Raw genomic sequence first — 67,971 nt, 5'->3', positions numbered from 1 at the left:
AGAGCCTTTCAGTAAATATCCAGTCAGGCTGAGCTGCAGAGCGTCTCTCTCCCCCTCACTGTGTGTGTGTGTGTGTGTCTTCAGTGTGTCTCTGTCCTATGTTTGTGTCTCTCTGACTGCCACACACTCGCTGCTGCTTCTTCTTTTACATTACATTACATTAAACCTCAATCTCCATTCAGGTGCATCACACATGTTCAGACATGTTGAACATATCTTAATGTGAGTTCAAGAAGAGTTCACACACATTTGTACAAACGCAAACAAACAATAAATCAAGAATAAATTAATAATTAAATAAACTAAGAAAAGAGTAGCGAGAACAAACCTTTATTTATAGTGATACACATTGACGGCAGCTGAACTTTGTTTGGAACATGAAGCTGCTGTTTATCCGTGTGTGTCACATTGTGTAGATGTTTGTGTGAACAGATTATTTCTGCTGGATTAACCTTGTGTTTGTGTTTGAAGTCAACATTGTGATGTGGCTGCAGACGCAGAATAAAAAGGCACAGGTCTTTGTTTCAGTGTGTTTACCCCTGAGGACAAGACTGATGGAGAAGGAAGAAGAGGAGGAGGAGGAGGAAGAGAAACAAAAGAAGGATGAGACCAACAACAACAACAAACAGCAACAACATAATGAACCTTCACTATTCACACAATCACACACAATTAAAGCTGCTGTGTTTAATCCACACAGACGAGACCTCAAACATCCGAGACACACACGATGATCAACACAGACACAGAACATCTGCACAAACATCCACAAACACATATTTGTTGAGTTTTCTCTTTACTTCAAAAACACATGTTCTCTCTGACACATGTGCCACTTCTATCTCAGTGATGTCACTGAGCGATGATGTCACAGTGATGTCACTGAGTGCTGGACAAACTGAGCTCAGATCATCATCCAGTTCACCTCAGTTGTTAAAGAATACATTTTTTTCTGAGCTGAGACTCCGATTTCTCCTGATTCTGATCAACACCATGTTTCCACCTGTCAATCAAACACTGCCTTGTCTCCGCACATGTTTAAATCTGAAAACATGTCTGAAGTCTGTATTTGAAGTTGTCTCCTCAGGAAGTGGAGCGATCGTCAGAGACGAGTCAGACGCTTCTGTTCAATATGTGCATTTTAGATTCCATTTAAAATTTGATTATACACGTTGGTTTTTAACGTTTCTGAGATGAAACAGAATATTTCCTCTTTACTTTGTTTCTGCCCCAGATTCTCTTTAACTGCACGAGTCCTCAGATGGAACAAAGACCAGCACAGATCTGGAATGAACCTTCTAGTTGGAGCACAACTGCTCGACCCCCTCAAGTCTCAGGTTCTACTTGAACTCAAGTAGAACCTGAGTAGAACATGAACTCTTAGTAGAACATGAACTCTTAGTCAGTCAATGTGTAAAGACGGTTGCTGTTATCCTCGAGCTTGTTCTCTGTTCCACCTCTCACCTTGTTGGTGTGAAGGGAGAAGTGGTGAAAGCGTCTGACTCAGGGTTTGTGGCGGACGTTAAAGTTCTGACTCAGCAGTTTGTTGGCAGGTGAAACTGTCGGAGATGTGGAAACACGACCTGACACTTCCCCTTGATTCAGTTTCAGAGACTCACAAAGAGGAACTGCTCGGATGTTACCTTCAGACTGAAGCTTAAGTTAACTGGCATAACCCTGACCTGTACTGACCTGTACTGACCTAAACTAACCTGCACTGACCTTCACTGACCTGTACTGAACTGTAATGACCTGTACTGACCTGTACTGACCAGTACAGACCTGTTCTGACCTGCACTGACCTGCACTGATCTGTATTGACCTGTACTACACTATTATTTACTAAACTATCGTCAGAACCATCAGAACCATCAGAACCATCAGGACCATTGTCAAGGCATGTTGGAAACATGGTGGAGCATGTTGGTGTACCTGCATGTGGGACAGATTATTTGCTGCTATCACATCATCAGATTACGAACATCAGCTCTGATGGACACGGCCGATCTGTTTCTATCTGCATGATGCCATTAACCTGGGGGGGGGGTCGTAAGAATCAGTACCGTGCCAAAAGTGAGAGAATTAATCCGCGTTAATCTGAGTTAATCTGATAAAAGGGTCAGATTAGTGGAATGAAAATATTTAGACCTGACAACTGTACATGGTCTGACTGACAGGATTAAGACATCATTGTTCGAGGGGGTGTCTACAGTAGATACAGTGTTAAAGGAAACACCGTATGCATCAATCAGAAACATTCAGTGTGAACAACAATACACAATAATTGCCATAAAGTATGAACAATAAATACACGACAGTCAAAGAACACTTCATTTGAATCTGCATAAGTAAAATGTGGCGGTATGGCTCTGTTCTGGGACCCTCCCTGCCAATGGGAAGCCAGTTATACTAATGGACCTTAGTTTGCTGACTGAATTTACAGGTTTCATGGTAGTAAGTTGGTATGAAAGGCAAAGAAATACATTTATTCAATTAAAGCTTCAAGCAGAGATGGTCACACCCTCAGTCCACACGCGTCGGGTTGTGCTGCGACTGCAGTGTAGTTGCCGGAGGCTGGTTGATATGGCTTGATATACAGTTATTCATTTACACGTTGCGTGAAAGAGGTAAATGTTGCCTCCTGTTGAGGTGTACTTTCAAGAATGTGGTACTATGATTATGTTGAGTTTTGGCAAATAAATATGGTCACACCAGCTCATAAAACATGATACATCCTGTGCAGGTTGGGAAAATGTATAGTCATATTAGTGGAACTTCCTGTTTCATGGCGATATGGCAACGAGCTGTTGGAGTGAATTTACGATTAGCACGCATTCAGGTTGAGGTTGTTTGTTTGCACTGAGTAAAGGCCTCTGTACGCTTCTCCGAGTCCGTTGCGGACTGACGGACGGACGGATCGGACGGACACTTTTTGATTTATAGTTCTACGAGCCTTTTTGTTCTGAAAACAATTCACCGCCAGAACAGTAGATGGCGCAACGGAAGTCGAGCTTAGAGAAGCCTACCTCATGAGGTATATAGAAGAAGACCACAAAAGGATGTTGATGACGCGACAGTTTTTGCTGAATAAAGTGACACCCAGCGGGTCGTAATGCTTATGTTATCGTGTCTTAACGCAGCGGTTCCCCGGTCTTGTTTCCAAACTGCGTTGCTAATTCAACAGCTGGAACAGCTTGAAGCTACACGGAGGCAGCTAGCTTCCCCCCAGCTTCCACACACAGTCAGCACGGACACCCGATACTAACTACTGCCAAGTGTTTGCTTCTAACCTGACTGTGTTGAGAAACAGTGTCATGAGAGCCGTGGGATTAAAGTCAGCGGGTTTTTGGGCTGTTCCCACCGCAGTTAGCATGGTGGCTAGCCTGCTAGCCCGGCTATCAAAGTTCGTAAAAAACGTATGTGACCGTACACACATGCCGTAAGTGCTCTTACCAGCCACCGTCAGCCGGACAACGCCGCTGGCTTAACACACTTGTCACATTAATCATAGAGTCGTAGTTGTGATTTTGGTTTATTGTGATGTAGGGAATGGAACAGGAAGTTTCCATTCCGAAATGCTGGCGTTAGCAGACCAATCACAGCCAAGGGCTATCCGTGGGCTCTCCGCCATGCCGACGTGTAGTTAGAAAAATGAGAGCTGCACGAAAAGCTCTCGGAGGAGCCGCGGAGAGGCCCGGAGAGGGCGTTCCACGGCGGAGAAGGCGGTCCTATCTGTCCGTGTCCGTCAAAACGGAGAAGCATACATTGGCCTTCAGTTGAGTTAATTCATTCTATAGAAGTGGTTTCCTAGAGCTGCTTCATTAAAATTTGTAGGGGGAGTCTGAAGTCCATCCGAACAATCTTCACACGTCCAATGACACATTGTAGTGAAACACACCAGAGGCTGCACTTCAGCAAAAACATTTGAAACGTAAATTTCTCATACATCTGAATCGTGCAGAGTTTCAGCCAAAAATATGTAGTTCACTACTATACTCACAATAATTCCTTGAATTTCTATATGGTCCTCGCAGTGGTTGCTGCTCGGGCCCCAATAAGCCAGCTGATCACGGGCAACTTGTAGCTTTGAGTGTGAGGATGGCTTGGTCCTCAGACAAGTAACGTTCACAGGCTGCAGATTAGGACGCCTCTGGTTAAGGGGCGGGACTTTTCTGACACACAGAGGAACCAGACGAAAGCACCATAGAGCCGATTAGTCTCTGATTGGATGAAAGCAGTTCATAATGACTCAGATTCACATCAGCTGAGAATAAAAGAGGCTTCATCTGATGGACGGAGGTCAAGAGGTCATCGATAACTCTCCGTGTCCAGACGCTCCACAGTCTGAGATAAAAGGAAGTCAACGATGTTCCTGACACAAAGGTTCGACCTTGAACACTCAGATCTTGTCATCAGGGTTAGACGTTCATCCGAGCGTTTACTGCCTGACACAACATCCTTGTTTAAAATCAGAGAAAAGAAGAGAGAAGAGAAACGTGGAAACCTCTGTTTTCTGTTTGTATCATCTGTGATTTCATGTCTGTAAAGTATTCACTCTTCAGTTTATTCATTCAGTCTTTAACTCTTTCATTCATCCATTATTAATTTAGTGCCAACCTGCATCATGCCCTTTGAAGGTTCTATGATCAAGTTTTGGTGCCAAATCAAAACAAGATCAGATCGAAGTCCTCTCTTTGCTCAGCCAGGCAGAGGCTCTGTCCCCACCCAGCATGTCTCAACGAGTCCTCACCACTCTACAAGCTACCCTGTCTAGTGCCCCTGAGCAAGGCACCTAACTACCCCAACATCTGCTCCCCGAGCGCCGTACATGGTCGCTCACTGCTCTGTGTCCTGCACACAGATGGGTTAAATGCAGAGGTTAAATTTACCTACCATTGCATGAGTGTGTAGTGCATGTCTGTGCATGTGTTTGGTATAAATAAACATATCTTAATCTTAATCTTAAATACCTGGACTCCCAGCACTAGAAGCCTCTTGGATGAGAAGTCAAACTCAACCAAGTCCAGTCCACCTGTTATTAGCACTTGGATACACCAGGAACTGATGACTGAGAATCTCCAAATACAGATAAAGATAATTATTATTATCTTTATTCATTCACATTGTTAATATGTTCACTCACTCATTCACTCTTTAACTCTGTCATTCATCCATTCACCCTCCTTCATTCACTCATCTGCTGACTTCTTTCTCAAAAACGTTGAGGTTTCTTGGTTTCTCAGAGATGTAAACCTTTATCCTGCGGCTCAAGTTTCCAGGACGTTTAGCAGAAGTCTGATCAACCGTCCTGACACCGTCTTTATTCTATAACAAACATTAAACCAACAGAGAGGAAACATTGGCGTAAATCTAAAAAGGCGAGTTTGTCATGTGGAAACAAAGAGGTGGACGTGTAAAGAGTTTGTTTGTGTTGTCTCAGCTTGAGTCTTCATCTCCGCTTTCAGCCACGGAGCCAGTCGTCCTCTGAGGATAAAGACCTGGCGTGATGTCCACTCGCTGCCAACTCCGCTTAAAGACACCAGGTCCGTTTTCTTCCTCCTGACTCTCAACACAAAGCTGTGATTGAGGCGCGACCCTGTCGGAGCAGGTCCACACGAGGAGGACAGTGTCCTCAGCTGAAAGCTGACTAAAGGTCCCCCTCGGTGTCTGGACGCAGGAGCAGGAAGTGTTTGAAGAACCCTCGGGTGCGTTTGGTTTCAAGTTGGCTGCAGAGCCGGTTGGCCGGCAGGGAGAAGACGCTTCCAGAGCTGAACCACCGTAACTTGGCAACAAACCTTCAGCTGGATGAAAGCTCAGGAAGTCTCCAGGATGGACGCCACCAGACGGGACTGACCCCGTCCAGGAAGATAAATAGCATTTATTATCAAACAAAGAGAAGTAAATGATTAAATATTAATGGCGATCTGAAGCTGCTCCTTCACTGTTCAATAAATAACTCTCACTGATGACATCATCTCTGTTTAAAGACCTCGGGCCAATCACAACCATTCACCTGAAATGGGAGGGGTTTGTCACGGTGACTGACAGAGGAGTGTCCGATGAGAGCTGGCATCTGCTTACGTGTTCTGTTGCTAACCCTACGAGAAGTTTTTAACTGATTGTGAAATGTTATTATTTTAATATTGCTGCCTCTTTGTGACCTCAACTATTCTCAGTGTCTGTGGTCTGGACGGATTACCCACAAAATCAGAACAATGATTTAAGAAGTCAGGCTGAAAAAGTCTTTGTTAAGGTGGAGGTAGAAGAAACAAGCTGGGCTATGTGTTAGGCTAAAGGCTAGGCTAATGGCGAACCTGTACGGACCAGCACTCCTACGAAATCAATGTATTTTGCAAACAATATGGATGAGCTCAGAATAACGATACATTTCCTTCACTATGCATCCGTCAACTTTAAGCCCCTAAACATTGAGTGACTTGGTATGGTCTCAGGTGGGATGTTCCATTTGCCAGCAAGCGAAAGGTAAGTAAGGATTTCTCGTACCTGTATAAATGTATCAATGCTAATGTATCAGTTCTAATATAAGATTCTCTTTACTGACAGATGGGTTCATATTGTATCTTTATTTTCATATGGATATGTTGTGTAGTTGGATCTTTGAACCCACCCCCCCCTTGCCGTGGTTTGGTACGACAGGAATCTCTGTTTGTATTTGGAGCAGAGTCTGAGGAGAGGAAGTAAACTGATGAAGTTTCATGATATAACTTTACAGTGAAAACTAAAGAGAGAAGAGGTGTCTCAGTTTTCTTGGTTCTTTCTTAACTCATTACATGAGTGTTATTTTCACTTCTTCCAAAACAAATGCACACAATGACATGAGGATTTTACGACACACAGCACTGGAGACATCCCTTTTGTGTCTCAACCAAAATGAATGTTCCTTGTATGTGCTGTTTTCTCTCTGAACTATCTCTCGCTTTAAAGTGTTGTTTTATTTGTAAAATATTTAAAAATATAAACTTCTTGGTAAATTCAAACCATTTTTCTTGCTGAACTTGCCGTTTTAGATCTTCATCCTCTCAAAAAGGTCAGATTTATGGATGGAATAGACTTTTCTCAGTTTCTCATTGTAGCTGATTCATCTTATAGAGGGTTGTTGTCGTAGATGGTTCTTATTGTAAAAGGTTCTCGTTGTAGAGGTCTCCTGTTTTAGAAGGTTTTTATTATAAATGGTTCTTTTTATAACAGGTTCTTGTCATGGAGAACATGGTTTTGTCTGAACCAGAATCTGAAGATATATTTTTATTTAACTTCTTGATAGTATCTGTTGCTTCTTTTTAATGAATTGAATGATGTGACGGAAATGTTATAGTATAATTGGATTCCAATCATTTTATAATCGTTTTTTCTCATGTTTGTTTCTTCTGTTGATTGAAGGACAGTGGGAGTTAGTGTGGTGTCATGGCGCCCTCTGGTGGGGATATAACAGCAGATCATGTAAGCTTGATTCATTATGATGGAGGCTGACCCGTTGAGCTTTTTTGGCACGCCAATTGAAAACTGCTCCAGAATAAGTAAATTTACTTTCAAATTTTCTGCACATTTTGGTGAGAATTTGAGCATGTTAAAGCCATTTGATTTGCCTGAAAAATAAATTAATAATAATAATCCTTACAATTCTCCTTCTGTTCGGTGCTCGGGCCTAATAGTAATAATAATGTTATCTTTCGTCAAAATGGTGGCGCATGCGCACCTCTAAAATGGGGGAGGGGCTCTCTGGCTCTGCAGGTCGATGTGTCTCGTCCTGCGTCAAGACGCCGCTTGTGATTGGTGGAGGGCTTCAGGTTCCACGCAGCCTATTGGCTGCTGCGTGTGTCGTTCACAGGATCCTGACAGATTGAAGACGATCATAATAATCTGGCGGCCATCTTTGCTGAGGTCGTAGAGGGAGAGAGGGAGTGAAGACGGAGAAGAACCGCATCACTAACCGCCCGTGTGTCTGTTGATTCAGGCCGGAATGATCCGTGCGGGTCCCGCTCGTCCTTCTTCCAGACACCCGCTCCACTGGAGCTGTGGAGCTAGCCGCGGCTAGCCGGACCAGCTAGCTGTTGGATGACAGAGCAGTGGTCTTCAGAGGCGGACTGAGAGCTCAACTCTGCCCGCCCCCGGGGGTCACAGCAGCTGAGTGGTTTATGTTGATTCGACATTAAACACGTTATGAACCGTTCAGGTTCAACTCTTTTTAGATTCAGAGAATGGGTCGAGTTTCGCCCCGGTTAGCTGGAGCTTAATCCCGCTGCGGAAACTCCGTGAACTGACTCTACCTTCCACCGTGAAGCGGCCTGATCAGTGCGTTGGATCCCGAAGAGAGGAGCTGAGAGTCGGATGATAGCGGGTGGATTGTCTGGTCGCAGGTCCTCCTAGTCTACCTCAGACTCACGGCTCGTCTCTGCAGCGCTGGCCCGATCACACCTGGGTTCACCTGTTGTCCCGGTGTGACCGGTTCACACCGGGACTGTGTGAGGAGTCCTGCCCGGAACATGCTGCCGGTCCTCGCTGTCAATCACCAGTCGAAGCCGCTGTAACGTGTCCGTCACGATGGGACCTGAGAGCAAACTGTTCCTCAGCGTTTTCCTCATCTCCTGCTCCTCAGGTGAGTAGCTGCCATCTCACCTGCACGTGTGAACCCGAACGCACGTTCCACCGGCTGCTGATCACACATCAGCAGACGTCACCCTAACCCACTATCAATAATCCATCTTCCTTTGTATTCAGTGTTTCATCGTTTGTTGTGTATGCTAACTTTTATACAACGTCTCACAGCTGTGACATGTGTCCCTACATAGATAATCAGAAGACTCAGTTTCCTGAGGAGTACTCTGGTTTAATATGAGTATTATAATTTTTATGACCAATCTTAATATTCTTATTTTTACTCAGTTACTGTATTTGAGTTGATTTCTCTTCCATCACACAAACCCTACACCTCAGATCTACACAAGGTTCAAACTCTACTTGTTTGCTGCTTTTACAATGTTGTCCTCCGTTAGCTTAATAAATATAAAATATAAACAAGATTTAACAGTGGTCTTAAGAGCCGGGTTGTGACACAATAAACACTAATCAGAAGTTATTAGAACTTAAGCGGTACTGACGTTTACTTTGTGTTTGTTTAATTTGCTGGAGAGTTTACGAGACTCGTATTTAAACACATTGAAAATATCACAACACACACAAATAAAATCCTAGGTGAAACGCCTGAAAACAAACCTAATACAATCAAAAGCTTACGTATATAATAATAACTATCCTGTTTACAGAGCTGGTAACATATATTATACACCAAATGTTTCATATTTATTCAAGATGCATTTCCGGCAACATAGCGAGAGTCCATTTTATTTATTGTTTAGGTTGTGTGTGGTTAGTTTATTTATTTAGAATTTTTTGGGATATTATCCAGGGCTCCATTCTAATTCCACTTGTAGCATTCGTGCTCCTTACTGAACATTTTCGGTGCACCACTATCTGAACTGTTTTACTGCTAAATGTTTTGCTCTGACTGAACCTCCTCTGTTCAGCCGTCTTGTCATCAAACTCCTCCAAGCTAGTTCCCTCCAGACGGATTCTAATCAGGTCCTTCACTGTGTCCACATGCAGGGACCCTCTGACATCACATTTAATCATTTTCTACTGTCATATATTATTCTAACCAACTTCTGCACCTTTACTTTAGTCACTTTAATTAAATGCTGATTAGGGCTGGGTATCGATCTGGGCCACTGATTACCCAAATCAATTTGATTCCGATTCACAAGGTCTTGATTCATTTGATTTCAGATTTGTTTCAATTCAATGTGGATTCAGTTAGGGATATTCTACAATATCAATTTTGCTTGGATATGAAATAAATTCTCAGAACTAAAGCTGTAAACTGAACAAGGAAATCTATAAGTTACTGCGATATTAAAAATCTTAAGGTAGGCCTTTCATAACAAATTTTGTTGGATGATATATTGTCCCAGAAATTATTGTAGTATTATAGTGTCCTCATTTTGAAACAATCTTGTACCACCGAAATACTGATATTTAGATGCCGATGACCAGGGGTCTCACATTTATAACCGTTGCGTACGCACACAACGGGGCCTGAAACGTGCGTACGCCACTTCTCACCGAACGTTGGGATTTATAAAAACAAACTTGACGGGAAAAGGTTTGCATTCCTACGCAAAGTCTGACTCATGCGTACGAACGTTTTGGACACGGGAAAGTGGCGACGCAGACGTGAGGTAGTAACTGAAGCAGATAATTGATCCAATAAATTATTTACATTAAAAATAACAGCTTAGTTTTGCTCGCACGACATATCTGTTCCACACAAGCCTTTTTAATAAAAAAATATATAAAACAACTTACGTTCAGATTAGATTTAACAGCGGAGTTACGGAGCCGAGTCATTAATAATAATAGGTATGATTAAGATGCATTAATAGGTTTTATTAATAATATCTTATAACACTGTGCGTGTGTCATCAAATGGTTTTATAAATCGGAATTATCTTTTGTGAACGTCAAAACCCGGCTTTCGTGCGTACGTACACTTTTAGTATGAATCCTACACACTCTTTTATGAATGAGACCCCAGGGCAGTGGATCTCCACCTCCTCTCTAGTATCGACAACGACTCCTTTCTCATGGCATTCTAAAAGTTATCAGCTCGTAGAGGGAAACCCTGGGAACTCATATCAGATCAGGGAACCAACTTTAGGGATGGATAACGGGAACTGAAAGAGGCCTTAGCTGCATTGCAGCCTGACCTCCTAGCTCAAGTCGCCAAAGAACAGATTCGGTTCTGTTTGATCCACCTAATGCTCCCCTATTGGGTCGGTGCTGGTAAAGAGAGATCCATTCCTGGAAACAAACACTCAAGGTGCCCAATCAAGGACTTAAGAAGTACTCAGGACTGTTCTGACTGATTGAGGGGATTCTCATACCAAAGCCTGCTAAAAGGTCCTCAGAAGGACTATTCTCAAAATGGTCCTCACAAAGATACAGGTACAAGCACAGACATCTTGGTTGTTAACAGTGACGCCTCTCTATCAGACCTGCTTTATTTCAGATAACCTTTAGTGATTGTTCTGACAGCCCTGATACGTTCACATGAAGAAGCAGGTGAGTCCAGACTCTGATGGACTGTGTCTCCTCCTCAGGTGCCATTTTGGGTCGCTCAGAGCCTCAGAAGTGTGTCCACTACAACTACAGCCCTAATTCTTCCTCCTCATCTTCCTCGGCATTGGAGGGTCGGGGGAATATCAGCAGAGTGATAACCTGCTCTGGGGAAAAAGATAAGAGGTTGCACTGCTTCGCCACCTGGAAGAACGTCTCTGGAGCTGTGAAGGTGGTGAAGCAGGGCTGCTGGCTGGATGACGTCAACTGTTATAACAGGTAATGTCAGTAGGACAGTTGCACTCAGCCTGCAGACAACAGTCAGTCTAAATTAGCACAATCCTCATTATATGCCACTGAATTATGCTCCATAGGAACGCTGTTTCTGTGATTAGTATTAACCAGGCAACTGCCTGGCAGAACAATGTGATTGATCACTTTGCATCAAGGAAAGTCAAGGTTAAGCATTTATGCAATTTTGTGTTTTTTGATGTCATTATTTTGTAATCTATAGGTGATCATTATCTTGTTTTAAAACGATTTTATTGTTTCTATATACAATTTTAATTTTCTTCACTTAATTTGGAGTATTTATTATTATGACTTTACATAGTTTTTTGAGTAAATAATGTTTCTATAATATAAACATTATTCCAAATTCCCTAATATTAGCAGTGCGCTTCATTTCCGCTGCTCAACTCAACTTTGATATTCATTGTTCTAAGTTATAAACACAGGGATTTCCTAAGTATCTCTTTCATCTGCAAAGAAAAATCCAGCTCTGCGATAGGCTGTTCTCGTCTCACTGACGCTCTGAACACAAACCAACATTATTAATAATATTACATATTTTCCTGATATTAGAACTCTTAGTGATTCTTCACCCATGAGATGTGTATGTGAGGCAGTCTAGCAGGGTTAGGGTTAGGTGTTGTTTCTGTAATGCAGCATTAGGATGAAAACAGTCTTACATTTCATTGTTTTCTTCTTCTGCTGACAGGAGCGAGTGTGTGGAAAAGAAAGATGGTCCTGAAGTCTTCTTCTGCTGTTGTGACGGCCTTTTGTGTAACGACAAGTTCTTCTACAGCCCCAACATCAGCTGGCCACCCAGTAAGACACACCTGATAAATGTCTGTGTTTGTTCAGTTTAGTGATTCTTCATGAAGATCACAACGAAATAACAGTAACATTTATGGAACATGTTTTTAAAAGACTCAAAACTTTATTTTCATGCAGTCCACATCTATTTCATTTTGACAACATTTGTTAGATTGAGGCTGCAGTTTGTGATGTACTTTTAAAAATCCGATTTGTTGCGGTGTGTTTCCGTAGCGACGAACAAACCAGTGGAGTCTCCACCTCCATTGCTGTCCACGCTCATGTACTCATTGGTTCCCATCATGGCTGTCACCGCCATTGTCCTCTTTTCCTTTTGGATGTACCGGCACCACAAACTGGCCTACCCACCTGTACTAGTGCCCACACAGGTGAGACACACACAGACACACAGGTGATGTCCAGTCCCTGGGGTCGGATTTATAACCGTTGTGTACGCACAAAACGGGGCCTGACACGTGCCCACGCCACTGCTCATGCCAAAGTTGGGTTTTTTCAAAAAACGAACTTGACGGGAAAATATTCGTATTTCTACGCAAACCCTGACCCATGTGTACGAACGTTTTGGAGACAGGAAAGTGGCGACGCAGACATGAGGTGTTGAACTGAAGCAGATAATTGATCCAATTCATCATTTACATTAAAACCAACAGCTTAGTTTTGCTCGCGCGACATATCTGCTCCACCCGAGCCTTTTAATAAAAAAATATATGAAACAACTTAAAGCAAATTACGTTCAGATTCGATTTAACAGCGGAGTTATGGAGCAGAGTCATTAATGGGTTTTAATAATATCTTCTAACACTTTGCGTGTATCATGATATCGCTGCAGTGAACGTGACCGTGCCACAGAGCACACAGGAGATCACTTATAAGAAATGAAGACACTTTCCAAATAATCTCCCAGAGGAGCTGAGGATCCACTGATGTGAGGGAATCAGTCCGATGCTCTAAATAAATGAATACTGCTGTGACAGAGGGGTTCTGTGATGTGTGCACGTGAATGGAAGGACGAGGAGGAAGAGAGGGTTCAGTGATTTCTGATCTCACATATTGTGTTATCCACACATTGTGTTATCCACAGAGTGTCAGTGTGTTTTCTTTATTAGTGACATCACTGCTGTTCGATGAAGTCGCTCTTCACCTCCACCTCACTAACAAACACCTCGATGTCAGTGTCAGAAAGTTTCACTTCCTCTTCTCATCGCTTGATGCCTCGCCTCCGTCAGGACTCACGCTGGAAACCCATTGGTCAGCAGCATCATTTAGTGTTCGTTCCGTTGACCATTGACCATTCATGGTTGAAGGTGGGCGTGTGGAGGGCGGATTTGGAGGCAGATCCACGTACGGATGTTTCCAGGTGGACTGTGAACAGTGCGTTCAGGTGTGCGTTCGCACACTTTTAGTAAGAATCCTACGCAATCCTTTATAAATCCGACCCCTGGTCTCTTTGAATACTGTCACCTCTCTCTGTCTCTCTCTCTCTGTCTGACTGTGTAAACTGTTTGTCTCTCAACCTCCCAGCACGCCTTTCACATAATGATAGAGGTAAGAGGATCAAACTTCACTTCCTTCCAGCTCCATTCTGCCTTTTATTTTATCATGACATTATTTTTGCATCATGAGCTTCCACCTGCAACCTGACATGACTTTGATTTAGAAAAAAACACTCGCCTGTGATCATCTTCCACTGGTGTTGTTTTTTTTCAATGCTTGTGTTAGGGTTGGTTGATGTCAACCTAACTGGCATATGTATGTATGCAGTGAAACATTGCGATGGACAATGCCATGGGGTGGAGCATTGTGATAAAGGGTTAGTAAGAATTTGGAGGCCATTAGTTTGAGATAGGACTAGAAGAGATGAGGAGAGTTCACTGACTTCCTTCTGTAGGGAAGTTTAAATCGTCAGTTTTGCCAAACAAATAGACTAACCCACTGAGAGGCAGGTGCAAACCATCAGGATTTAAAAACCCTGGTGCAAGGAGCTGTTATAGGCTTATACATAGAATAAAGCAGTACTTCACTTTGGTTCTCTCGTGGCCTGGCTGCAGTTGTGCTGCGGAACTGCTGTTGGCTCATCATCATGCTGCCTGTCAGCCCAACCCTACTCAGTGTTGATGTCGTCGTCGTTGTTGTTGTTTTTGTTGTACAGATGGACAGATGTCCCTGTGTCCTCCTGATACGTCAATCACTTTGTTGATCTTCTTTCAGGACCCCGGACCCTTTCCCCCCTCCCCCATCCTTGGTCAAAAGCCCCTGCAGTTACTTGAGATCAAATCCAGGGGGCGTTTCGGCTGCGTGTGGAAGGCTCAGCTGCTCAGTGAATATGTGGCTGTCAAAATCTTCCAAATACAGGTCAGTACTGTGTTGCTGTCTCTTGACCCTGTGGTTTATTTTATCAGCTTGTATGCAGAAGACACTGAACTGTATGTGTCACTGTCACCAGATGACCACACGGTCTAGATTTGACATTCAGCTCGTCTCTGACATTGTCACATGATGACGTCCACTTCATCTAAACCCTAACTCTGTAACATCTTCATGACATCATCATCAGAGTCTCGTCTTCAGGTCTCACCTCAGCTGAGATGATAGCGAGCATGCTAACGCTAGTGTGCTCGTGATCTTCTTTTCTAAGGTTGTTGAAAAAGTGACCATCATACATTGGAATGATTTTAATCTAAGATATTACAATCGTTATTGTAATTTTTAAATCCTTTATTAATTGAGAAAATACATCATTTGTGGATCTCTCTGATTGAGGGGTGACAGAGTGTCTGCCCTTCAATCAGCCTGAAAGGTCACATGATCTCCACCTCCAGGATCAAACTCTGTTACTGATATTTGTCTGTCTGGTTCTAAACTCGATCATAGATGCTCATGCTCCTTCTCCACTCTGTTCCTCTGAGGAACGTCTGATGACCATTGATGAAGAGGGGGAAGCAGCTGTTACCTCATGCTAACAACCTGTTTACAGATGATTGACTGCGTGGTTTCAGGGAGTTGTTTTGATCTTTGACCTCTCTGCGTCCAGGACAAACCGTCATGGCAGAACGAGTTGGAGATCTTCAACACCAGCGGGATGAGACATGAAAACCTGCTGCGCTTCATCGGTGCTGAGAGAAGAGGAAGTCACATGGTCACGGAGCTTTGGCTCATCACCGCCTTCCACGATAAGGTAACGCTGAGCCCTTCGGGCCAGGAGGGGCAGCACACACACACTGACCCCTTCAATAGTATGTAATCACCTACATTGTAAGAACTGTTCTTTCTTCATTTCTAATGAGCACTTCATAGTTAAATACCTAATATTTACATCAGGAACACGACGTCTCTACGGAGGCCGTTTTTTTTACACTTTTCCCCAAAATGGACAAACTTAATAATCTTTTCTAGGACAACTGAACCTACCACAGGTTCTCTTTTATGTTTGGAAGGTGAAGGTTATTCAGCTGCAACATGCAACTTCACCACTAGATGTCACTTAATTCTACACAATAAACCTTTAATTGTCATTCATTCACATACACTGTACATGGCTGAACGAAATGGCATTTCTCAGAGGCCAATGTGTTAAGTTGTGTGTGTGGGGGGGCACTATGTGGTGGATGCAACAGGGTGTTAATGAGTTGACAGCTCAGGGAAAGACGCTGTTGCAGAACTTTGTGGTTTTTGGTTCTGATACTGCTAAACCTTCTGCCTGATGGCAGTGGGACAAACAGTGGGTGGGAGGGGTCCTTCATGATGGAAGAGGATTTGAATCGTGTTTTGAAAATGTCCTGGATGGTGGGGAGATAGTTGACCTCGCTATGCGTCTTCACTACGCTGTTTGCCTTTGACAAACATTGACACACAGAGCGCCACAGGAGGTGATTCCTGCCCTTGGCCATCAAACTACAGAACTCCTCACTCTGAGTATCAGCTACTCTGAGTCAACGCCAGCAATATCGAACATATCCATGCTTATAATAAAAACTCAATGTACAGAACATGCATATTGGTCATATTTTATTTTATATATTTTGTAAATCTTATAAGCTTATACTTCGAATTTCTAATCTTGCATGGAGCTATTGAAAAATAAACAATTTCCCCCTGAGATCAATAAAGTATTTCTGATTCTGATCCGATCCAGATCAAGATCCAGAGCCTGCTACAAACAAGAAAATTAAAAACTATGCCTTTTGAAAGGAATGGTTTTGAGCAATTTCCATGGCTGCGCTATGAAAAAGCGACCAACTCGTGCGGCTGTTCATCAACATTGAGAATTAAAACCCTAAAAAAGCACAACTTGTCTAAAAGGCTCACCTTGTGCTGCGACATGAGCGTTGCTGACGCAGCAGCTGCTCACGGCAGCGTTTCAGCGCCAGGCAGAAGCAAATCAACCAAGTGAGGAATCAGAAAGGACGATCCAATTTAACACTGCTTACAATATAGCAAAAGAGGAGTTGACCTAAACTAAATACAAATCACAGATAATCCTCATGAAAAAGAACGGGTTAATTGTCAACCCGACCTCCGCCAACAACACATCATACCAGCAGTTCATCAGAGTGACTGCTGACGCATTAATAAATAGACGTCTCAAGATCTCGGATTACATGTATGTTTCATTTATGATGGATAGAGAAATAGACATTTCTACGAAAGAGTGTGAAATCATCTACTGCCCCTCTGGTTTGAGTTATATTTGTTAATCTACTTATTGCAATTTTCCCACCACTTTAAAACAAGCTTTTTAAGTTTTTTATCATCACAATTTTTAGTTTAGTGCTCTGTTATTAAAATAAAAAAGTTTCTGTGCCTTTACTCCTGTATTACAATAATATGCAATTAGATATGGCTTTACCCATGTCAATCTCTCTGAAGATGAAATATTTTGTGCACCTAAAATATGTGGTGGTGCACTTAAAAGAAAAAGTTAGGCACCCTAGTGCAAGGGTGATCATTCAGGTGGCTCTAGTTGGTGTTAGCATAACCAAGGAGGGTCCCACGGACATAACCCAGATGAGTGAGACAAACTTCAAGAATACACAAACAAGCACTGTTAGCCGGAGGGGCCGCTGTGTCCATGGGCTCCGCCATCTTGATAAACAGGACGCACAAAACAGGTGCTACAGAAGATAAATCTACTTTTAAGATTAAAGTATTTTTTTTTAATTTGTGTTTTTTTATTTAAATTAATTTAAAATTTGTATTTTACTGTAATTAATGCAACATTTCATAATTTGTGTGCATGTCTGTAACGGTCTGTAAGTCACTGTCTGTAGCTCTCTGTCTGTAGCTCTCCGAATAGTAATTTTACTTATTAAAGTAACATTACATATTTTTCTCAATGAATGAAAATGTTCTGATGATGTGACGTTCACCAGGCGGTCACATGTCATGTTCCACGTTCTGTGTTCTGTGTTCAGGGTTCTCTAACCGACTACCTGAAGGCAAACGTTCTCTCCTGGTCTGAGCTGTGTGTCATCGCTCAGTCCATGTCCAGAGGTCTCGCCTACCTGCACCAAGACATACCTGGACACAAGGACGGACACAAGCCTGCCATCGCACACAGGTGCACACACTTACATACGACACACTGGTACACACAATTAAATACCCTAGCCCACACACTTGCATATAACACAAAGGTACTCTGGTACACACAAATACACTCGGTTGTAAAGAGAGTTGTGTCAGACGGGATGTTTCACGATGTGTGTGTTTTCAGGGACTTCAAGAGTAAGAACGTTCTGCTGAAGTCCGACCTGAGCGCCTGCATCGCTGACTTCGGCCTTGCTCTCAGGTTTGAGGCGGGGAAGTCTCCGGGAGACACCCACGGACAGGTGAGTTCACCTGAAGGAATGCACCCCCACTACCCAGCTGTTGTTTATCATTTTATAAAAGAAGCCAATCAAACCCAGAGGGTCTCGTCTGACCAGGAGACTATGACTGTTATCAAACAGGAAGTCAACACATGTAAACTTATAGGACTGAACCAAAGATATCAATCAATCACTCAATCAAGTTTTATTCGTATCGCCTCATATTCATAAATTTTAATCAGAGTAAAATTACAAAAAATAAACAGGAAAAAAGTTCGAATCTTCAGAAAGTCAGAGGTGACATCATTCAGGATGAGACAAAATAACGAGATTTCCAAAATTGACAGTTGTCAGTGATGTTGTTTATCTACGTCATCTGGTTAAAATCACTATCCACCATCGTGACCTACGATTTGCCCTCAGCCTCGATCCTGCAGTGATGACGCACAAGGTGAAGCAGGGAATTCATTTTATGTATTGACGAGACATTAATGTCATGAAGAGGAAGGGAAGTGTGTCATGTGTCCTCTGACAGTCTAGACATACAGCAGCAGAAGAATTGTTTAGTTAAGTGCTATACAAACAAGTTATTGCAATTATTATTATTCTTTAGAATAATAATAAACGTGAAAATAAATTATTATTCTTTAGAATAATAATAAACATAAAAAAATATAGCACCGTTCAAAACATAGTGACAAGGTGCTTAAAAGTTATAAATAATAAATTGATGGCAAAAAAAATGAATGCAAATTGAAGATCACACTGCATCTGAGCTCAACTACAAAAGTAAAAAAAGAGATCAGATAAAACATCAGCTGAAAGCTCAGTTCAAAATGTGTCCAGATGATTTTTCGACAGATTGGAGGCGCTGTGATAAAAAAGTGTGTGTGTGTGTGAGTGTGTGTACTTGGACGTGAACTGATGAACTAACCCACTCCTTACCTGCGGATCTTCTTTATCAGTCAGAGGGTTTGAATCCCTTTTCATCTTGTGTTTCAGGTGGGGACCAGGAGGTACATGGCCCCTGAGGTCCTGGAGGGGGCAATCAACTTCCAGAGAGATGCCTTCCTCAGGATCGACATGTACGCTGTGGGCCTGGTGCTGTGGGAGCTCGCTGCTCGCTGCAAGGCTGCTGACGGTAACACTCAACACTCACATACAGGCTGCTGGACAGCCTTTCAGATCCAGGGGCCTGTACTATGGAGCAGGATGTGTTGCTATCGGGTAACTCCAGGTTTAATTCCCTTCTTATCGCAGTAAATCATCAGGGTAACTTCTGATGAACAGCTAATCTGCTCCGGAGCAGGTTACATTGCTTATCATTACATTACGTTACATTTCATCTTGCTAATGCTTTTATCCAAAGCGACTCACAATAAGTGCATCAACCATGCAGGTACAAACCAAGAAGTTAAATTTTCTTCCGAAAAGCCAAACTACCAAGTGCTAAGTAAGTGCAACATATAAGTGCAACTTATATATAAGTGCACCGAAATGCAACGCAGATTTCGGTGCTTCATTTCGGTGCCTGAGCCAATTGAATACTGAGGTTGTCATTCCTCCCGCCTCCTCACACTTCCACTCCTTCCTTCACGGGAAGGGGGCGCCTCCCGTCGGGCCCCTGCATGAGTCGGGCGCGTCTGCCGGTGGAAAAACTCTGCCCGCGTGCGTCAGGGCTTCCGTGCAAGTTTGGGAGGATCTTCTCGAGAGGCCTCTCTCCGGCGCTGGCTGGCCCCGCCGGGTGCATTTCCTCCGTGGCGGTGCGCAGCGACCGGCTCTGGGTCGGCTTGGAAAGGCTGAGTGTGGGAGGATCGAAGTCAACGCAGAGAAAGGTTTCACAAAAGTGTCTGCATTTTGGGGGGACAAAGGCGGGCCAAGGCCTGCCTGCGACAGCCCCAGCCGCGGAGACCACGGGGGTCTCCGAGTGATGGACGCAAGCCTCAGTCTTCAATTGGCTCAGGCACCGAACTCAGAGTGTGTGTTTTGTATTTATTTGTATTTATTTAGGTATAGTGTAAGCGTAAAAACAGTTCATATATAATTCATAGTTTTTTTCATAGTGATTTATTTATATTTATAATCTAATTTAAACAGTTAATATATTTGGCAATAAAAAAGCCTTTCTTAAATGTCGTCAATCGTCGTTTTGTGAATTTTTTATTTTTAAGTATCGGTTCCTGGATGTAGGCTCTGGAGCCACGTTGCACGCACACACCGGAAACACAGGTCTCACCCAAGGGTGCGTGTCACGCCGGGTTTACACCGGACGCCGAAGCACCGCAAGGTGCATTTCTCAGCGCCGGTCAGCCCTTAATTCTGCTTTCTCCGTTTGCTGTCGTTTATAGCCCGCTCAATGTACTGGTTCGGGGGTAAATGATGATGGTCTTCATTGCCCCCCCCCTCTCTTTCTCTCTGTTTATCTGCTAGTTTGGCTGTAGAGGATTGGCACAGGTGGACTTAAATTATGTGATTGGGAAAATTGGGGGAAATTAAAACTCCAGGACAACAGAAGGGGAATACAAAGTATGGGATGCATATTTGATCATTTATATCCTATAAAATATGTCATTAATATTGTTTCAAATAGGGTTAGGGTTAGATACCCTAAATTGTTCAGGGTGTTTCCTGGTGCAATACGCTTGCAGCGAGCGAAAAAAATAGACTCGAAGCCGAAACCATTGGTGCGGCATTTTGCAGCCCATGTGAACCACACAAAGGTTTAACAGGGGGGTGTATATAGGGGGCGCCTGGCTTTACTTGGCGCTGCGTGGCACTTTGGTGTCCGGTGTAAACCCTGCGTCAGCATCGCTACTTCCTCTAGTATCGCTAGTAAACTTTTAAGCTTAAAACATGTCGTAAATTACAAGTCAAGGGGGCTTCCCAGGACCGAGGGTTTGTGGTTAACCAGCACTACAAAAGGAGGTTAGGTCTAACCCCTAACCCTTGACTTGTTTAACTCCACAGGTTTGAGTCTGTGATGATCGTCACTAACACTCGTCCTTTATATCTCAGTGAGACAATGTCTTCCTGCAGACTCACAACATGCTGAAGTGATTCAGGATTCAAATCTAGAGTTGTGTAGGAAGATGGATCCAGTTTGACTTTATCTGTAGCTACAGAACCACAGGAAGAGAGCATTCACATCAAATCGCTCAAGTTCTACACATGCCTTTAAATGTAACTTATTACTGCAGAACGGAATCACTCCAGTAATAAATGAAGTGATAATATTTATAGTTTTGTCTGGTCCATTGATAAAAGGCATCTTCTCCTCAGTATCAAAGAACAAGAAGCTGAAAATTAAACTGAAGTTTGAGAAACAGAAGTTAAAGAGATGTCAGAATCAATCCAAACATTCTTCTTTGTCATGCTGATGTTTTCATTTCTTTGTTCACGGCTTGAAAGTAATAACTAATAAACAGTTCAACTCAACGTTGACTAACAGATTGTGACAGAAACTTTGATTTTTTTATGTGTTATTCAAGTAACCATGCTGACTGAGCAGGAAGTCATGGACCAGATCTCTCACTTCAATAAGACAGAATTATTAGAGCTAACCAGGATTTGAATTTAGCCGCATTGAACTTGCTTTGTAGTAAAGGCCCCTGTTTTCCTTGTGTTCTGAACTCTGACGGTCCCCCCTGTCTCTGGTCCAGGTCCGGTGAATGAGTACATGCTGCCGTTTGAGGAGGAGGTGGGTCAACATCCGACTCTGGAGGACATGCAGGATGTTGTCGTCCACAATAAGCTGAGACCGACGCTCAGAGAGTGCTGGAAGAACCATGCTGTGAGTCTCTCTCTCTCTCTCTCTCTCTGTCTCTGTCTCTGTCTCTGCCTCTGCCTCTGCCTCTCTCTCTCTCTCTCTCTCTGTCTCTCTCTCTGAGAATTTAACCCCCTAACCCATGACACCACAATATCAACACCGATGATCAAACTGATGCTTGATACTTTTCTTAATAAGTTAAATCTTTCTTCAGAGCTGCTTCCTTCATAATTCAGCTCGTCTGTCGCACTGACACGTTCACAAACCAAACAGTGTGATCAGACGTGTGTGAACTCAGACAACAGATGTATGTAAAGCTGGAGGAGATGATGGCTTGATTTGTTTTGCACACTGCGTAAATGATAGACCCAGACGAGAGCAGTAAATTACTGACAGAGCTGCTAAATACAGAAAAAAACCTACTATTGTCCATCCAAACATGTTTGAAAAAGACCAATTGATGACCATCAGTGGACTTTGTGAAGCTGTCTATGGCTTGGCCGAACCCTAACCCGTAATTTGGTCGGTACCTAACCCTACAAGGTACCCCTGAACTAACGCTAATAAACCTAACCCTTAACCCTAACCCCACTTCATAGTACAGGCCCATGGTGTTGTGTTGTTGTTGTGTTGTGGTTTTGAAAGCTATTGTGCTGTTGAGAGATGTTGTTGTTAACAGGTGTTGAGTTGTTGACAGATTTTGTTGTTCTTGTCCTGCAGGGCCTGGTGTTGTTGTGTGAGACCATCGAGGAATGCTGGGACCTTGAGGCTGAGGCCCGACTGTCGGCCGGCTGCGTGGAGGAGCGAATCGTTCAGATGCAACGAACGACGAATGTCACCATGCCCGAGGACATTGTCACGGTTGTCACCATGGTGACCAACGTGGACTACTTGCCAAAAGAGTCGAGCCTATGACGAGACACAGGGCCTATCAGGATGGAGCAGGCACTCCTGCTAAGGTGACTGCCGGGTGCTCAGGTGATTTGTTGGACGCTCAGGTGACCTCTAGCAACCTCTGGCTGCAGGTGAGTGTCAGACTGATGAGCAGCTCTTGAACCTGGAGAGTCTCTCTGTCATCACTTCCTGTGACCTTTTTTGACGATCCAAACACTTTTATTTCAGAATAAAAGGGCGACTTAAGTTTGTCTAATGTGATGATGATGTCAACAACAAATGTCTTCTGAATGTCTGTTTCACTGATTTTTGTGTTTGTATGTATGTGAATAGATATACTTAAATTTACAGATTAAGTTCATTTTTGAGAAATATGATTATACAGATATAGGGATGTCACAATACAAAATATTTATTAGTCAGTACACATACCATGATACGTTTTTCGATGCCATATTTGATACCAGGACAAAAAAACAGAACATCTCGCTTACTTCAACACATACTCTTTAATCAATAACATTTGAACACACAAAAAACAACAGTGGCTATATGTAGTCTTCATGAATATATTTTGATTGTATATTATGATATACAAACATATACAGATTGCTTTATACCTGTATACAGAGTATTATCATGATATACAAATGATTATTATGATAAACATGTATATATAGATTGTTATTATATATGTATATACAGATAATTGTTTTTATTATACAGTAGAAACAACTCTCGTTAGATCATCAGCTGATTTCAATTCAAATAAAAAAAAAGTACGTTTATTTCTACATACTGAAAATGACCTGATTTTATCCTACATTTATTTTAGTGTTGTGTGACATCAAAGATCAGCTGGCTTATTTGTTTTCTTCTGGATGCTGATTGGATCAGAGCCTCGGCTGCTACAAATCAAATGACATCAAAAACAAGTGAAGTGAAAACTCTGTCGTCACGTCCACAGCGAAAACCAAACGTTTGCTAAACGTCTCAGGGAGATGGTCGGGAACTCTCGGGGCCGTCAGCTGACCTGCCTCAGGCTTCTCCTGGTTTCAGTTAACACCCGTTTCCTCTGATGAACTGTGATATAAGCCCCGCCCTCTTTTGTTTTGTTTTTTTCCTTTGACAGGACATGCCCCGGATTTTAGCATGAGTCTGTTTTTATTGACACTAATCAAAAACTCCTGTATAATGTTAATATTGTTGTAAATATGTTGTTAACATGTTTATTTTATACAATGACAATCGTACAAATGAAAAACAGTTGGTGTATCTGTTTCAGTAATTTATGTTGAAAGTTCTAAACTCTTATTTCGTTTGTGTTTGTTTGTCATTGTTGGTGCTCACCACTCACGACATCATGAAATCACAACACACTCTGAAATGTGACCTTCAGCTTTTTCTTTATCCTGTTTATTTTAGCTCATCACTGGATGTGAAAGTTACGTGATTGGACAGAGGGGACTAATTCAGATTATTAGATCAGATGAATAATCCACTGAATAATTCACAGCTCCAGTTTTTCTGGTAAAATGAGAGCTGTATTAATTAACTGATTAGGTTGTATTTGATATCACCATGGTAACAGCTGTCAGAATGAGGCTGTATTTGATATCACCATGGGAACAGCTGTGTAATTTTCTGTGGAGAATGTTTAATTAAAATACATCTCACACATATGTATATATATAAACACATGTATAAGTTTTAATACATGTTTTAAAACTTTATTGGATTCTGTTTCTTGACAAAGTGCGCGCGCACCTTCACTTCTCGCGTGTTGTTGTTTTGTGTGCCGCGGTGGCTGATGGGATTGCTCCACCGCTGGTGTGGACATGTCCGCCATGTTTTCCGCGGCTCAGGGAGCGGAGCAGCTCAGAGAACCGGCCTCCATGTCCCGTTGACGCCGCCGGTGACCGGAGCCCCGGACATCGATGAGCTCTCCCGCAGCGGAATCACGGATTCACGCCGGTATCGTTGCGGGTTTGTGGCGGGAACTCACGGCTCCTTTGGATCGTCACAGATTTGGCGCAAACAATGAGTAAACTCTCGTTCCGGGCGCGAGCGCTGGACGCCGTTAAACCGCTGCCGGTTTACCGCTACCGGGACTTACCGGACCTGAGCGACTGCGTGTCCATCAACCGGGCGGTGCCGCAGATGCCCACCGGCATGGAGAAGGAGGAAGAGCTGGTAGGACATCTTTATCCACCCGTTCCTGTTAGCATTAGCACATAGCCCCGTGCCATGGCGCCATTCACGACCTGTGTACGTACACTTCTGTCCGTACGCTGCGTACGTACAGTGGGCCACACACATTTATGTACGCTGCTTACGTATGCATTACGTACAATGTAAGATATTAGCGTAGCGCCAATCAGACCCGGCCGCCTTGTGCGGAGATGAAGTCAATGTTTTTACGTAAGTCCTATGGCAACGGGCGACATTAGCTTTTGTCTGTTAACAGAAATACTAGAGACATTGTATCCAGTGTGTCAGTAGTGTATGAGTAGAGTGTCAGTAGTGTATGAGTAGAGTGTCAGTAGTGTATGAGTAGAGTGTCAGTAGTGATGTGTCCGTGGAGTGTCACTAGTGTGTCCGTAGAGTGTCAGTAGTGGTGGGTCAGTTGAGCATCAGTAGAGTTTTATCAGTGTGTCAGTAGTGTTTCAGTTGAGCATCAGTAGTGTGTCAGTAGAGTTTCATTGGTGTGTCAGTAGAGTTTCAGTAGAGTGTCAGTAGATAGATTACTTTATTCATCCCTGAAGGGAAATTAAGTCGTCATAGCAGCCGGTACATTTGAATACAATAAAATTAAATTAAAAATATTGCGGTAGAAAGAATAAAAAACAGAAACAAGATAAATAGGTAGATAAGGTGCAGTGGCAGATGATGGTAATAGTACTGATGATATGATGGTAAATGTTATTGTTAGACAGTATATACAAAATACTACAGTATATATAGTATTTAATATAACATAATATATATTTATATATGATAGTAATTATACCAATATAATAGCAGTATATAATAATAATTGCAGCAACAGTATATATAATAATAATAGTAAATATAATAATAATAATAACATGTACACATGTATAAATGCGTGTATATAGATGAGTGTAAGAATATGTAGACAGAGTGTGCAAAAGAGAGTATTGTATAAAATGATATATAGTATCAATATGGTTTATGTTAACACATATGATGTGGAGTAAGTGTTCCAGTGTATAGAGCAGAGTGTTGTACAGGGTACACAGTGAAGGAGACAGGTGTGTTTAGGTCAGTTCTGTGATGGTGGCTCTGACAGAGGTAGAGGAGTTGTAAAGTCTTATTGCGGTTGGGAGGAACTTCTTCCTGTATCGTTCCTTAGAGCAGCAGGTTGAATGAGTCTGTGGCTGAAGCTGCTCCTTAGCTTGTCCAGTGTTTTGTGGAGGGGGGGAGAGGGATTGTCCATGATTGCCAGTAGTATTGCCAGCATCCTGTCCTCCACCACCTCCTCCAGGGTGACAAGCTTAGAGCCAACCACAGACTCTGCCTTCCTGATGAGTGGTGCCTCAGTAGTAATGTATCAGTAGAGTGTCAGTAGTGTATCAGTAGAGTGTCCGACTGGACGCAGAGTGTCACTAGTGGTGTATCAGTAGATTGTCAGTAGAGTTTCAGTAGTGTGTCAGTTGAGCATCAGTAGTGTGTCAGTAGAGTGTCAAGGCCGAATTGTAGTCCGTCGATGCAACCGCGGAAAACCACGCAGCTGCATCGAAGGACTCGTTTTGGTTTATGCTTCTCTAACATGTGGCGCGTTTTGCAACGCAATTCACCGCCAGAACACTAGGCGGAGTAACGTTTTTTTCAAAGACTAAACACACAAAGAAGAGACGTCTTCTTCTTCGTCGACTGTTTATTTACATCGCCACTCCGGCTCCTCGCAGCCTATTTCTGGCGGACAAATCAGCCAGTCAGTGACGGGTTATACAAGTGGTCATACTTTCGGATCTCTTCTGCCAAGTGCTCTTCTATTTGTTCCATATTCGTTCTTCTAAATCCTCCTTGATATCCGCGTATTGTGGGCCATGAAACCGGAAGCTGGACTCCGGACGGGATGTAGTAAGCAGACCAATCACAGCCTTGCGAGCTGCGTGAGGCTCGCGGAACTTTGCCGTAAAGTTTAGAAAAATTGGGCGACGCACGTAAGGGACCCGGAAGGGCTCCTCGCTTACGGGCCCGTGAAAACGCAGAAGCATGCATCAGCCTACAGTAGTGTTTCAGTTGAGCATCAGTATAGTGTCAGTAGAGTATCCGTAGTGTGTCAGTAGTGTATAAGTTGAGCGTCAGTTGTGTGTCAGAAGTGTATCAGTAGAGTGTTAGTAGTGTGTCAGTGCTGGCTGTATTCAATCTTAAGCTGAAGTGCTGGATCAGGTCTGTGACTGACGGGACAGCAGCTGAAATCACAGACCTCGCCGAAGCATCTTTGGGCCAGATGCTTAACCCCCCCCCGGATTGTGTCAGATTAATAAGAATCGTTTGCTTCTGTCTGCTTGGCCCAGTTGAACAATCCTACTTCGAGCTGATGTTAGGACCACCTACCTTATTAGCATACATTAAATACATAAAAAGCCTCTTCATCACCGATGTGTCAGTTCATTTATTCATTTATTTTTACTTATGTCATCTATGGTCCCAAGTACTTTTGAACACTTCTGCCTGAAGCAACAAACTCTGTGAACATTTGATGTTAAACAAAAACCTGAGTAGAACTGATTCCACATGATCTGTGGCGTGAACCTCAGCGTAGTTTAACATCCACCAGTCAACGAGGGAAGAAGATCCGTGTGTTCACATGACATGTTGCCTGTGTTTCAGGAGCACCACCTCCAGAGGGCGATCTCTGCTCAGCAGGTGTTCAGGGAGAAGAAGGAGAACATGGTGATTCCTGTTCCTGAAGCTGAAAGTAACAACACGTACTATGATCGACTGTACAGAGGAGACGTCAAAGCTCCTAAACAGCTGATCCACATCCAGCGTAAGAACCACGTGTCAGTGTGTGTGTAGTAACAGTGTATGTGTATTCAGGATTGATGGTGTAACACAGTGTGTTGTCAAGATACCAAAATGATGACTTTGATACTATACCTGCCAAAATATCACGATACCCGATACTTTCGATACGATACCACAAATACGATACGATACTGGTTTATCTGATAGTAATAAATAAAACACCTGTAGTCTCATTATAAATCTGTGGAATTTCAGTGTTCATTAAATAATTTCCTCCTGGCATATTGTACTTCCTGGGGGGAGGGGGGGGGGGGTAGCAGAAATCCACAGTGTATGAATGCATGCTTTGGGGAAAGTATTATCAGAATGAACTGAAATGACAAACGTTAAGTGAGTTAAAGGTTATAAATGCCCTAGTGTGAATATATATATTTGTGTATGTGTGTGTCTTAACGGTGTACTTGTGTATCGCTGTGTGTGCGTTACAGCTCTGTCTCTGGACCTGGAGGAACCTGACTATGACCTGGACTCTGAAGACGAGACGCTGATGAACAGACTGAACAGAAAGATGGAGATCAGACCTCTGCAGTTTGAAACTATGGTGGACCGACTGGAGAAGGCCAGTACTCACCAGGTAACACACAGACACACACAGACACACACCAGGGGCCCGTGACAGTAACTCAGGCTTAACAACCTGAGCCCTTGTTCAGTGACTCAATGTTAAATTTGTATTATTATTACATAGACTTATTGTAAGTCATAAGACATATGTATGATTGACATGTAAGTTAATTAGTTAAAACAGTGAGGCTCATAACTCACTGATGGTGAATTTAAAAATACTGCATGTGTGATGCTGTTGTGTTACTTTGTGTGTATGATGCTGTTGTGTTACTCTGTGTGTGTGATGCTGTTGTGTTACTCTGTGTGTGTGTGTGTGATGCTGTTGTGTTACTTTGTGTGTATGATGCTGTTGTGTTACTCTGTGTGTGTGATGCTGTTGTGTTACTCTGTGTGTGTGTGTGTGATGCTGTTGTGTTACTGTGTGTGTATGATGCGGTCGTCCTCCAACCGGAAGGTCGATGGCTTGATCCCAGTCTTCCCCAACTGCTTGCCGATGTGTCTTTGGGCAAGATAATAAACCCCGGATGGATAAAGTGCTTCCCATAGATGCACTGTATGAATGTGTGTGTGAGTGTCGAGGCGAGTTTGACTCTTGTTGAGTGAAGAACAGGATGTTGCTCGTTGTTAACATCTATGAGACGAATAAAGTGTAATTCTCTTGAAGACGTCACAGTGTTGGTTCTCTTGTTCTGATGTGGTTCTGGTTCCAGCTGGTGTCTCTGTCGGAGGCCAAGCTGCTGCTGAACGAGGATGACTACCTGCTGAAGTCTGTGTACGATTACTGGTTGAGGAAGAGGAGGAGCTGTCTGGGTCCGTCACTGATTCCTCACATCAAACAGGAGAAAAGAGACGGATCCACCAACAACGACGCGTACGTGGCGTTCAGACGCAGGACTGAGAAGATGCAGACCAGGAAGGTGAGTCCACACCTTTATCTTCAGATTTTATTTGAAAAGGTTTCTGACAACGTTTTTTGTTTCCTTAGAATCGTAAGAATGATGAGGCGTCGTACGAGAAGATGCTGAGACTGAGGAGAGAATTCAGTCGCACCGTGTCCATCCTGGAGATGATCAAGAGGAGAGAAAAGTCCAAGAGAGAGCTGCTGCACCTCACCCTGGAGGTGATGGAGAGGAGGTGAGAACACCACAGTCGAGGTCACTGATACCAGTTAAACAACGCCTGTCAGACCGCTGATTAGTGATGTCACGAGAACCAAAACAATAAACAACAACACTGATCAGAAATGATTAGGACACGCACAGGACTGAAGTTTACTTCGTGTTTGTTTGATTCTCTAGAGCCTGGACATCAGGGTTAAAGTGACGGATCCGACCTCATGATTAATGAATAAAGACATGTGGTCGTCTGTTAGAGCGGGTTAGGGTTAGGGACGGGAATAGGGATGTCACGAGAACCAATACTTACGATACCTTTCGATACTAAAATAACAAAACAGGGTTAGGGTTCCCCGCCCCCCCCGCTCACTCGCTCAGAGACACACACACACACACACACACACACACACACACACACACATCGCCCGCTCCTGGTATTTCATGACGGCCTGATACGATGATGATTTAAAAAATGAACGGGACTTTCACTCACGTTCAACATATGAAAACTGATTGGTTAAGTTCGCACAACACTGCACAGGGAGCCACTGCAGAGGCTGAAGAGCCGCATACGACTCCGGAGCCGCAGGTTGCCGCCCCCTGCTCTGGAGGATGATGTGAAGCGTTCTTTTATCGTGGTATCGAAATTGGCATCGAGAGTCGTGTTATATTACTGGTATTGGCACCGACTACTGGATTTTGGGTATCGTGACACCCCTAGACGGGAACACACACAGACGGAAGTTCCTCTCACTGCAGTTTAACCAGGAACATAAATATAACTCGTCAGGTTCCTGAGTCGGGCTGAACCACCAGCTCATTGCAGTCACTCTCATCGGTTCACATGGGTTAGGGTTAGCTTCATAAGTGCGTGATGATTCCAAGTCAATGAGTGATCGTGTAAAATAATCGGGATTAGGGTATAAGACAAATATTTAAACACATTGAACACAAGGTGTGACAGCGAGGACACTTGTTGACCTGCGCCGGTCGTGGTATCGGTACCGACTGCTAAATGTCGGGACATAGGGTGATGAGGGTGTTTGCTGTGTTCAGGTATCAAATGGGAGACTTCAATGGAGACATCCTCCGAGAGATTTCACTCCCTCTGGTGGAGAAACCAGTGTACAGCACTACAGTGACTCTGACTAATGGGAACAGACACAAAACTGAGGCCAAGATAAAGGTAGTGAGTCTACCCACATGTGTGTCAGTCATTGTCATATTAACACATTTAAAAGCTGAAGAGATGAGTTCCTCTGTTGGTGTTTCAGGTGCAGAAGAAGCAGGAGTCTCTCAGAGAAGATTTTCACATTGACCTGCTCAGACCAAAGAAGAAGAACGTCAGACGGGACAGATTCTGTCCTCCGCAGAGACGTCTCACGCGACCTCCCGGACCCTACACTGTCAACCAGGCCGACATCAAACAGTACGACTTCCACAGCTCAGGAGAAGACGACGGTCCACCACCTCCACTAGTCAGTGTCACGTCTGTCTTCATGTTCCATCTCAGTCCTGTTGTGATGTCATATCTGTTATATTAAATCTGATTGGTTCTCCTCAGTCGCCTCCGTCCTCGCCTGATGAAGAGAACAATCCTGATGGACATTTTGTCTTCAGGAGGGAAGCAGGATGTCAATATCTTCTTGTGAGATTCTTCTCTTGAGTTTCTTTCTCCTGATGTTTTTTAAAGTTTGTAAATAATGTTTACAAATGGACCTTTGTCCCCTGATTCAATTGTTTCCCGTGTTTGTTTCTCAAGCCTCATACGGAGCAGACGGGCGGAGACGATCATCCAGAGCTCCTCCCTCTGTGCGTATGTCACTCCCTGACGGAACTGTCACTGCCTCCTCATTGGACGGGACTGGGCCGTCGCAGGATTGGACGAGGGGGCAGGTAAATACTGATCCATCAATAAACTGCAGACACATCACCTCAACCTTTTTTGTACTTGTTGACCCCTGAAATTCAGTTTGAGTTTCCAATATCTCTATTTATTAATTTTAGTTGAAAGCTGTCGCATTAAGTCTGAAAATGTAGTTAAGTATGAACCAGGTGAAAACACCCGAAGACAAAATACCAACTTAAATTATTAGATTTATTCTAAAAGTCTAGATATTAATCGTTTTCATAATATTTTTGATATTATTTTGATTTATCGTCCTACAAAGATATATTTAAGATGTGATTATTGATAAATAACAAACCTGTTCTCTGGCGCCACCTACAGCTGGTTACACTGTTCAATCTTATCTTCATCCATTGTGATCAGGATCGTTCTGGACCGAGCCTCGTCACTTTTAGCCCCGGTCCTGAAACAGCTGGACTCCAGAACGAGTCTCCACAGAGACCTAGTACCACTGGACCGGAAACCTCCCCTGAGCATAGGAACTGCCCCCCCCTCGCTGACTGAAGTCCTAAACAACATTCAGAACCTGCGGCGGTTCTGCTTCAGACCCAGACCCTGTCACGACCAGAGGGAAGGAGTCACACTGGACGACAACAGACTCTCCTGTCGCCTGACATCTGCCCGTGGATCAGGTCTCAGTTCATCTACTAACACACAAGTTCACTGGAGCTTCATGTATTCATCATGTTTTCATCATTGATTACATGATCCACCAGAACATCGATCCCTAGAGTTCATCACTCCACCATCAGTCTCCTCCTGAAACCACATCTAAGTTGATAAGATCCAGATTTCTATTTGGATCAAATCATACACTTATACTTAAATATGAGTCTGATTATTGTCATCATGATTCATAGTTTAAAACTGACCTTAGAAACTTTGTTCATCTGGAATCAGTGTCCCAATGGTTCTGTACTTTAGATTCTTACCATGTTGTTTCTCTGTGCACCAGCAGGAGGCATCACAGAGGAGCAGTACCACAGTCATCAACAGCAGCTGGTCCAGATGCAGAAACAACAGCTGGAACAAAACAACACTGCTTCATACAGACACACTGCACACAACACAACACAGGTGACTCAGCATTAGCATTAGCTTCATAATTTAGCATTGTTAGCATTTAGCTTCATGGTATGTTATTAGCCTCATAATCAATGTTTTTGACCTTTTAACCTAATTTACAGCTGGTGTTTAATCTGTTTTTGTCTCTGGTTTCTAGGCGACTCGATCATGTGACTCCAGCTCAAAGACTCTGGATTCTGCCAGCGCTCATTTCGCAGCGTCAGCAGTGATCAGTGCTCCGCCCCCTCACATCATCACTGAGATCAAACCCTACAGGACCGTTGTGAATGGAGTCCATCCTTTAGGTGAGCGCCCCCTCCTGCCAGAGTGGAGACATCACTCAGATCCATCTGAAATAAATCATCATGAGACAATAATCAGGACCCGAACCCTTGATGAAAAAGTGACTTTCAGATATAATTATGAAACTGTATTTAAGTTTTGATACAGAAACATGTTGAAAAATATGTATTTATTGTTTCAGGTCCTTCCAGGCCTCCGTACTCGTCCTCCTCGTCTCTCAGCCGGTCGGGGCTTCCAGCTCGAGGGTCATTTTCTTCTTCCTCCTCCTCTTCCTCCTCTTCCTCCTCCTCCCATCAGCCCCTTCCCAACCCAAGGAGCCAGGTTGGGGCCGTCTCTCCTGCACCCCCACACACTGCTCGACCCTCTGCCTTAAAACTTGCCACAGTCGCCGCCAGCCTGGACAGAGTTCCCAAAGTGTCCACTGGCAGGTACGTGCGCACACACACACACACACACACACACACACAGTGTGACGATAAACAACTTATAACTGTTATAAAAACTATTAATCCTCAGAGACTCAAACGAATCGGAGAGACATCTGAACGGTTTGTCGGAGACGACGCTGCCCATGGAGGTCACATGACATCATATCCCATCAGCCCCAACTGCACCCTGTGTCTGACCAGTGAATGTGACCTGCAGTGACCTCTATAAGATGATGACATCATCGTCTCTGAGTCCAATCAGAACATTTTACTGTTTATATTATAATTATTGTTATTGATGTAACTGTTGTACAGTTTGTAAATTGTCTCATGTAAAATAGTTTGTTTCAATTTATTTTCTCATGTGACTCCAGAATCATTTCTGATTGGTCCAAAAAAATTCCTGTATCTTCCCTCTGATTGGTCCATGATGAGTCTGTATCTTAGCTCTGATTGGTTATTTATTTCTCACATTTCTTGTTTCTTTTTAAAACGAATGTTTTTTTTAAAGATGAGACATTGATTTGTTTTCACAGATTGAAGCAATGTTTGTTTATATTTTTTCATGTGGCTCCTTGGCCTTTAAATCACTGACACTCATTCAAATAAAAATATGCATCTCGTAAAATAAAAGCGAATCTTTTTTACTGTGAAAAGCTGATGAGGTCACAGACGAGCGTGAACTGATGTTTTACTTGTTTATTCTCAGACGTCGTCTTACTAACACAAACAGACGGATGAAGTTTTTAACGATAACGAAGTAATAATGTTCACTCATCACTTCATCCTTTCATTCACTTGGGCACACACACATGAAGGAAACAGTGATGCTGTCTTTGTGAGACTTTGGGGAATCAAGTTTTCCTGAGTAACAACATTTTCTGTTGTACCATCCGTGCACATCAAAGCACGTGCACAAATGAGCTAATTGTATAAGGACAGTCTTCCACCAAACTTTGATCTGTTCTTAATGAGTTGAATATCAAGACTTCTTATAATCATTGTTATTATTTTCATTATTATTTTTATTATAAATAATGAAAAAGGTTCTTTGTACCCAAACTCATCCTGGCGTCAGAGAACAGGTCCGGCTTGAATCAGCCTCAACTGCCACTTGAGGCTAAGGTTATTCATAAGGTTATGGGGAGAGCGTGGCCTAGGGGATAGAGCGGGTGCTCTGCAACAAGAAGGTTGCCGGTTCGAACTCTGTCCCACTCTATCCCATCTGAATGCCTAAGTGTCCTTGGTAAGATACTGAACCCCTAAATGGCCCCTCATAAATGCTGAGTGTTCTAAAAATGTAAGTCACTTTGGATAAAAGCGTCAGCTAAATGACATGTAATGTAATATTCCACTCATACAACCGAGGCTGATTCTGAGTCTGTGTACAAAGTGAGCAGCAGCTTTTCATGTTGAAATCAGGAAACAAACTGTTTCTCAAAATGGAAAAACGAGCCGTTACCCGATTTTCTTTGGTGGACTTATGAATGAAAATAAGGAATTGTGTGGAAACCTTATTTCTCATTATTGTGTAAACTTAAGAGGCATCTCCGCCAATCATTTCTTAAATGAAACAGATTGAATCAAGTTTAATACGAAACATTCTCATCTCGGTGAATTCTGTGTCTTTGACAACTTAAGCATCAAGTTGAAAACCAGTTGGAGTCAGACTGTGGATATAATATCAGATCTATCATAGATACACTTACTGTGAATGAGCCTGAGGAAGTTTCGGACCTAATAAACCTGATCAGATTCATATTTTTATTACCAGAAACTTCATCAGCTACTTTAACACGTTTGTCTGGTCCATTGATAAAAGGCATCTTCTCCTCGGTATCAAAGAACAAGAAGCTGAAAATTAAACTGAAGTTTGAGAAACAGAAGTTAAAGAGATGTCAGAATCAATCCAAACATTCTTCTTTGTCATGCTGATGTTTTCATTTCTTTTGTTCACGGCTTGAAAGTAATAACTAATAAACAGTTCAACTCAACGTTGACTAACAGATTGTGACAGAAACTTTCATTTTTTTTATGTGTTATTCAAATTATTTAATATTACTGATCAGAACGTAAAATAAAAACTTTCGATGGAACAACTCTTTGTGACTTTCTTTGAGACACAGCTAAACATCACTGGAGGAGAAGTTACCATGCTGACTGAGCAGGAAGTCATGGACCAGATCTCTCACTTTAATAAGACAGAATTATTAGAGCTAACAGGATTTGAATTTAGCATATTTGATGAAACACTAACTGCATCAGTTATTGAAAACGATATCGCTTGTATCTACAGATAGATTCTGTCTGGGTTTAGTGTTTTTATTTCACGTGTGATGAAAACATGAGAATCACATGAGAGAAGATTGAAAACATCAAAAGCTTTAACTCATGTTCTAATAGGAAGGTGTCAGTCATTGATACCAAGTGTGATCAACAACTGAATATAATTATTGATCAAAGATGTCGTTACACATTTTCACAGATTGACTCCATGTCCCAGAGTTCCTCGCGGCTCGGTGCTCCAATGTGATGGGAGTGTTCATAGGAGCCTCTGTGATGATCTGACCGAGCTCAGAGCGTCTCTGTCGGTCAATTTCGGGTGATTTTCCCCTGGTTTGTGTTGACCGGACCAAGACCAGACCCAGACACAGGACCAGAATCAGGACCAGGACCAGAATCAGGATCAGGATCAGGATCAGGATCAGGATCAGATTCAGGATCAGGACCAGGACAAGGACCAGGGTGTGTTGACGGTGATGGCGGATGCGGGGCAGTGCGGGCTGTGCGGGGTGAAGGTGATGTGTCGCTTCAGGCCGCTGAACCAAGCGGAGCGAAGCCGCGGAGACAAATTCATCCCCAAATTCAACGGCGATGAGACGGTGGTTGTGTCGGTGAGTTTCCGTTATTTTCCATTACTGACTATTACTGTCTGTTGTTGTCTGTGTCTGTCTGTTATTTTCCGCTACCGGTCTTTATTGTCCGTCACTGTCTGTTACTCTCAGTTACCGTCTGTTACTGCCCGTAACTGTCCGTTATTTTGCGTTACTGTTTGTTAATGTTCGTCATTGTCTGTTGTTTCTGTTGCTGTCTGTTGCTGTCTGTTATTGTCCGTTACTGTCCGTTACCATCTGTTACTGTCTGTTACCGTCTGATATTGTCTTTTATTGTACGTTACTGATTATTACTGTCTGTTATTGTCCGTTACTGACTATTAATGTCTGTTGTTGTCTGTTACTGTCTGTTGCCGTCTGTTACTGTATGTGACTGTCTGTTATTGTCTTTTATTGTCCGTTATGACTCTTACTGTTTGTTACTGTATAATATATAGACAGCTGAACGTCTTTGGACAGATGTTCCTCACCACATCTGTCCATGTGTTCTCATCTTATTCTGTGATCTGATTAGTTCATGTTTCCAGTTCAGTGGGGATGTGTTTGTTTTTCACACCCTCAGAGACGATGTGGGTGGTGACAGTCGAATATGCATCAGAGGCTTTTATTTGAACAGGTTGTTTTCTGTGTTTCAGGGGAAACCGTACGTGTTCGACCGAGTCTTCGCTCCGAACACGGAACAAGTCCAGGTGTACGACACGTGTGCCAAGCAGATCGTCCGAGGTCAGGCACATGTCTGTCAGTCAGTCAGTCAGTCAGTCAGTCAGTCTGTCTGTCTGTCTGTCTGTCTCTGATCAGTACAGTCACAGCTTGTTTTTATAAAAATATCTTGTATCTGGATTAAACGTAATTGTGTTTTGTTATATGTATCGTGTGTTGCTGTTGTTGTTATTATATATTGTTGTGTGGCAGATGTGTTGGGCGGATACAATGGGACGATCTTTGCGTACGGTCAGACGGCGTCAGGAAAGACTCACACTATGGAGGTGAGTTTTTCAATCACATGTTTTAGCAACTTGTGTCTGTTTAAGTTTAAACAATAGATATGTTTGAATTATTTTTGAATGATCTTTCAATATGTTTTTAATTATGTTAAAAATTACCATGTTTCAAGAATGTTTGAAATAATATTACGGCCAGGAAATTTATCACGATGGTAATCATGTTTTATTAGTGTTTTATTAATGTTGTAACTGGGTTTCTAATGTTCTAATCACGTTGTCAGATTGTTTGATAAACTTCACTTTTTTTCAGGGGAACCTTCACGACCCTCCTCTGATGGGAATCATTCCACGGATCTCTCGAGACATTTTTGATCACATCTACTCGATGGACGAGAACCTGGAGTTTCACATCAAGGTGATGATGTCACCGAAATGATTTGTCCACATTAATGATTACAAATTAAATTCAGTTACTTTTAAAAGCTCTGAAGTACAAATTCCACAAAGTATCCGCGAATCAAAATACTTGAAATGGTTTTATAGAAGGAAGACGTCAAAATGATAATAATCATGTTCACATCTTTCAATATAAATATCTGCATGTCATAATAAAATGGTCCAGCTATATAAAAGGATTCGACATTTTAATCACTTTTTCAAAGATTGCAAAACGTTAGATCAGTCATAAATCAAAACATAATCAATAAATCCATAAATTAATTTCGATGAATCTGTGATTGTAGTTTAGGTTTAACGTCTTAATAAAACTGTCTCTCTGCAGGTATCTTATTTTGAAATCTACCTGGATAAAATCCGAGACCTGTTGGATGGTAAGGATTCAGCAGCGTTATTGATTAATCAATAGTCAATGAATGTTATTGATCAGATATGATTCAGTAAAATTAACCTGCTGAGTCATGATTTCATGTTTCAGTGTCAAAGACAAACTTGTCCGTTCACGAGGACAAGAACAGGGTCCCCTTCGTAAAGGTATCTGATCTAGAGTACTACAACATACTGTGTATTACTACAAGTTATTCTGAATGTTCTACTGCATACTATTACACATACTAATACATACACTACCACATGTCCTACTTCATGTACTACAACATTCACTTCAACATTTACTACAACAGGTCCTGCAAAATATGTAACATATACAACCACAAGTACAACTACACGTACAACTACATCTTCTGCCGATACATGTACTATAACATGTGCTGCAATATGTACTGTAACACATACTACTAGATGTACGACAACATGTTTGACAACGTCATTACTGACTACATGAATACTGCAGTAATAGTGTTCTCTGTGTAGGGTTGTACAGAACGTTTTGTCTCTAGTCCTGATGAAGTGATGGACGTTATCGACGAGGGAAAAGCAAACAGACACGTCGCAGTGACCAGTGAGTCCACTACTATTACTACTACTGAATTTACTACTTCTACAACTACTACCACTATATTGTGCAATTATGCATTAAACCTGATACCATTAAATGGTGTGCCTTTCAGCATTCAATCAATTTGGTTATCAAAATAAAATATTGAATATTCATGTTAAAAATATGAATATTATATAATAACTTTAATTGATTAAAGTTGCCTGGGGCACCAGCCTTCAAAGGAAGAGAAAAGATGTCCAATTTATTTATTAAGTCTCATGAAAGTACTAACTAGACATTTGGAACAATTGAATAAATAACTATAACCAAATTACCATATAAATAGTTAGCAAAGTTGAAGGATATAGAGTTCTTGACAGTGCAGAGGTTGGCAAAATTCACATTTATGCAACATTAATGTAAACGACACATAACAAAAACATTTATTATGAAGATAATCAATCAATCAATCAATCAAATTTTATTTCTATAGCCCATATTCACAAATTACAATTCATCTCATAGGGCTTTAACAGGGTGTGACATCCTCTGTCCTTAACCCTCAGTAAGAGTCAGGTAAAAATACGTAGAAACCTCAGAGACACATGTGAGGACCCGTCTCCCAGGACGGACAGAAGTGCAATAGATGCCACGTGCAGGAAAATATCATCAATAATCAAAGTCTGTAGCAGCATTTGATGAGGGTAGACATCCCGAAGGACATCCCCAACATGACATGCCAAGCAGTCCCGCTGCAATCACAGACCATGGTCAGCAACCAGCAGGACCACGATCCACCATCCAGACCAGACGCCACTCCAGTCCTCAGTCGCCGTCCACCGCCGCCCACCAGGACCCATCACAAGCCTCCACCGCGGTCCTGGTCCACCGCCCGCACCCAATGCCAACGCGACACAGGGTCCGCCACCAGCACCACGATCAGCCCACATGACTCAGAATCCGCCACACAGGATCCAACACCGCGACCCCCGGTGTGCGATCCACAAACCGCAATCCATGGTGCGGCCACAGAGGCCCTGGATCTGCGGGTGATAAAGCAAAGGGATTCCGGGGAAGGGGGATAGGGATGGAGAAGCTGGAAAGAGAAGCCCCCTCACCTTCACACATAGATACACAGCTCAGTTAAGTGAGGGAACCTGAATGTTCACAGTGTAAAGTTAAACTCCAGAGATCAACGTGTCCTTCAGAAGAACCAGTGGTTATGAACCAGTTTCTCTGATTTGGTGCAAATCAGCGTAACATCAGTTGAAATGGAGGCAGAAGCAGGACGAGCCCCAAACAGGGAATGTTCTTAACGTGGTGTCCACAGACAGCTGCTCTCTGCTCCTCCTCCCCGACTCCTTCTACTGCTGGGTTCTGCTCCTTGTCACTACTGTTGCTGCTCCTTTGTGTGAGAAGGAAAAGGTGGAGACACCAGGAGACTGTTACACCAGGAGAGCTGGACAGTAGAGCATCAAATCAGCAGAAGGACCAGTATCTGCTCCTTTGTGGAGGAACAGGAGGAGCACTGCTCTACAAAATGACCTCCATCCGTCTACTGGTGTGTTTCTGACCAAACTGTCAGAAACTGACTCCATGAGGAGGCATGATGGCCGACGTTCTCTAGTGGGACCTGAGCTGCTCACTGCTCTATTCACCAGATAACACCTGGACCGGCAGGTTCACCCACTGGAGCCTCGTTCTCTTCACAGATGTGAGCTGGTTCACACTGAACACTCAGACAGGTGTGAACGAGTCTGGAGAAGCTGTGGAGAATGTGATGCTGCTGTAACATCATCTATGACCAGTTTGGTGTAGGGTCAGTGATGGTCTGAGGCGGCAGATCCTGGGAGGGTCACACAGACCTTCATGTCACAGCCAACTGCTCCCTGACTCCTTTTAGGTACCAGGATGAAATCCTCTGAGTGATTGTCAGATCTTACTCTTGTGCAGTGGCCCCTGGGTTCCTCCTGGTGCTCCTGGTGCAGTATATTCTGGGTTTCTCCTGGTGCAGTCGGCCCTGGGTTCCTTCTGTTGATCGATGCCATCGACTGAACCTCATGTTCCTCTGACCTAAAGCCAGTTGAGCACCTATTGGACATCATGTATCGGGCATCCGATGCCACAATGAGCTGAACCCTCCTGATGCTGCAGAAATGTATGGAATAAAGAAACTAAAGCTCTTTCTGAACTTTGGAGCATGTGAATCTTTTCAAGTTAAGCACCAAATCAAAACGAAAACCCCCCAAAAACCAGCATACTGAGTCTCCTTCAATGTGTTTACATGTTTTCCTCTGAGGACAATGACTGATTTAACGTGGGTTTCCTCTTGCAGACATGAACGAGCACAGCTCTCGAAGTCACAGTATTTTTCAGATCAATATAAAGCAGGAGAATGTGGAGACGGAGACGAAACTGTCGGGAAAACTTTACCTGGTCGACCTGGCAGGCAGTGAGAAGGTGACTGTTTCCTGTCTATCTCTATTTACGTGTCTTTTCTCCTTTCTCTCTCACCTGTCTTGTTTTTGACCTGTCTGTCCTTCTGTTGTTCAGGTGAGTAAGACAGGGGCAGAGGGCGCCGTGTTGGACGAAGCAAAAAACATCAACAAGTCTCTGTCGGCTCTCGGGAACGTCATCTCTGCTTTGAGTGAAGGGACGGTTAGTGACATGTGACTTCCTGTCTCACTGCTTCAGTGTCCTAGTGCTACACAACTTTACTTCCTGTGCTCAGTAATACATTTATTTGATGATCTTTTTGTATGAAGATATTTGTTTGTGTCTTTATGGTGTGTAGAAAACTCACGTCCCGTACAGAGACAGTAAGATGACTCGAATTCTTCAGGACTCTTTGGGAGGAAACTGTCGAACGACCATCATCATCTGCTGCTCACCGTCCGTTTACAACGAGACCGAGACCAAGTCCACGCTCATGTTTGGACAGAGGTACTGAACAGGAAGCCCTGAGATACAGTACTTGCCAAAGTAAAAGTCATATTCAAATGAATTCTATATCAAATCTGCAGTTGTCCTAGGATCATTGATGACATTATCGCTGTCATTGATTTTTTTTCCTATATTTTCTTGATCGTGAGAAACAATAAATCGTCTCGGCACAAACTCCGGAAATTTCGGATTTAAGAAGAACAAAGTTGATTCTCACCAGTATCTGTAGAGACATTCACATAATTTTAAATGTGTGTCCATCCATCAGTCCAGCCATTTGTCCGTCGATCAGTCTGTCCATCGGACCGCTAAACAGTCCGTCCATCAGTCAAACCATCAGTCCATCTATTATTTCGTCTAACAGTCCTTCCATTGGACCGTCCATCAGTCTGTTGATTTGTCCACCCATCAGTCTGTCCATTAGTCCGTCAATCAGTCTGTCATACAATCCGTCCCTTCAGTGGACATGTAGAAAAGACAGAGAGGTGTGCTCTCTCTGTCTCTGGTCCCAGAGCTATCCGGCCAAATGTTAATTATGCAGATTCAAATTAAGATTTCTTTGACCAGAATGGTCCTGACTGAATCTAAATTATGGTCAAAGGTCACAGTGTCCTAACGACTTATTAAAGGACTTCAAACTTGTCATGGCAAATGATGAGTCATCACAGATATGGATGTATAATTAAATTTGATTGGTGGCTGTCAGTGTCATAGAAATGCAAGGTTGAAAAATCTAATTCTAGGTCTTCAGATGAATAATGTGGAATAAAAGGTCAGAAGTCAGAGATACAGCACAAGTATTATTTATACTTCAGTACATTAGTTTAGTTCTCCTGTACCAAAAGTACTTTACCTAGATTCCTGAAGTTCTAAACGAGTTCGCCTGTATGTTGCAAAGAAAATACATTAATCAACAGTTTTCCTTCTATCGACACGAGCAGCGACTTGACTCGCACAGGATGTCCCAGGTAGAACCACATCCTGTGTTTCTGTTTCAGAGCTAAAACCATAAAGAACACTGTGTCTGTGAACCTGGAGCTGACAGCAGAGGAGTGGAAGAAAAAGTACGAGAAGGAGAAAGAGAAGAACAGGAGTCTGAACATTGTCATTCAGAAACTGGAGAATGAGCTGAAACGATGGAGAAAAGGTGAACAAAAAAATCCAGTGTTCACATTTTAAAACCATCATTGTTTCAGGAAGGTGGGTCACTAAAAAGCCATAGAGGTCATAATGTCTGATCTACTGAGCAGCAGCATGACTTTAATAGTAGGGTTAGGGTACCTACCCCACTTAGGGGGTACCTACCCCTCCAACCTCCATACAAGCCACTAGCCAGTCAGATTTACCTTCAGCCTCAGCCGACCCTTAAGTCCATCCAAAACACTTGATGATGCTGAGGTGCACAACTCAAATTCAGTCCTTAACATCTGCTACTAGCTGCTAACAGCTGCTGACATCTCCTGGTAAATTGTAACTTAATTTGTTTTACCTTTCATTATTTATAAAAAGTTTTAATAAAATTAAGATTATAATAATTGTATAAATATATGTATACATATAGTATCTTACATAGTAGATCGTTTTAGGATTGTTACGGTAAAAGTATTTAATATGTATTGTAGATAATAATAATAATTATATGCATATATGTATATAAACACATAAATACACATAGTAGCCGACATAGCAATAGTATTAGTAATAGCAGTAAAAGTACTAGTTCTAATAATAGCACCAGTATAAGTACTAATATTAATACTGTTACTAGTATGTATGAAAGTAATAGTAAAAGCAATTGTTTTAGTTATAGTAAAAGTAATAGTAAATTCAACTCTAATTATGTTATTAGTAGTATTAGCGATAGTAACTGCAAGAGATTCAGTAACAATTAAAGTAATTGTAATAGGGGTTAGAAATTTGTACTAATAGTTCTAGTAATATTACTAGAACTAAAGTTTAAAAAGTATATAGTCAAAATACTAGTACTAACTAAAGTAACAGTAATAGTATTAGTAGCAGTCAAATTTAATGCTAATAGTTTTAGTAACAGTAAAGGTGATAGTTATAGAAAAGTTATAGTAACAGGACAGTAACAGTAATCAATCTTCAATCACTTGTTATTAGTCTCACATTCTCAGTTTGTCTCACAGATGTTAAAAGGATCAACTTCCTGTTCTTAACTCAACACGAGTCAAACAGAAACTTAGAGATCAGTGATGAAGCTCAGTCCCATGTGAGGATCCTCTCCCAGGACACACACATGCTGATGGAACTGAACACAACAACACAACAGCACAACAACACAACAACAGGATTCACTACATGAGAAGAACCAGTTTGTAACTTCATGGAAAAGTGGCAGTAATAGTTCAGTCAGACAACTGACGTGTGAAACATTTATTCCATCAAAACACACTTTTTGACGTTCTGACTTCGTCACTCCCCCAGATATAGGAGTGATGAGCAAATATTTATAACCCCCATCGGAGCATACAGCTGGATGCTGTGGTGGTGGAGGCAGCAATACTGATGCAGCAGTGGAGAATGAGATGTAACATGATTGGAGCAGTGAGGTGGAGAGTGAAGCGTATGACATGAATGGTGCAGCACAGCTAAATCTAAAGCTTGTGATTGGTTGATGAAAAATGTTAAATGTCTGTCCAGGTGAGTGTGTCCCTGTGGACGAGCAGCTGAGCAACAGGAAGAGGAAGAGCAGCACTGACACCACACAGGTGATGGACAGCACGGCCATGCCCAGCGACCCTCTGTCTGAAGAGGAGAAGATTCAATATGAGGCGCTCATCACTGACCTTTACAAGCAGCTGGACGACAAAGTGAGTCCCACCTGAACCTGCTCAGGTTACTTTAGTTAGTTATGGTAATTATCTTTAATTTGAGTAATGGCTAGTCCCAGTACCAGTATGTTAAGGTAATGGTTATTGATATGGTGACTCATGTTTCAGGATGATGAGATCAATCAACAGAGTCAGTTGTCAGAGAAACTTAAACAGCAGCTGATCGATCAGGATGAGGTATGTGTTACTGTCCCATATGTCCATGAATTAATAACTGATAACCAGCATTTATAACCACCCACTGATAATCATTATTGATCCCTTCACTCGTCTAGCTGTTGGCGTTGAGCCGTCAGGACTATGAGCGTGTGCAGGGGGAGCTGTCGCGGCTGCAGAGAGACAATGATTCAGCCAAAGAGGAAGTGAAGGAGGTGCTTCAGGCTTTAGAGGAGCTCGCCGTCAACTACGACCACAAGAGTCAGGAGGTGGAGGACAAGAACCGCCTAAACAAACAGCTGAATGAGGAGCTTGCACACAAAACTGTGAGGTTAACCCCTTTTTGACTATCTGCTAGCATGTTATAACTGATACCACCACCAGATGCTGCTCAAGTAAAGCATTTGCAAATCTTTAACTCTTGACCCTTTATTCTATGAATTGAGTAGAAGTGGGATGTGTTATGACTCTGAATAGGGTTCGTCGTCTTTATTCGTCTAAACTGTGAAAGTTTTGTAACAATCAGTGATTCTTCTTCTCTGGTATTTGTAGGTGACTCTTGAGACGGTTCAGAAGGAGTTCTCATCTCTGCATGATCTCAGCTCGCATCACAAGAAGAGATCTGCTGAGATCCTCAATCTGCTGCTCAGAGACCTGGGAGACATCGGCAGCATCCTTGGAACAAGCGACCTCAAAGCTGTAAGACTCATTTCAGTCATTGTCCTCTACCGCTAACACGAGATATGTCTGAAAACCAAACATCTTTTGTCTCCTAAAAGGATTATTCCCTAATTATTATAACTGTATATTCATTAGTCTATCATTGACTCAATTGGTGTAGAACATTTAAAAAATTTGAAAAGATTGCAATGAGAATAGTGTGTTAAAGTTAAACTCATTGTGTCGTTAATAAACTCGTCTCCCTTCAGATGACGGACACAAGTGGAGGAATGGAGGACGAGTTCACTACTGCTCGTCTCTACATCAGTAAGATGAAGTCTGAGGTGAAGTCTCTAGTGACCCACAGCAAACAGCTGGAGCTCGACCTGAAGGAAAACACCTGCAGGAGGTTGGCGAGTGAAACGGAGCTCAGCCGCCTCCAGCTGCTCGTCTCACAGGTGAGATGAGGACGTTTTTCTTCCTGTCTGACAGTCAGTAAGAGCTCAGCGCCCCTATTGTTATAATTAACTTTAGGGTCTGTATTTATCAACTTAAAATCACTACATTCTTTTTTTTTTAACAAAGTTTTTTATTAATTTCCAATAAGAACATACAAAACACATTGACACATACCACACAAGTTGCACAGTGAAATGCAGGCGAACTTCACTGCATACACATACATACAAAAAAAAAATAAATAAAATAAAATAAAATAAAATAATAATAAAGATAAACACGCACACAAACATACATACCTACATAAAATAATAACAGTAATACATAAAATAAAATAAAAATGTCACTCTCAATATCCCTAAAGATAGATATAATCTACCGTTGCCTGAGAAAGTCCATTAAGGCTGCCCACACCTCTTCAAATTCCTGTGCTTTACCCCTGATTACATAGGCCACAATGCCATCTCTCTAATCCAAGATTGTTTAGACAATACTTCAGTCTCTCTCCAAGATAAAGCAACCATCCTCCTGGCCTGCAGGAGGCCAAAGTTGATCAGAGTCTTACATCTAGAGTTCACAGAAAACCAATCTGGATATATCCCTAAAATACAAGGTTTTCTACGCAGGGTGTCTGAATACCTGTGATTCTACTTAGAGTTTGAACAACCGTCTTCCAAAAAGCTACCAGTTTAGGACATTCCAATACACAATGGATCAGAGTACCTTTCCTAGTCGAACATTTCACACAAGTATCTGGAATGCCAGGGGACCATTTATTAAGTTTCTCAGGGGTTATGTATGTCCTCATTAACCACTTGTGTTGTAGAAGTTTCATGCAGGTATTAATGGTTTGTGTTTGAGCTTTTATACAAGCTGTCGCCCACTCAGCTTCTTCAATATCCTCCTTAATATCTAAACTCCATGCCCTCCTTTTGTCATGACTAGATTCCTCATCATGTGAGACAAGTACTGTATATAATATAGAGATTTGGCGTTTCTCATTTATGTGTTTTAACACAATATCCTCAAGACAGGACAGTGGCGGTTCCTTTGTGTTCTGATGACACTTTGATGAAATGAAGTGCTTCAATTGTAAGTATTTAAAAAAGTGTTTTTTTGGAATTGAATATTTCAAACAAAGGTCGTTAAATGTTAGTAAAGTGCCCTGAACATACAAGTCTCCAATTTTTTGCACCCCCCTGTCGGCCCAAGCCTGAAAACCACCATCTGCCCGGCCAAGAGTGAACTGCGCATTACTCCAAAAAGGTGCAAATTGAGAGATGGGAGGTGTATCACCAACATGTCTATGTGCTTTGAACCATATATCAACAGAGTTTTTAAGGAAGGGATTTGTAGTTTTTTTCTTTAAAGTTTTAAAATCTGCTGAATATAAAAATAGGCTTAGTGGCAGCTTAGATATTGATGCTTGCTCAATATGAACCCATGTTGGAGGGGAATGTGTGACAAAATAAAACATAACACTGCACAGCTGAGCGGCCCAGTAATACCACTGTAAAATGGGCATCTGTAGTACACCCCTATCATATGGCAAATACAGCAATCTGAGTCTTATTCTAGGTCTTCGGTTGTTCCAGATGAACATACAGAATGCATTATTAATTTCTTTAAAAAAAGGATTTTGGTAGTGAAGTAATTGAAACAAATATAAGAATTTCGGGAAGATAGTCATCTTAATTATGTTGATCCGGGCAATCAATGATATTGGCATTGTTGTCCATTTTTCAAGTGAATCTTGTACCTCTCTCATCAATGGGTGATAGTTTGCTTGAACAACTGTATTAATTTGGGGGGTAATCTTAATTCCAAGATAGGTAAAGCCTTCCCTCGCATTAGAAAAAGGTGTTGTTATAACCCGATTAGTTCTTTCATCCTTATTCAGGAAAAGTATAGAAGATTTTGCATTATTGATACTTTAATCCAGAGAACTGACCGAATCTATTAATTAGATGTAATAATGTCTGGACACTGTTTGATAAGTTTGACAGAAAGAGAATCACATCATCTGCATATAACCATATCCTATGTTCATGATCACTGATTGTTATTCCTGATAAATTGGTTGGCTCTAATGGACATGGCTAAAGGCTCAATGGCCAAAATGAACAATAGTGGGGAGAGAGGACAGCCCTGACGAGTTGACCTCTCTAGCTTTAATGGGTTTGATAAGTTGTTATTCGTCATTACTCGTGCTGTAGGGTTGGTATATAATAATTCTATCCATTTCAAAAACTTTCCCCCAAGTTAATTTCTTCAGTTCAATTCTATCAAACGCTTGTCTAGCATCTAGAGATAACAGCGCTGTATCCCTGGTATTATTTTTAGAGTGGATTATGTTGAGAACCCTTCTTATGTTATGAAATCCCTGACGAGTCTGTACGAACCCATTCTGATCACTGTGCACCAAAAAAGGGATATGTAGATCTAGTCTTTTAGCCAGAACTTTACACAATATTTTGATGTCTACTCCCATAAGGCTAATAGGTCTGTATGAGGAACAATCAGTCGGTATTTTCCCAGGTTACAAAATAAGGATTATTGTAGCGAGTCTTAAAGTTGGTGGTAATATACCATTATTAAATGACTCGTTAAACAAATCCAAAAGTGGGGTCAACAACTGCTTCTGGAAGGTTTTATAGAACTCTATTGGTAGGCCATCAGGCCCTGGAGCTTTGCCTGAGTTAATACTTTTAGTGGCCTGCAATAGCTCCTGTACAGTGATTGATAAAATTCCATAAATGTATTATTAATATCTTGAGGATCGTTTGATATTTCCCCTGATTGAACAGTTATGCCATTAATGGCTCTTTGAGATTGTATTTTTTTAATTCTCCAAGCTAACAGTTTGCCGGCCTTTTCCCCCTGGTCATAAAAGGATTGGTTCAACCAGAGTAAGCTTTTTGCTGCTTTATCAGATGTTAATTTATTGTATTCCGTTCTTAAAATTAGTAGCCGTTTTTGTTTTTCAGGATCATCTTTATTATTTATAACTATTTCCAAAGATTTTATTTTCTTCTCTAATTCATTAAGGTCTGCTTTTTGTTTCTTGTTTTTAGTACTAGTAAAACTAATTATGTGCCCTCTAATATACGCCTTGAAGGCCTCCCATCTTATGCATGCGTTTGTTTGGTTAGTGTTAGTCTGAAAGTAGACGTCAATCTTATCTTCTAAATATTTAACAAATTCAGGATTTTTAAGCCACCTCACTTGTAGATGCCAATTAGGGGGAGATTGTTGAAGTTTCTCTAATTGAACAGACATGGAAATGGGAGAGTGATCACTAATAACTATACAGTCATACCAACAATTCTTAATTTTGGATACCAGTTCTTGTGATACTAAAAAATAATCAATCAAGACCTGGACTTATGTATTCCTTATGTATTCCTGAATAGCATGAGTATTCCAATTTATCTGGGTTAAGTTTTCTCCAGATTTCAGATAGGTTTAAGTCTGTGATATATTGTAAAATTGTTTTTCTAGATTGTTTTTTGTGGGGATCACTTTTTGTAGAGCGGTCTACCGACGGGTTCAAAGTGCAATTGAAATCCCCACCAATAATGTTCAGGCCGTACAATGAAGACAGGGTTAAGAAGAATTTATCAAAAAATTTAGGGTTGTCCTCATTAGGACCATATATACTGACCAAATTCAATGCGAGAGACATGATCCTACCCTGGGCGATAACAAACCTCCCTTGGGGGTCCTGGATTGTATTAGTAAGTTAAAAAGGAATTGTTTTGTGGATAAGAATTAGTAACCCCCTAGCGCAGTTGTTACATGTGGCATGTATAACTTGACCAGGCCACCTACGTTGTACTTGTTTAATTTCAGTAACTGTTATATGAATTTCCTGAAGAAAAATGATTTTAGAATGTAGGTTTTTAAGTCTGTTCATTACCTGTTTCAGTTTAGTTAGCTTATTGAGTCCCCTGACATTCCAGCTTGTAAACATTAAATCAGACAGTTGTGAACTTTCCATGTTGTTACAACTAGTGCAGTGAGATACATGACCGTGGTGAGTGTGACAGAAAATAAAGGAATAGAATAAATGAAAACAATAACAACTGAACAAGACAAATAAAAACACTTAACCTTTGAAATCCCGCCCCCCCTCCCCTTACTTAAACTAAACGATGTACGGGCAAGAACCATTCCACACTAATGAGGAGTGGTTTAACAGTAGGCACTTCCCTCAGACAGCCCACATATCCCCCCCAGCTCTGCATCTCGAACATTCAAACACTTACTGTCCTAGAATGATAAATATGAAACATAATATTATAAACGCTTCTTGGTTTGACTGCCTCAGCAGTCTGAGTCAAATAAACAAGCACATCAGCCTATAGTAGGTGCATAAATTAAAGTGTTCACCAAATATGGTAGTAGTAGCTCTGCAAATAATTAAAATAAATTAGAAAGTACAAAATGTATATAAAAATAACTTAAAGGACCTGTAATAAGCTACAGTGCACCTATATTGTCCATATCAGACCTTTTGTAGTTACCTATACTCCTCGGCGTTTAGAAGTCTAGGAGTTTGGGGAGAAGTTCTCAGCTTCTTCTGGTGTGGAGAAATGGATGATCTTTCCATTATGTAGATCCCTCATCTTGCAAGGGCGTAGGGTGAATCCTTTAAGTTCTTCCTCCGGGCATGATTTTCCAGACTCCAAAAGTCATCTCCGTTTTCACACTCTGCAGGCCGTCTTCGGTGTCTCCTATGCGCCCTTCGGCCTCCGCGAGCCGCTTAGCATTGGTGGTGATATCTTTTTGGAGGTCCGCAAAACTCTTTTGCACAGCATCGACAGAGCTTTTCATCACAGCTATGCGTCTCTCCACGTTATCGAGTTTTGCCCCGAAGCCATCAAGGGTACTTATCTTGCTGTTAATCGCGGTGACAGTAGTGCGGAGTGAATGTAGCTCTTTTAGCACTTCAGCTAGATCACTCCGTGGGCTGCTGGGCAAGTCAGCAACATCGGCTACTGGAGTAGTTTTTCGGTTTCTGAGAGCCAGGGGATCTGGAGCTGCTCTCACAGTCTTTAAGCATTGATTGTTTAGACATCATTTAGAAGTAATTAGAAGCGTTAATAACTAGGACTTTGCAAACTTTTAGCAGAGCTGCGAGGAGATCCAAATCTAAGCTGCCATCTTGGTCCGCGGCTCCACAGCGCCGTCAATCACGACATTCTAAATAAAGTTATTATAATACCATCAATATCTTTATTAGATTTTCATTTTAGGTATGTCACGTTTCTGTGTTTCAGCTGCAGGCGAAGGCGTCGTCTCTGACTGACGATCTTCATAAGGTGGAGCAGAAGAAGCGGCAGCTGGAAGAAAGTCAGGATGCTCTGATGGAGGAGTTTGCCAAGCTCCAGGCTCAAGGTCAGAAGTCACCAGCTTACCTGGTAGCACTGCTCTCTGATTGGCTAGCAGCTGTCTGGCAGCATCAAAGTCAGTTCAGAGAAGATGACAGACTCACTGTGTGTTTTGTGTGTGTGTTGTGTGTGGGTGTGTGTGTGCACAGATAAAATGCACGAGGTAACAGTGATGGACAAAGAGAGCAGACTGAAGGACGCTGTTGAGATGAAGGTAAAATCATTAAAGCTGTATTTATTATTATCAATACTAACATAATAAACATAATGAAAGTTATAAAATATTTAATCCAAGAAACAAAATAAAATCAGTGGATGTTAAAGGAGAACTTTGGGAAATGAAGTGCACTGTGTTCTGCAGACAACTTTAGAAGAACAGATGGAGAACCACAGAGAAGTTCATCAAAAACAACAGAGTCGACTCCGAGACGAGATTGAACAGAAACACCGAGACGCTGAGCAAGTCAAAGAGTATGTTGTTGATTATTAAACATTACAATTGATCTCTTTTTAGTCACCTGACCTTTTCTGATTAGTATTATTTTATCATCATATTATTGTTGTACAGTGTTAATTTTAACTTCTGCTTGTGTTTATCTTTAGCTTGTCTTTTCTCAGATGTTGCCATTTTTTACTTTCCTGAGTTTTGTACCTTTTATTTAATGAAAGTTGTAATGGTCGTGTTTGTCATTTGTGTTTCCAGGTGTAAGGTCAAACTCTTCATTCAGTTACATAATGTGAGTAAATGTTCAGTATAAAGTGAATGTGTGTTTTTCAGTGTGAATCAGGCTCTGCAGCTGGAGATGAGGAAGCTTCAATCAGACTTTGACAAACTGAAAACCGAGGATGAGAAAAAAGACCAAAAACTTCAAAAACTTCTGTAAGTTTGTCCGTCTGTGCACGTCGTAGTCAAAAATCAATGCGTGTAGGTGCGTGTGTGTGTTTGTGTTTAAAACACTTAACATTTAATATTTCCTTCTTTCTCTGTCATTTTCTGAGCTCTTTTCCTCATCATATCGTCATTGAAATTCATCTTTAGATTTGAAATTATGAAATTCTCAGACAGGAGTTGCATTTGAGTCTTTAAAATAATAAGCTGTGCAGAGTTTATACAACAAGCACGGGTTCTCAAAATGGAACAACTGGCTGCAAGTTCACAAAAGCCAGAACTTATGCAAAAGAGGCAATTCATAACACATAATATGAAAAAAAGAAGACATGAAAGACATGAGATCATCATCTGCTCCACGAGCGCCGTACATGGTCGCTCAGTGCTCTGTGTGTCCTGCACCAGATGGGTCAAAAGCAGAGGTTAAATTTCCCTACCTGCATGTCTGTGCATGTGTTTGGGACGAATAAATGCATCTTAACAGCAACTGGATCATCAGGTCAACCTTCTATTCAGCAGAAGAATACATATATATCTCCTATTATTTTCATTTTAGATAAGCCAGATGACTCATTTATTTCAGATTCTGTGGTCACAATTTCTCTTCAGGTTTTTAAACTTGGTCTCTGTGTGATTCAGGCTCTTGAATGAGAAAAGAGAACAAGTCAAAGACGATCTGAAGGGTCTAGAGGAAACAGTGGTACGTGGGTTTAGTTTTAACGTTCATCTTCTGAATGTACAGTGACAGATCAGCTGAGTTATGTTTTATCCAACAGGCCAAAGAGCTGCAGACACTGAATCACCTTCGTAAACTGTTCATCCAGGATGTCGGCAGCCGAGTCGGGAATGTAAGAAAAGCACTGTTGTTCTGTTTGAATTTTTTTATCTCCGAATTCAATTAATTTAGCAGATCTGGCTGTTTACAGACAAAAAGTCAGTAAAGATTAAACTTCACAGAATCTCTGAAATATTAAAAAATTAAAACTAGTCTACATATTTGAAACAAGAGGGTCTGTGTCAGTTGTTAACCTATGCAGAGAATTTACATTACATTATATTTAGCAGACACTTTAATCCAAAGTAACTAACAATAAGTGCATCAACCATGAAGGAACAATAAGAATCATGTAAGAACATTTCCTTAATAAAAGCCGAACTACAGAGTGCTAAATGTAAGTGCAACTTGACTTAATATTTTTATTTTATTTACAAACAAATACAAACACCAGAGTTAACGATGGTTATGACATCATCTTCTTATCCAAGGTGTAGACGGAAGAGATGTGTCTTTAGTCTGTGGAGGAAGATGTGTAGACTCTGTCCTGATGTCCCTCACTGCGAGCTAAACACTCTATTTTCCATCCTGGCTCCTAAATGGTGGAATGAGCTCCCCATTGACATCCGGACATCAGAAAGTCTACACATATTCCGCCGAAAACTAAAAACACACCTCTTCCGACTTTACCTTGAATAAAAAAAAAACAAAAAAAACAAAAAAAAAAAACTAACAACTTTTGAAACTAACACTTTAGTAGCAGTTAAATGGCACTTACTTATAGCACTTTGTAGTTTTGCTTTATTTGAAGAAATTGTACTTTCTTGATTCTTGTCGTCCTTGGTCTGTACCCTCAGGTTTGAATGCACTTATTGTGAGTCGCTTTGGATAAAAGCGTCAGCTAAATGAAATGTAATGTAATGTAATGTCATTGTGGAGCTCGTTCCACCATTTAGGAGCCAGGACAGCAAACAGTTGTGTTGTTGTTGAGTTGCAGTTGTCCCCCGCAACTACTAGTGTATTGAAGCGGATGCGGGCAGCCACTGGTAACCAGTGAAGGGAGTGGAAGAGCTGCTGCATTCTAGATGAGCTGCAGTGGTCAGATAGCACTAGCAGGTATAGACCTGCTATGAGGGAGGTGCAGCAGTTTAGGCATGAGATGACCAGAACCTGGACCAGAACCTGTGCCACCTTCTGAGTGAGAAGGGGACGTATTCTCTTGATGTTGTGCAGCATGAATCTACAGGAACGTGTTGTTACAGTAATTCGGGGAGGGGGGGGGGCCTAACACAGAGTTGTCAAAGGTAATAGTCAGGTTGTTGGTGGGAGGAGCCTTTCCTTGGAAGGAAAAGTAGTTTGGTCTTTTTAAAGGTTTGTCCGACAGACAAAGATTCCTGCTGCTACCTGTGTTTCAGAAGAAGAGACAGGATTAGTTGGGTGTCATCAGACTCGCTGTGGTAGGAAAGGCCATGTGAGTGAATGACAGAGCCCAGAGAGTTGGTGGACAGAGAGAAGAGGACGGAACCTTGAGGGACCCCAGTAGTGAGAGGACAAGGTTCAGACACAGATCCTCTCCAAGTTTCCCAGTAGGTGTGGTCGTTGAGGTAGGAAGAGAGGAGAGAGAGAGCAGAGCCTGAGACACCCAGGTCCTGAAGGGAGGAAACAAGAATCCGGTGGTTCACTGTGTCAAATTCAGCAGAGAGGTCTAGAAGGATGGGGACAGAGGACAGAGGAGAGAGAGACTGCTCTAGTATTGTGAAGCTGCTAAGAGACAAGGAGGACAGTCTCAGTTGAATGCCCTTGAAACCGGACTGGTGAAGGTCAAGAAGGTTGATACGGTGAAAATAGGAGAGTTGATTAAAGATAGCTCGCTCAAGTGCTTTGGAGAGAATGTCTGACAACATTTAAGAGACTGAGCTTTATTATGGTCTGGTGTCTGTTAAGAGTTCAGATACAAGACTTGTTTTAATCAAGACAAAAAATGAGCCAAATATTTCATTCTTAATAATTTCAAGAAACTACTTGAACAAATGTCATTAACTGACTTGATACTCAAAGACTTGGAGCAGTACATGAAGCTGTGTGTTGTGTTGTATGATGAAGAACCCAACTCTATAATTAAAATAATTTAACAAAAGAGGGAAGAATGCCACAACTGTAAGGGTTGGACTGAGCTAACATTACTCTAAAAATATTTATCTACTACTATGATTAGCCTCAGGTATTACTGACACTTACTCTTTGTAGAATACAATAGAAGCGTGGAGTTTTAATTAGCTGCAGATATTGATATTATATTAGAGCTAAAACATTTGACTTATTTTTGTGATTAACCTCGTCGGTTCGCTTTGGGGAGATGTTTAAAGATGAAAGCATCACTTAGTTTCTCTGTGACTGAGACGTCAAGATGTTCAGTGATTAACGTGATCATCGGCGCTGATGTTTACTTATTATATTTTGAACAGAGTTTAGAGAACGATAGCGATGACGCTGGTGGCAGTTTGGCTCAGAGACAGAGGATCGTCTTCTTAGAAAATAACCTGGAGCAGCTCAGTAAAGTTCACAAACAGGTGAGTGACTCAACCTCTGGACAATGATATGTTTTAGGGTTAGTTTTGGTTAACTGGGTTAGGGACAGTTATCGTTATGTTTATTTATCTAACGAATTTTACAGAAAACTGAATAAATTTCTATATTTCTACAGTCCTTTTCCTTCAAACACAGAAATAACACAAACTCTGTTATTTCTTATGTTATGATATTTTTTTGTCTAGATGACCATTCGAGTTTCTTAACAGTTTTACGATTCACCCATTCACACATTCATTCATACAGTGCATCTATGTGCAGCACTAAAGGACTGGGATCGAACTGACGGTTTTCTGGTTATTGGAGTACCCACTCTATCTCTTGAGCCACAGCTGCCTCTGTCTGATCCTAACCCTAACCCTTTGAGTCACAAAGCTTCAAAAAGTTGAACTTTTGCTCTGCAGCTGGTGCGGGACAACGCAGACCTTCGCTGTGAGCTGCCCAAGCAGGAAAAACGCCTGCGGGCCACAGCAGAGCGAGTGAAATCTTTAGAATCTTCCCTGAAGGACGCCAAGCAGTCAGCTGTGAGAGACCGGAAACGATACCAACAGGAAGTGGACCGCATCAAAGAAGCTGTCTGCTCTAAGAATGTCTCCAGAAGAGGGCACTCTGCTCAGATAGGTGAGGAAATAGCTGCTCTGATCCAAAGTCAATAGACTGAGTCAGATCTTCAGACAGGTACGTCCTCAGGGGTGCGCTACAGGACATCATTCAAATCTGAGGAGCAGAAATAGGATCGGGACAACCAGATTTTTATTTATTGATTTTTTATATAGTTTTGCTAAACGATGAACAGTTGATTCACCAGTGACCTTTCTCCCTGTAGCTAAGCCAATCAGAGCCGGACATCAGCAGCCGTCGTCCTCTGCATCCACCAGACTGACCATCAGAGGAGGTGGGGTGCCATCGAATCGACGCCATCTCTCCCCCCGACAACAACACAACCACAGCTACAACGCAACAAGTGCAACAGCAACCCCATAAGAGCCACGGCAGGTTAGATACAGGTGAGTCACCGAGGTGATGGAAATCTGGAAATACAAGAGGCTGGAAACACCGAAGTCATCTACGTGTATTTTAATAGGGGCTTTCTGCATAAAGGATCAACACAGAGAGTTACAAGGAACTGAGAACTATCTGTTCCCAAAATAAATATTTATTTCACAGGATGAAGGTACTTAAAGGATCAAATTATTAAAGAATCTGAGGTTCTCCCGGTACATCAGTATCAGCAAGTGAAGCAGACAGTCTGTGGTTCTGTTCGGCACCAGCAGGTTCATCCTCTGAGGAGAATGTAGATCTTTTAGAAACTCATCAGAGGAGCTCAGAGGATCTTTTGGGTCTCTGAAGACCGTGGTCCTCCTCAGAGACTCAATCCACACCAGCTCCACAGATACTTTTAGAGCATGATGTCATGGTTCAAAGGAAGGGATTGCTCAGGGGGCGGAGCTTAAGACTGTTTGATCTCTTATCTCAAACTGAACTCCATGCTGTATTTTACAGATAAACTTTGTTGCTGTGGTATTAATTTTGGGACCCATAACATATATCTCCAATCAATATTTTGATATTAAAAAAGTTAATCTAACATTAGGGTAAAATAAGGCAAAAATCGAGGTGCGTACCTCCTTGGTGTTGTTAGAACATGCTGGAACATTGAGGCTTTTGGTTAGTGTGTGTGTCCAAGCAACTTCGGCGAAGAAAGAAATAATTTTATTATATGTTTTTCTGAAAAATCGTTTTGAAAAAAATATTTTTTATTTGGGGGGGGGGGGGGGGGGGGCGCCATGAGTGAAGCTTGCCTAGAGCGCCAAATATGCTAGGGCCGGCCCTGACCACAACAACACAATACTGTAACAATACAAAAACATCACAACCAAAGCAACATCACAACCAAAGCAACATCACAACCACAGCTACAACACAATGACAAAACTTTATTGACAACACATCAATGCCATAGTAAGAATATGCAACCTGACCCTAACTCTCTATTGGGCTTTAAGTGTGTTGCTTCCCTATTCGGCATTAATAGGCTTCTGGAGCACTTTCATTATTGTTAATCAAATTATTTAATTAATCACACATGCTGGTATGAGCCTTATTTATATATATATATATATATATATATTAGTGGTGAACCGATGTATCGGCCGTACATCGGTAGCGGCCGATATTCGCCTTGTTTATTGCCATCGGTGCATCTGTAATAAACTTGACTTTCACCGATGGCAATGGGTCGATGTTCATCGGTATTGTAACGTCCCCGCCTCACACACGACACAGAACTTTTTCTCTTATTTTTTAGTCAACACGAGCATGTCACACTCCTGGTTCCTTCTCTGACAATCCGCACATCAACAACCCGCTTCGACACTTCCTTCCTCATTCACCACCGACCCCCAACAAACCAGCAAATGGGAACCTGTCATCCCACACAACCCCACCCCATTGGTCTAGTACTGTCACATGCCCCACCCCAACCTGTTCACTGACTCAACTGAACATATGTCATAACAAAACATTAGCATAAACCCAGTCCTCAAAACAGGTCAATATGATTGAATTTTTGCTCATTAAAAGATAAGAGTGATAAAGGGCTGAAATAATTAAAATAATGCTTCTTAAACAATAATCTAATTATTTTCCTGGCACAAAGGGTGAATGAATAACAACAAAAACAAACTAAACAAATATCGGTATCGGTTAGATTGTTGTTTTAAACATCGGTATCGGCCAAGAGTTTCCATATCGGTGCATCCCTAATACATATGTATATGTGTCCCTCTCAGAAATTGCACTTAGGAAAAGTCCCCCCCAGATGAAATATCTCCCTCTGACAACAACTTCAAATCACCACAACCACAGCAACAACACAATAATGAGAAGAGTAATATGTTTAATGTATAATTGAGATTTTTGTTTACTGTCTTCGCAGGAAGTAGAAAACGACAGGATCACTTTTCTTCGGATTTTCTTTATTCTGACCACTTTGCCTTTAGTGGAACCTGGTTACCACCTTAACGACCATTCCACCTTAACTGCCAACAAGTGCTTTTCTCACCCTATTTCTATTTATTTGAGTTAAATCATTATTAAATGTGTTAAATTATGATTATAATAAGTTAAGTTATTATTTAATGAGTTAAATTAGTTAAGTGATGATATCACGAGTTACATGATGATGTTGTTATTATTTAAATGAGGTAAAGGGAGTTAAATTGCTTTTTCATGATTATGATTTAAATAGGTTAATTGATTATTTTGATTAGTTGAAAAAATGTTGTAATGATATAAATGATGATTTGAATGAGTTACGTGGCATCTACTGCACTTCTGTCCGTCCTGGGAGAGGGACCCTCACATGTGGCTCTCTGAGGTTTCTACGTTCTTTTACACTGTTAAAAGTTTTTATTTGTATTTTCGCTCTTGTTGAGGCTTTAGAACAGAGGATGACACACCTTGTTAAAGCCCTATGAGTCAAGCTGTGATTTGTGAATATGGGCTCTACAAATAAAAGTGGATTGATTGATAAGTAATGATATTATTAATGTTCTTGAGTTTTTCTATTTGTGGTTAAGAAGACACGTGTGAACTCAGATTGATGTTAGTATTGTTAATATGTTAATATTGATGTGTTAAGATGAAGAAAACCAAACTTAAAAAATCAATGAAAAATAATAATGAAAATGAAAATGCAGGGAGATACAATAATGAGACATTGAATCTCATTTAGTTTAGTTTCAAATTATTCATATTCAACTTTAAACTTAGTTTTGTCTCTTTGGACGTTTTTTGTTATTTTCTCTTGGAATGATGGAGACAGTAATGTCAGTCTGACGTGAACAACCTAAGATGTAACACAAATTAAAATTGTTAAGTTAAACAGTTTCAATTTGATTTTTTCAAGTGGTAGAAAAATGTAATTTCTGTTGTGACAAATAAAAAGAATGAAACAGTTTTCATACATTTAATCTATACATCCTGCTTTTTGGGACAGTATCGATCAGCTCAGTGTTTTTGTGTAATATTTGTCCAGTGTAAAACAGTGTGAACCTGCTGCTGTGTGTGTTGTTGGATGTTTCATGAGAATCAGTATTTGGAGTTGTGTATCTGTGTGTGTTATTAATATATAGTACAGTTGTAGTTCATCAAATTTGTTGCCTGAATCCTAAAATTATGTTTGTGTATTTGAACATACTAATGAGATGATGTAACACAGCTCACGTCAAATCAATCAAAAAACACTTATACTGACCGACTTAATGTATCATCAGTATTATTCAGCACAATTTAACTCTAATGGTTCCTCCAGGGTTTTTTAAGAATATTCATGGGGATGAATATTGATGATGAAAACTTTAATATAATCATTGTGTAATAAACTTGTTTTGTCAAATCCTCTTTATCACTACTATTTTTTGTGTCAGTCAAATATTGACAGATTTTTAATTATAAACATTGTAAATGTGGTTAGATTAGGGGAAGTGAGCCGTCTTCTACGAAAGGGTATGTGAGGTGCTCCCTCCGTCTCCCACGAAGCTTCCTCCCCCGGTCCTAGGTACGCTGATGGGGAGGGCAGCGCCGACTCCCATAATGTACCCTGGTCCAGGGTTAGGGTTAGGATTAGGGATGAAAGCACATTGGAGAAGGAGATATTCTTGAATAACTTTTTTTCTGAAGGTTGTAGAGAAAGTGGTTTCATCTGAACTTGGGTCCTGCGGATCGATCGGGACCATCCCCGAGGTTCTACGACCTCCGGAAGGGGTTGAACGAGCAAATGCCCCAAAATCTGAGGAGATATTCTTGAATAACTTTGTGTGCGCACCTTCGTTGGGGTTAGGGTTAATTCTGAATTTTGAATTTGATGTGATAAAATTATATTTATTAGGAGAATCCTCTCTCGGGATGGTAAATATCCTATTAGGGTTAGGGTTAGGATTAGGGATGAAAGCACATTGGAGAAGAAGATGTTAGGGTTAGGGATTAGGGATAAAAGCACATTGGAGAAGGAGATATTCTTGAATAACTTTTTTTCTGAAGGTCGTAGAGACTTGGAAAGTGGTTTCTATTGAACCAATGTGGGTCCTGCGGATCGATTGGTGCCATTCCCGAGCTCCTACGACCTTCGGAAGGGGTCGAACGAGCAAATGCCCCAGAACCTGAGGAGATATTCTTGAATAACTTTTGTTGTGAAGGTCGTAGAGACTTGGAAAGGGCGTCCGTCTGTACCAAACGGGGTACTGCGGATCGATTGGTACCATCCCCGAGATTCTAGGACCTTAGGAAGGGGTCGAACGAGCGAATCTCAAAAGTGGGCGGGGTTAGGTTTAGGCAAGGGGTGGAGTGGTTAGGGTAAGGGTATAAGGAACCTGACTAGGCATAGAATCGAAGTCCAGAACCTCTGAATAAGAAAGTCACTAAAACAGCTAGGATTAGGGATAAAAGCACATTGGAGAAGGAGATATTCTTGAATAACTTTTTTTCTGAAGGTCGTAGAGACTTGGAAAGTGGTTTCTATTGAACTAATGTGGGTCCTGCGCATCGATTGGTGCCATTCCCGAGCTCCTACGACCTTGGGAAGGGGTCGAACGAGCAAATGCTCCCCCTGCTTCGTCCGTCGACTGGGCAGTTTGGTCTAGGGAGTCAAAGGCAGTGCACTGGCCGACGCACGTCATCAATATTCTCCAGTCTCACATATCTCTTTTGTCGAATTGGTTTGTTTGATGCTGTTTTATCAAAGCTGTAAAACATCAAAGTAAAAAATTGTTTCTGTTTTTGATATTAAGTAACTTTATATTTCTGTATACTTATCCTTTGTATAGGTTTGTTTGGATTTTTCTTGTTTTTATAATGATGGTTTTATTTATTATTGTCATATTAAAAAATTCTAGTGTTCATTTGGCATGCCTTAGTTTTCTATTTTACTCTTATCCTGTATTGAAGTTGAAGGATTATTATTTATTTTATATTAAAAAAGGTTGTTTTAAGATTGTTTGTTTTTGACCAGTGATTAAGACTGTTATTTTTTTTAAATATTTTGTTTGCCTAGTCCTATATAAGGTGACACATCATCAGTAGTGTACCTCAGGGTCATTGGGTGTTTCGGCCATTACCACCAGACACCCTCTCCCAAGGACGGCCCCGCTGAGGTTGATCAAACCCCAGGGTGTGTCCCACTAAGTTTATAGTAATCTAATTGTAAGGTAATTTTGAAAAGGATTCACAGTTTTATTTAGGATCAACTGGTTAGGTTTAGGCAATCGGTTTAAATGGTTATGGTTAGGATTAAGGTTATGGTTAGGGTTAGGTTTAGGCATCGGGTTCAAAGCCTTAGGTTAAGGCACCGGGTTTACTGGTTAGGGTCAGAGTTCAGGCATTGGTTAAGGTTAGGGTTAGAAGATCTATCTCGATGACTCCCCCTGCTTCGTCCGTCGACTGGGCAGTTTGGTCTAGGGAGCCAAAGGCAATGCACTGGCCGACGCACGTCATCAATACTCTCCAGTCTCACATATCCCCTTTTGCCGAATTGTTTTTTTTTAAATTGAGTCGGTTTGTTTAATTTTAACGGAGTTGGTTGGGCTATTTTTATCTATAGGCACTATTTTGATTTCCTAGTTTTATGGAACACATCATCAGTAGTGGACCTCAGGGTCATTGGATGTTTCGGCCATTACCACCAGACACCCTCTTCCAAGGAAGGCCCCGCCAGGGTTGATCAGACCCCAGGGTGTGTCCAACTAAGTTTATAGTAATCTAATTGTAAGGTAATTTTAAAAAGGATTCACGGTTTTATTAGGATCAACTGGTTAAGTTTAGGCAATAGATTTAAATGGTTAGGTTTAGGGTTAAGGTTAAGGCTAAGGTTAAGGTTACGTTTTTAAGGTTAGGGTTAGGGTTAGGGTTAGGGTTAGGTAAGAACGGTAATATCCGTGGACCGACCCCGTCGGTCAGGGTTAGGGTTAGGTTTAGAAGATCTATCTCGATGACTCCCCCCGCTTCGTCCGACGACTGGGCAGTTTGGTCTGGGGAGCCAAAGGCAATGCACTGGCCGACGCACGTTGTCAGCACTCTCACAGTCTCACATATCCCCTTTTGCCGAATTGTTTTTTTTAAACTTGATTTGAAGGTTGTTGAATTTTAACGGAGTTGGTTGGGCTATTTTTATCTATAGGCACTATTTTGATTTCCTAGTTTTATGAAACACATCATCAGTAGTGGACCTCAGGGTCATTGGATGTTTCGGCCATTACCACCAGACACCCTCTCCCAAGGAAGGCCCCGCCAGGGTTGATCGGACCCCAGGGTGTGTCCAACTAAGTTTATAGTAATCTAATTGTAAGGTAATTTTAAAAAGGATTCACGGTTTTATTAGGATCAACTGGTTAAGTTTAGGCAATAGATTTAAATGGTTAAGTTTAGGGTTAAGGTTAAGGCTAAGGTTAAGGTTACGTTTTTAAGGTTAGGGTTAGGGTTAGGGTTAGGGTTAGGTAAGAACGGTAAGGGTTAGGGTTAGGGTTAGGGTTAGATGAGAACGGTAATATCCATGGGTTAGGGTTAGGGTTAGGGTTAGGTGAGGGGAAAATGAACCCACCTCCTTCAAAAAGGGTTAGGGTTAGGGTTAGGGTTAGGGTTAGGGTTAGGGTTGGGTTAGGGTGAGAGTTCAGGGTTCATGAGTATGGTTTATTTGCACTGGCCTATTGATCTTAAAGTGGTGGCACGGTTGGAGGAGCTCCGCTCCCTCTAACGGGGGACCAGGGTATGATCCCCAGGCAGAGCACGTCTGCAAGGACCATGGGACAGAGAAAGGATGAATACGGTTGCTGCCTGGGTTGGAGTATTTGTTGGGCGTCATTCTGTCTAAATTTTATGGAGGAAAATTAAATAAAAAAACTAAGTAAACCTGGTTGGGGATTAATTTTATCTATGAAGGTGGTATTTTAATACTGGAGTAACATAGACTAATGAAAAATGGGGATTTATGGAAACAAAATTGTAAAATGAATAATGGTGTAGTGGCAGAGATGACGCCCCTGGCCCAGAGAATCCTAGTTCGATTCCCCCCGAGGCATGTGTGTTAAAGTGGTGCCTTGGGGGGCCTGAGTGGACCCAGGCAGCACGGCTGGTTGTAGAGGGAAAAAAAACAAAAGGGGGGAGGGGGAAAGGGGAAAACACGGGGGAGCTGATAAGGAAGACTACATGAGGGTTAGGGTTAGGTTTAGAAGATCTATCTCGATGACTCCCCCGGCTTCGTCCGACGACTGGGCAGTTTGGTCTAGGGTTCAGGGTTTTGATTTTTGTGGCACTGGCCTACTGACCTATTTCGTTCAAACCGGTTGGGAATTTGACAGTGTGGTGATAGTCAGGTTGGTAGAGTACAGCTCCACCATCCCGGGGACCAGGGTTCAATCCCCAGGCAGAGCACAGCAGTCAGGACCGTGGGGCAGAGAAAGGGGCAAGTCAGGACACTCCCCGGGCCTGTCGCAACTGGATGGTGTCATCATTCAGGCCCGTAGGCACAATGGTGTTCATTTTATGGATCCATAATTTTTCTGCCCTCTTTCTCTGCCCAACAGTCCATTGGTCGCTGCTCTCCAAACCTGAGATTATTAGTTTATTGGTGGGGTGTTGCTGGAAATGTTTGACCAGGTGGGTGGTTAATTTGCCTTCCCCAATGTTATACATATGTTGCTTGAGGCGTGTAAGTATTGTATGTTTAGTCTCTCCTATATAGTGTTTATGGCAGGTGGTGCATGTGATGATGTATATTACGTTACTAGTATTAAGGGAGAATGTGCCGAGTGTTGGAAATGCTGTTGTGCTGTGGGGGTTGAATATGAATTTTCTATTTTTGTAATGTGTATTATATTGTATTTGAATGGGGGGTCTATTGTCAGTATATTTAGATTTTATAAGAAGGCTATGGAGATTTTTATTTTTTCTATAGGCGGAAATTGTGTTATGGTTATGGAAAGCCGGATGTATTGTTTGGGTGTGGGAGAAGTTTTGTTTAATAAGGTTATGGAGTCTGGTTGTTTGATGAGAGAATGTAGATATGAATGGAATTAATACGGGTTTGATTTCAGGGTTATTGGGAGGATGATTGGTTGTGGTCTCGGAGAGAGGGTTAGGGTTATGGTTAGGGTTAGGGCCTAGGTTAGGGTTAGGGTTAGGATTAGGGTTTAGGTTCTGGGTTGAGTTAGGGTTAGGGTTAGTAGGGTTAATAGGGTTAGGGTTAGGATTGGGGCCTAGGTTAGGGTTAGGGTTTAGGTTCTGGGTTGGGTTAGGATTAGGATTGGGGCCTAGGTTAGGGTTAGTAGGGTTAGTAGGGTTAGGGTTAGGGCTTAAACTAGGGAGATAGGTGGATGTTATTGTTGGGGGCCCTGTGGTTGGGAGTCCCTCCGAGACCGGAGACTGGGGTGGAGCGTCTGGGTTGTTGGAGCGAGTGAGAGCGAGAGAGGCCAAAGTGCTATTTTTAATGTGGCGGAGGAACCGTTTAGAGTAGCCCCTGTGTCTGAGTGCGGAGAATAGAATTGCAATTGATTCGTGAAGATCTGAGGGTGTCGAAGATAGTCTATAGAAACGGATGATTTGTGATTTTATTAAGCCTTTAAATGTATGTTTCGGATGGTAACTTTTTTTATGTAGTAGTGCGTGTGTATCAGTAGTTTTGAAAAAGACTTTAGTGAGAAGTTTGCGAGGAGCCGAATTAATGGAATTATCAAAAAAAACTGTAGTGTCCAGGAAATTAACATGAGAGGGGTCTATGGTGTATTTTACTTTTATAGATGGGTGGTGGTTATTGAGTGTGTTGATAAAATCAGAAAATAAAGTGATGTCGTGGTGCCAAATGCCAAATATGTCGTCTAAAAAACGGAGATAAAGAAGTGGTTGTCGGGTGCATTTGGCCAATGCCTCTCGCTCCCACTCGCTCATATAGATGTTCGCATATGACGGCGCGTATCTCTGACCCATGGCTGTTCCGTGAATTTGGAGGTATTGTTTGTTATTGAATGTAAAGTCATTATTGTTAAGGCAAATGTCGAGGAGTTCGATTATCTGTTTGTCCGGTCTATTAATGTCGGGATATTTATTAAAGATGGCTGTTATAGCTTTAATGCCTATGTTTGTGTTAATGTTAGTGTATAGGCTGTCTATATCTATTGTAAATAAAAATGACTGGTTTGGAACAACCATGGGTCGGATAAGGTCTATGAAGTGGTATGTATCTTTTATGTAGGCCGGGTGTTTGTTGGAAAGGGGTCCAAGGAAATATTCTATATATTCTGATATATGGTAAGATGTGCTGTTGCAGTCGGAAACTATTGGTCTACCGGGGGGAACTTCATAGGGTATGGTCCAGGTTTGGGGTTCTTTATGTACTTTTGGAAGTAGATAAAAAAGTCTAGGTCGTGGGTGATCGGGGCCAAATAGATAGTGTTTTTGTTTGTGTGTGATGATTTTTTGGTCATATAGATTTTGGATAATATTTCTGAGGAGGGGTTGAGTTTGATTTTGTTGGTCAGACGGGATGAGTTTGTAATGTGTAGTGTTGGATAATAATCTATTTGCCTCCAGTAAATATTGCTGTCTGTCCATTATAACTGTTTTTGATCCTTTGTCAGCTGGTTTTATAATTATATTTGGATTTTTGATGAGTTGTTCTAAGGCCCTGCGCTCCGGTCCCGAGAGGTTGTCTGCCACGTCCCCAGGGGGCCGGTACTGACGCAGGGCCTGTTTGTTCTTTTGCAACAGGGTTATGGTATTTTTGTGTGACTGTTCTATAGTGGGTTCCCAGCTGGATTTATTGGTGAAGGGTATCTGTATGTGTTGTGGTTTATTGAAAAAGTGGCTGATAATTTTGAGGCGTCTATTGTATTGATGTAGGTCCCTATGAAGTTCCTCCCAGTCAAAATGTGTAGGGCGTGGAATGAATGAAAGACCCCTTTCCAATATCTGAATTTGTTCTGCGGTTGGGGTGAATAGTGTAGATAGATTGAGGATATTTGATGTGGAGCTCCACCCCAAATCAGGTGCGGGGTCAGTAAGGGGCGTTATGTTAAGATGTAAGTTGGATGGGACTGTATTTAAGCCCGGTTTGGGTTTTGATGTGATTGTAAATTTAATTGTTGCAACCAGTATTCAAAAATGCGTGTGGCAGTGGCCGGTTTCCAGTGTATATTATCTTGCTCTGTAAAAAAAGTGTCGTGAGGTATTTCGGCTAAAAATGGAAAGTAAGTGGCTATGGTATTGTTAATATATTTAAGATTGTGTTGCTGTTTACTAGTGAGGTTGGCAGAAAAATTAATAATGGGGAAGTAAATGTCAGCATTGGGGAAGGCAAGTTGGGCCTGTTTGTATAGTGCTTTGAGCTGTTTACAAGAGGTCTGCCTGGGGTCCTGATCTTTGTTATTAATACCAATTGAGAGGACGACAATTTTAACCTCTGGAATGGGGATGGCTTTCTCACACAGTTTAAGAAAGTGGTACATATTGGCCCCCGGGTAACTGTCAAGTTGTATTGTGGGATGGTTGTGAGGGGGGATTCGATTTATGTTGGAATCCCCCAGTACCAGGACTGGTTTGCGGCTTTTGATGAACCAGTCCTGGATTTTTCGGTTGGGTCTGGAGATGTGATATGTGGTCTTAAATTTACCTGCTGCGTTGGAGTCGGACTGCAGAGGACTGAATGGAGAGGAGGTGGCACAGGGTCCTGGGGAGCTGTCGTCGGGGGGTGAAGGTGTGCCGGAGTCCGGAGTGGCACAACCGGGAGGCGGAGTCCCCGGGCGCAGTTGTTGAGAGGAGGTCTCAGATACGGTGTTGTGGGCTACATTAGCCTTTATTAAGCCGCTCATCATGTTGGATGACCCTCCTGCTAATGCGGTCGGGGCTGCTTCTTGTCCCATCGTGCCAGTCCGGGCACCGGCAACACCTAGGGGAGAGGAAGGGGGAGAAGAAATGATGTCAGGAACCAAGGAAAACGCATCAGATTCTGTGATGTTGTTGAGCGGGTCCGGTAGCTGGTGGATTTGGGCCTCTATCTGTTGTGTGTGTCTGTTTGGCCTCGATTGTATATTAGTAGTCGGTAAGTCTGGGGTGTTTGGGGATGGAAGTGTCACTGAAGTGTTGGGTCTGGTGAATTTCTGTCGGACGGGGGAAGGGTGGGGATCGGATGTTATTACTCCCGTCTCCTGAGGGACCTGTTTGGGTCCCCAGGAGACTGTTTTTACCTTTGATAGGGAAGGGGTGGGGATGTGTGAGTCTTCAGGGGCTAGTTTAAGCTCCCTGGTGAGACTGGGGGGAGTCAGTTGTGGGTGAGCCCTCTGTGTTTGTAGAGGGCTCTTCTTGAGTATGGGCGGGCGGGGTTGTACGTTCGGGGGGGTGTTATTCTGTGATCTTGATGTAGGTAGATCAAGTCGTGTGTGTTGGTGTAATGGGGTCCTGGTTTGGGGGAGGGGGAAAGTCATGTGTCTGAAAGTCGGGTGTGGGCCATATTGAGTACGTCGAGAAGGTTGTGGTTGTTGAGTGTCCATGGCAGGTACTGTCCGGGGTTGGGTAGGGGTGGGGAGGAGGGGTGTACGATATTGTCGAGTCCTGTGTGGCTGGGATGTCGGTGGGAACTTACCGGAGGCTGGCAGTGATGGAAATTCGTCCTCGTCGGATAATTCTGGGATGGTGGAGAGGGAACTCCCCAACCTGCTCTTGTGTGTGGATAGAGGTTTTTGTTTGTTAATCATGTTGCGGTGTTGTGTGTGTCTGTTCAATGCATGTTCGGTGGCTGTAATTGTGTCTGGCCTGAAGCGTTGCCCGTATCTCCTTCTAGCCCAACCAATGGCTATCTGTAGTGCTGTAGT

At 42.0% G+C, this 67,971-nt stretch overlaps 3 protein-coding genes across 6 annotated transcripts; all 3 read left to right on the top strand.

The window, feature by feature from the left end:
• Positions 1-7,870: 7,870 nt before the first annotated feature.
• acvr2aa (activin A receptor type 2Aa) lies at positions 7,871-24,449 on the top strand. 3 transcript variants are annotated; one of them, XR_009924007.1, is made up of 13 exons: positions 7,871-8,614; positions 11,175-11,409; positions 12,131-12,240; positions 12,463-12,617; positions 13,771-13,794; positions 14,458-14,601; positions 15,281-15,424; positions 17,661-17,806; positions 17,963-18,077; positions 19,059-19,197; positions 21,716-21,846; positions 22,543-22,847; positions 23,552-24,449. XR_009924007.1 is itself a non-coding variant. In XM_062402046.1 (12 exons), the coding sequence occupies exons 1-12, from the start codon at positions 8,560-8,562 to the stop codon at positions 22,735-22,737; spliced, it is 1,593 nt and encodes a 530-aa protein (XP_062258030.1). In that variant the 5' UTR covers positions 7,871-8,559; the 3' UTR covers positions 22,738-24,037. The 3 variants fall into 3 exon arrangements, 2 of the variants coding, with proteins under 2 accessions (XP_062258030.1, XP_062258031.1); XM_062402046.1 differs by having other exon boundaries at positions 22,543-24,037; XM_062402047.1 differs by lacking the exon at positions 13,771-13,794 and having other exon boundaries at positions 7,872-8,614; positions 22,543-24,037.
• A 78-nt stretch (positions 24,450-24,527) lies between these two features.
• epc2 (enhancer of polycomb homolog 2 (Drosophila)) lies at positions 24,528-33,808 on the top strand. Of its 2 annotated transcripts, none has more exons than XM_062402044.1 (14): positions 24,528-24,909; positions 27,580-27,739; positions 28,206-28,351; positions 29,055-29,261; positions 29,330-29,478; positions 30,516-30,645; positions 30,734-30,937; positions 31,024-31,107; positions 31,222-31,355; positions 31,732-32,000; positions 32,324-32,445; positions 32,591-32,738; positions 32,918-33,164; positions 33,253-33,808. In XM_062402044.1, the coding sequence occupies exons 1-14, from the start codon at positions 24,757-24,759 to the stop codon at positions 33,320-33,322; spliced, it is 2,223 nt and encodes a 740-aa protein (XP_062258028.1). In that variant the 5' UTR covers positions 24,528-24,756; the 3' UTR covers positions 33,323-33,808. The 2 variants fall into 2 exon arrangements, with proteins under 2 accessions (XP_062258028.1, XP_062258029.1); XM_062402045.1 differs by having other exon boundaries at positions 24,529-24,909; positions 32,327-32,445.
• Positions 33,809-35,755: 1,947 nt separating this feature from the next.
• LOC133967680 (kinesin heavy chain-like) lies at positions 35,756-59,513 on the top strand. Its single transcript, XM_062403280.1, has 26 exons — positions 35,756-36,058; positions 36,694-36,781; positions 36,971-37,044; positions 37,313-37,417; positions 37,784-37,832; positions 37,937-37,992; positions 38,332-38,419; positions 40,734-40,858; positions 40,952-41,056; positions 41,193-41,341; positions 42,340-42,488; positions 44,006-44,175; positions 44,305-44,373; positions 44,472-44,678; positions 44,905-45,051; positions 45,282-45,470; positions 50,754-50,871; positions 51,014-51,078; positions 51,226-51,335; positions 51,643-51,744; positions 52,393-52,453; positions 52,530-52,601; positions 54,994-55,098; positions 55,522-55,738; positions 55,944-56,124; positions 58,056-59,513. Exons 1-25 carry the CDS (start codon positions 35,924-35,926, stop codon positions 56,099-56,101), a joined length of 2,913 nt encoding a protein of 970 aa, XP_062259264.1. The 5' UTR covers positions 35,756-35,923; the 3' UTR covers positions 56,102-56,124; positions 58,056-59,513.
• Positions 59,514-67,971: the final 8,458 nt, after the last annotated feature.

Source organism: Platichthys flesus, chromosome 13, assembly GCF_949316205.1.
Source record: "Platichthys flesus chromosome 13, fPlaFle2.1, whole genome shotgun sequence".
Classification (NCBI taxonomy): Eukaryota; Metazoa; Chordata; class Actinopteri; order Pleuronectiformes; family Pleuronectidae; genus Platichthys; species Platichthys flesus.
Note: the sequence above shows the minus strand (reverse complement) of the source record. Positions and strands in the feature narration are given on the sequence as shown.

Excerpts from the sequence above, each read along its gene's own strand:
- epc2 (XM_062402044.1), top strand. The coding sequence starts at position 24,757 with ATGAGTAAACTCTCGTTCCGGGCGCGAGCGCTGGACGCCGTTAAACCG. Across the intron at positions 29,479-30,515 it reads CTGGAGGTGATGGAGAGGAG|GTATCAAATGGGAGACTTCA; the intron begins GTGAGAACACCA and ends TGCTGTGTTCAG. Across the intron at positions 33,165-33,252 it reads CCCAAAGTGTCCACTGGCAG|AGACTCAAACGAATCGGAGA; the intron begins GTACGTGCGCAC and ends ATTAATCCTCAG.
- acvr2aa (XM_062402046.1), top strand. The coding sequence starts at position 8,560 with ATGGGACCTGAGAGCAAACTGTTCCTCAGCGTTTTCCTCATCTCCTGC. Across the intron at positions 12,618-13,770 it reads CTGTACTAGTGCCCACACAG|CACGCCTTTCACATAATGAT; the intron begins GTGAGACACACA and ends TCAACCTCCCAG. Across the intron at positions 14,602-15,280 it reads TCAAAATCTTCCAAATACAG|GACAAACCGTCATGGCAGAA; the intron begins GTCAGTACTGTG and ends CTCTGCGTCCAG.
- LOC133967680 (XM_062403280.1), top strand. The coding sequence starts at position 35,924 with ATGGCGGATGCGGGGCAGTGCGGGCTGTGCGGGGTGAAGGTGATGTGT. Across the intron at positions 38,420-40,733 it reads CAGACACGTCGCAGTGACCA|ACATGAACGAGCACAGCTCT; the intron begins GTGAGTCCACTA and ends TTCCTCTTGCAG. Across the intron at positions 55,099-55,521 it reads TCAGTAAAGTTCACAAACAG|CTGGTGCGGGACAACGCAGA; the intron begins GTGAGTGACTCA and ends TTTGCTCTGCAG.